Source organism: Cryptomeria japonica, chromosome 2, assembly GCF_030272615.1.
Source record: "Cryptomeria japonica chromosome 2, Sugi_1.0, whole genome shotgun sequence".
In the NCBI taxonomy this organism is placed as follows: Eukaryota; Viridiplantae; Streptophyta; class Pinopsida; order Cupressales; family Cupressaceae; genus Cryptomeria; species Cryptomeria japonica.
The window spans coordinates 258,526,218-258,598,306 of NC_081406.1; the positions used below are offsets into that span (position 1 = coordinate 258,526,218).

The following is a 72,089-nucleotide window of genomic DNA, read 5'->3' on the forward strand; positions in this document are numbered from 1 at the left end:
ATTAGCAGCATAGTATTGAGGATTCCCTTGTCAAGGTTGGGGTAATGTAGGCGAAAGAGGCTCGGATCCCATATCAAAATTTCAAACATTGAAATTTTTGTATTATATAAACAAGTATAAATAGCTATAAAAATTTTATGAATTTGGAATTTATGATTTCCATATAAAACTAACAAATAACAAATAGAATTCTAAAAACAATAATAAATAAAAAACAACCTATATATGTAGTAAATGATGGAATATCTAAAATTCATAGAGGTTCCTTTGTATGAATATGTGTGTGCAATGAAATGTGCTTTCAAAGGAATTGATTTGCCAAAATAACTCAAAAACATAAAACAAGGCAATAATCGAGACTAGACTAAACAAATATCAAAACATAAAGAAATTAATTGCAAACTAAGTATGATGATCTCCTTGTCAAGTAGATTTGCCCAATACGATCAATTTCAATGTGTGCTCATGAAAATTTGCCAGCATAATGGTGCTCTTAGGGCTTGGATGCATTAGATTAGAAAAATAGCTAAGTGTTAGTAGTATGAATGAGGGAGAATGGAATGGAGAGCTAGGATGCAATTTTGGAGATCAAGGGTGGAGGATGAAAGGTTGCTCTCAAGCCATGAGATATTGCCAAGTGGCAACATGGGGGAGCTTGAGAGGTAGATGGTAGTTGAGGAAGTACCCTTGGGATATGGACAAGATCTTGCTATAAAGGCATTTCTTGTCCATACACTCCAAAGGCACGAGAGGGCAAGAAATGGAGGAGTTTTAAATTCTTTGATGTGACCTTTTGGGGGAGGGCCCTTGTGGGCTTCCTTCCCAAAAGGAGAAAGCCTTTAAGGCTGAGTAGACAAATGGGGTGGCAATTTATGGAAAAGAGTAATTAGGAGGGCAATTATGTGGGATTAGGAATAGGATTAAAGGGCAAGTGGGAAAAGATAAAGAATGTGAAATTTGGAGAGAGAAAGGTAGAGAGAATCAAATAAAAAATTTCATTATGTTTGGACGAAAAGGGAAAATGCAAATTAAATTAAATAAATTGAAGAGTTTATTTATTTTAATAGATAGAAGGGCTAAGGGTATTTTAGACTAGGTGAATTAATTGAATTATTTACCTTAAGGGATAGATCAAAAAATAGAAGAATGGGATAATTAATTAAACAATAGTAAATTATTTAATTAATAAGGATTAGCTGGGGGAGACAAATTATTGGGAGTTGAGTTGGTCATTTCTCCCAAAAGATGCATATATTCAAGAAATTGCTACCACCCTAGTTAAGGATCTCATATGAAGTTGTTAAACCATGTCACAAATCCCGAGGGGAGATGTTGGACACATTCCAACAATCTCCCCCTCAGCATTACCCAAGGGGATTCAAACCTATGACCCGCTCTAGTACCACTTGTTGGAGTTGAGTTGGTCATTTTCCCAAAAGATGCATCTATTTAGGAAATAGTTACCAACTCAATTAAGGATCTCACAAGAGGTTGTTAAACCATGTCATGGATCTCAAGGGAAGATGTTTGACATGTTCTAACATAAATAATGCAAGTAAATTGACCAAATGATAGTGGTCAATTTTAAGAATGTACACTACAAGAATGTCAATACTAAGAGTATCATGGGGGCTTCACTAGCTAGGCAATATTATATCATGTGCATTCATATTGGGGAGTTTAATATCCCACAAATGAGGGTGCAATATATTGCCTATCGATGAAAATAGGGGGTTTTTAATTCTAGCTATGAAAAAAATTAATATTTGGTGAAAATAGGGGGGCTTTTAATTCGGGATGTGTATTGGGAAGGGGTGACAAAAAAGGAGTTTAGGGCAATATTTTTTGAAAATAGGGGGATTCTTTAGTATGTCATGAATGCATATGCTATAACCCAAGTTCACTAAGTGAAGTCCACGTGAAGAGTGTGCACTAGGATTTATAGATTAAATGCACATCAACATGGTACTTAGCTTACACATTTAAGTCAAAAGCTCAACTATAGAACTAAGAAAATTGTATACAACCTAATTTGAGGCACCCAAATCACTATTTATAGCCACAATTCCAACAAAAATTAGGTTGTTCCCCAAAACAATAATATGAAATTAGAGATTTACCAAAGACAGAGTGACATCTCTAAAAATTTGGCTCCTTGGAGTCTCTTGTTGGTGGAGGATATCACTACACTTCGTATCTCCATCTAGGGAAATCCCTCTATTGTGCATAACATAAGATAGAAGATGGTAAAGTTGTTTGGTATTCAATGTTGGATTAGTTTCTACAATGGATTTTGCATGTGAGATGTGATAAACCCTTACCCAAATTCCTTTAGAAGTACAAGGTAGCATGTGGATGCCATGAAGGAGACATAAATATGAAAATTGTGCTACCATCATTGCTAAGATTTGCAATGGAATGCTTGTGTCTCATGGGGCATTAATTGAACTTTTGGTAGCATATTGAATGACACATGCTATATGTGATAGAGATTATTGCTTTGATTTTTGGGAACTCACAATATCACAATATGTGGTGTTCTAACATAACTAGCAAGTCAAAACTATTGGCCTAAGAAGATCCCACTAACCTATGGTATATTATTTCACCAATCAAAATGAAATCAACAATTCACATGGACCAATGGCAAGGCTTCCTAACTAAATTATCATTTACAATAGCAAAAAGCCCTACAAGCTATTAGATATTCGTCCTACCCAACATATCCAACAACATGTGCGTTGACACTCTTAGAACATTTATCAAGCTAGACAAAATGCATCCAAACTTCAAATTGGGGGAAAAGGAACAATTTTCTAATGCCACAAGGCACTATTCCTTGACATATACAACTTGGTCATCAAAAGATTATATAATCATTATAGCTAGCATATGCCTTTTCTTTCATGGTGCAATGGAGAAAGATGCCCAATGGGGAAGGGAGATGGGATAGATAAAGGATGAAGCCAACCACTCCAAAAAGAGGGTGCATATCAAATTTACCAAATAAATTTATGATTAAAAATAAAGCTTGTACCAAGTAATGGATGTAGATCAAGAAGGGGCCTACATGCCAAATACTATGGGAAAGATAAACTAATCTCTATCAATTGCTTCATCATTTCAATGGTTATCCCAGATAAATAAATAAAATGGCTAATCTAGGAAAAGCAATATATTGATTAGGAATAAAATCACATAAAGAATATGAAACAATAACAATTATATGATACCAGCTAAAATACAACTACCACATACCATGCAAGACCTAGCTAAAAAGATCAATTTGATCGTGGAAGTTAAAGAGAAATCTAAGGAGAATGATGTTTGGTTTGCTAAAAAGATGCATTTTTATATTTAATAAAATGGTCCTAGTCTAATGTAATAAATTTTGATGTAATATCTTGTCCATATTGTTAGTAGTGCTAATATACTTTGATTCAGATTGATAGTTAGTTTTGATAGGTTTCTCATTGGTTGTATCTAGATATAAAGGTGCTTAGTTTTTGTTAACTGTCCTAAGCCAACAATTGTAAATGGTTGTAGTAATAGTGTTATAGAAGAAATTGCTAAGCATAGCTATTAGATGAACACAACAAAGAAAGTGCCAAACTTCATGCTTAACATGAGTGGATGATTTGATGTGGAGCACCCCAAGGGGGGAAGTGAAGAGTAATGGGCCCCCCTCTAGTTTTAATGAATGAAATGGGAATAATCAATTGAAATCAATCAATGCAATTCAATAGATAGCTAGTTGGTGTTATGTGTGTTCACTACTGTGGGACTGTGTGTGAGGTGGTAATTGATGTTGATTTCTCTAGTGCGACCTATGGGTAGTAGGGCTTACCACTCCCAATTAAAGAAACCAAATCATTGAACACATCACCCCTATTTTACCCATTTGTCAATCTATTAGGTGAGGCCTCGAGGCCCATTAATTGCATCTAGCCAAGGCCTTTGATCCATAAGAATTGCAATGGTGAATTGAACCACTTACCCCTATCTTCTCTCATTCCTTCTCACTCCAATGGTAACATATTCGAGTTGTTACGAGTATAAGGTAGAAACTAAGTACTTCAATCATGCACCCATGTTGACCTACTATTTCCAAACTATGTGGGTATCTAATGCACTTATCATTGCCATATGCCTATCCTCCTTCCAACCAACTATATCCAACTACCCACCACTTAAACTAAAACTTCCTCCCACTTGAGAGGGGATTATAATGGTTAGAGGGAATAATAGAAAAGGGTGCATAGGCTTCCTCTAACCTATGTAAGTTATTCTTCTAATGGGTTACTACCCAGGCACTAACTACCTAAGTGTCACTTCTCTTTTCATGGGATCAACAAGTTTAGATGATTCAAATCACGTACTTCGAAATACTATCCATGAAAGGATCAACTCAACCACTTCCATCATTAGATCATACATCACATCTACATGTCAATTGAGTAAATTGAGGATTGACTTATTCATGACATTGCTTTATTTTGTCAAACTCACTTCTCCCAAAAAATTATTGGCTCGATGGTGATCGATGTCTCCAAATCACTTCATCATTTCACTCCAACCATCGAGCTTAGTAAGGGCCTTTAGAGCATTCATGTCCCTCTCTTGCCCTATCCATAACAACAAGGCCCTTATCCACCCCCTCACTATAGAAAAGGTGGAAAGGGGGGACTCAATGACCTCTAGGGTGGGAAAAACCTTTAAGAAACCTATTCACCCCTCCACTATAGAAAGGGTACATATTTGTGTGGATTGTTGCTCATTGAGCTAGTTTTGTAAAATTTATTCTAATATTAAAAAATAACCACCAGAAACACAAGTGATTCTAACCTAGTTCAATAATAATATATCAGATATCAAACGCAATAAATATGATGCAAATAAGAAATATGTACACACCTTCTAAAGTTTCTTCTGATAGCATTAGAGATATTTCCATTGTATCCATGATGCTCATACTACTAAATTGATGCTCAAAACTATCTCTATTAAATGGCTTTGTAAAAATGTCCACAAGCAACATTGAACCTACAATACTTGACTTTGATTTCATCGTGTTCAACCAACTCCCTTATGAAATGATACCTTATCTCAGTGTGCTTACTTCATCCATTAAAGACTCAATTCTTTGTCAAGGTTATTGATGATACACTATCACAAAATATGGTTGTACAATCCTGATCTTGTTCTCCTTTCAAGTCAACTAGGATTTTTTGTATCCAAATAGTTGGACACACTGCCGCATTTGCTACTATTTACTTGGCTTCAACTATGGAAAGATAAACAATGGGTTATTTCTTGAAAGCCCATGAAATGACTCTTGATCCCAAATGGAAAATATATTTCTTGATGTACTATTTCTCTCATTTGCACTTCCTACCCAATCACTATACATGTATCCAACCAACCCTAACTCATTTGTTGTACTATACAAATTGCCAATGTGTGTCCTTTGGTGTCTCCATAAGTTTTGAAAATCAAACTTATTGTGTGCATTATATCAGCTAGTTGTTGTAAGATATTAAACTTCCAACCAAACTTTTGTACATAGTTGAATTCACATTGTTGTTGCAATCTTTCTTGCTCAATTCTAGAGCTGTTGGTGTTGATGTTGGTGTTGGTGTTGGTGTAGGCTTGCTATTTTGCATTCAAAAATTTCTCAAAATCTCGGCTCCATACTTTTCTTGAGAATAAAAATGTCATGTTTCATTTCTTGTACTTTTATGCCTAAAAAATAACTTTAACATATCTAAGTTTATCATCTGAAACTCTCTTTCCATGACCTCTTTCAAATCAACAATGAAGAAATCATCATTCCTTGTGAAAACTAAACCATCCACAAACAAGATAACTACCAAAATCTTACCATCACCTACCTTGATAATAGAGAATTGGCTCACCATCACTTTTGCTAAATTTATTACTCAACAAATATAGGTCCATTATGTTGTACGATGTGCATGGTGCTTGCTTCAACCTATACACTTTGCTTCCTTGCCCTGAAACTCCATAACTAAGTGGCTACTTCACATAAACTTCTTTTTTAGCACTCCAATCTAAACAGTTGACTTCTCATCCATTTGAAATCCTTTGCATTTATGTTGGTATTGCTAAGACTGCATGCATGATTTCCATCCTTGCAATGAGAGCATATGTCTCATCGTAATCTCTTCCAAGATGTCATTTATATCCTTTAACAACTAGTCTTGCCTTATGTCTTTCTATTCTTCTTTTGACATTGCTCTTGATAATATAGACCCACTTCACTCCAATAACTTGCTCATCGAGAGGCAGATATGTTGGCTCCAATGTTCTATTCCTTTATATTATATTTATTTCTTCTACCATGGCCTCACACAATTTATTTCTTTCATAGATTTCTCAAAATAAATTGGATCACTATGAGAAAATAATGAAAAATTCAAATCTTCCTCTAAATCTTCATCATAACCTTCACTTTGATAAATCTCTGGTAGACTTTTCCCCTTTTTTGGCATTAGGGAAGCAAGAGTGTGGTCTAAACTCTCATTATTAATATTTCTTTTTTGTGCAAAACAAATTTTAAGTTGTTTGGACTTTGTAGTTATGGATTGTGTAGGTCTAAACTGTTTTGGAGGACTGTGTAATTTAACTTTGCAGTTGTCTACATCCAAAGGTTTTTGAAGTTGACTGTTGGGCTTATACATGTTGTAGCATCAACTTGTTGCTCTTCATGCCCTTCATCTTCATCATCAAGAAGCACTCTAATTGAAAAACATGAAGAGATGTCCATTGTGCCATCCCATGACTCATTTTCGATGAACTCAACATCCCTATTGATTACTATTTGCTTGGTCAAGAAGTTATATAGCCCACATCCTTTGGACCCTTCACTATAGCCCATGAAGATGCATTTCTCACCCTTGTCATCCAACTTTTTTTTTTTTTTCTTTCGGTACCAATGCATATGCTACATACCCAAATACTCTAAGGTGCTTAACACTCCACTTGCATTTTGTCCATGCCTCTTGTAGAATCTTATCACAAATAGCCTTTGTGAGACTTCTATTTATCAAATAAACTATTGTTGAAACAATCTTACCCCAATATTTATTTTAGAGTCCCTTCGCTTTCAACATACTTCTTGTCATCTCCACAATGGTCCTATTCTTCCTCACAACCACACCATCTTGTTGTGGAGTATAGCTGATTGTCAACTCCATTTTGATGTCACGATGCTTGCAAAACTTCACAATTCATTGGAGGTATACTTTCCCCTTTACTTAACCTTAGGACCTTTATGGAGTGTCCACTCTCCTCAATCTAGGCTTTAAAAAATTTGTCACTTCTCAAAAGCTTCAAACAATTGATAGTATGATACTTCACATTTACTAGTACTATAGACTCTACAATGGTTTGTAAACCTCTAACAATAGCCTTCTTGGACAAAAGACTCAAACTAGAATAACCTAAATGTCCATATCTTAGATGTCTAAGTCTAGAGGGTTCTTGAATGACAATCTTGAAGACAAAATGGTGTTGTATTTCTCATGCCTGGGAGGTACAGCTACACGTTGGGTTGATAAATAAGTTTGTGTCTTCAAAGGAAACACTCTATTCTTTGTCATTGGAACCATTGCTACCATGTTCTTGCTCCCATTCTTGTCAAAGATAACATATTTACCTTACTTCATCAGCACTTTGTAACATTTTTAGACTAGCTATCCAACACTTAAGAGGTTGTGCTTTATCTTTGGGGCAAAATGCACATTCTCTATTTCCTTCTCAGGTGACATCATGACTAATCTTTTGCCCACAATTGAAACTATTTCATTGTTCCCCATCTCAAACTTAACATTTTTATCAATAAATGCAAATATACTTTCATTTTATGTGGTTGTTGCAACTGTTGTCCAAATACCAAACTTCAGTGCTACCTTGCTCACCAACGTTGCACATGATGAAAGCCTTTGATTGATCAACTTTAGCTACTGTTTCATCAGCCACATTTGCATCCTGTTTTGACTGATCTTGTTGCTTTTTCCAACGCTCACTTGCATAACGACCATACTTGTGACAATACTAACATTCTACATTTTTATCATACTGCTGACTTGAAAGGTTGCTATTTTTCTTAGCTCTAAAGGTGGAATGAGAGCTGCTTGCTCCCTCTTGATTGTCCATTCATCCAAATTTGTCTACTCCCAAAATGCCCCTTCTAGAGCTATTTCTACCTCTTCCCCTAGCTCTTGCATTGATATGAGTTTTGAAAGCTTACTTTGGGAGGGTGTAGACATGTTTAGGTGTTGCTCATAGGTTTGAAGTGTACTAATCAACTACGAGAGGTCTTTGGTCTCTTCAATAACAATGACTATTGCATCAAACTTAGAAGGCAGGTTTTTGAAGATTTTCTTTACAATCCTCTACTCTTATATTGTCTCACCATTATTCCTCAAATGTTTTATCAAACCAGAAACTTTTGAATGAAATTCTGAAATGGACTCATCATCCTTGATTTGGAGAGTTTCCCACTCCCTTTGTTGTTGGTTTGGAGGATTTCCCAAGCCTCCTTTGTATAGTTAGTTGCTACTATTTTGGGGAGTATTCTGTCTATCAAGGCTACCTCTATCAAACTCAATGCTTTAACATCTTTAAACCTTTGGCTCTAATACCAATATAATGGAAATAAAAACCAAAACTACAAATAGAGAAAGCTCTAATACAAGTTTGATTGATTAAAATCCAAAGTAGATGCCCCAAACTACAAATAGAGACAAAGCTCTAAACTAGTTTGATTGATTAAAATCCAAAGTAAATACACAAAACACAAGCACAAACACAAAGACTATTGCTCAAATCAAATTGAACACAACGGAGGTAGCTGGAGCAAAATAAACTATTTTCAATTCAAGATAAAAATGACATTTACAAAATATTTCATAATCAGATTACACTGTTTACAAACAATTCTGCCCAAACAGCATAGTTCTGCCCGCCAAACAGTTTAGTGATTAATATAAATTTATCATTTGTCTCCAGTAAAAATTAAAAAATAAAAAAAACTCATGTTAAGCTACAGCTCATATAGACTAGCTAGGACTTGAACCTAGGACCTTCCAATTGCTAGTGGAGCACTCTACCAACTGAGCTATTTGCCCTTCTATAGCCAACTCATCATCAATCCAAGTCTGGGTTACTTCCAACACCCACTTAAGCCACACTGCAGGTGCTCGGGCCTCATAGCCTGACTTTGATACAACATGTTGAGCTACAATTCATATGGACCAGCTAGGAATTGAACATAGGACCTTCCATTTGCTATTGGAGTCCACTACCAAGCAATTGGCCCCTCTATAACTAGCCAATCATTGGTCCGAGTGTGGCTTATTTCCAACAAAATATAGGGGAAAACAGACATAGACAAGAGAGGTTTAACCAGAGCTAAGGAAGAGACGTGTGAATATTTTGGGACTGGCATGAAGATTGAGCAATCCCTCCAAACTAAGAAGCGTGATTGCCTTGGAATTTCAGCCAGAAAAATGGAAATCAAGAGTTAAGTGCTTGAGACTAAGGAAATCACCGGGATTCGTAGATCCAATCAACCCTTGTCCCGGTAAGTCAAAAGCACCAAAAGAAACAATTTTTAACTTCTAAATGCATTTGCGAAATTGGGTAAGATAATCAACATATGAGCAAATCATTATCAGATATATTTGTTGATGATCGACCATTCCCTTCTTTCATTTTCTAATCTGTCTGTTGTTTTTTGGTGATATAGAAGGTTACTAAACTACAGGTATAAAAAACATAACCCCTATTTAGCAAGTACTGCGGTTCATTCCTGGCAATTGCCAAATGTCAAATACTTGTAAATTCGTAATGATAGAGAAGCTTCATTAATGGAAGTGATTAATTTGAATGCAACTCTAGTGTCATAGCATGAATCCATTTTTACTCACGATAAAAATTGAAGATTCATAAAACTTAAATCTTAACTAATTATAAAAAATAATCATTATTTAGAAATTATGTATGATGCATTCTCATGATTTTTTTTCTTAAAAGGCTCATCTCTAGGTCAAACCAAATCATAGAATTATTATGTGGGATTTTTTATCACGGTATGCAAATGTTCAATTTGGAAAAATAATCAAGCAATAAGAAACTGAATACAGCAAACTTGTCCTGATCATACACTAAAATTATGCTCTGCAGCCATCTCATACAGAACATATACATGAAATGTAATATGAAAATATATTGCAACCGCAGTCTACAGACTTATTGAATTATCTATATATAGTTAAATAGTAATACCAATGCTACTGACTTCAGAAAGGGAGGCCGATGAGAGAACAGCATCACACTCGACACTTCATAATAAGTCTATGCAGAGAACAATAGAAGCTAAAAGGAAAATGGAGTTCTCAACTTAATGTCCATCTGAGACATAAACAGGCATTTTATTTATCCTCCTAAAATGATCCTTACAAAAAATATCATGATTCTTACTGTTTAAAATACCTGTAAATACATTTTACAGACATTACTCCTATCATTTGCTTAAAGCAATGCTGATTCCTGCTTGCCCTGCTTACAGATGCCTTTTCTGAAGTAGTCTGTTGAATTCATTCTAATTTCTAATATATAGAAAATAAAGTGTATGAATATCCTTTGCTGCCAGTGATAGAATTGGGCAGCCAAAGTAATCCTGAAGATATAGAGGTGCTCAAGATAATCTAACATTGATATCCTTGAAGGGTCTCAGGCAAAAACGTCTTATCAACTGTGGTGAAAACACATATCCAGCTTCAATAATATGGTTTTAGAAAAATTCGTTACGAATGCACAACTTATTAAATCAAAAGAAAACAATGGATATAAAGTATCTAAATACATATAAACAAGAAGAAATCATCAAAACCTTGAAGATAACTCCTCATCTTAAATGAAGCAGAAGATGCTCTGGATTTTCAATCAGAAGCTTCCACTTGTTACAAAATTTTGCTACAGCTGCACCATCTATGACTCTGTGATCAGCGCCAACTATAACCTGCAGATGAAAAACAAAAAATTATTGTGTGCAAACGTTTGAAATTTTCATCATTGGTTAGAAACTTCTAGACCTTGGTGTGTACACCAAGTACCATTTCTCTTGAAAAACTCACAATTTCTAATTCACCATTAATCGTGCATTTGATGAAAGCAAACAAGTAATATGATAACGAGATTACTAGAGGAGTGATTATGAAAACTAAATTGACAAAGTAACAACGGCAAACAAGTAATATGATAACGAGATTACTAGAGGCGTGATTATGAAAACTAAATTGACAAAGTAACAACGGTTAATAATTAATTCCTCGATGATTTGACAGAATGACAATGCTAAAACTAGATGATTTGAATGAAGAGACATTTTTTTGAAATCCGAATTTGGATAGACAACCAGAATCAAATTGATTTTTGATGAATAGAATGGAGATTTATAATTAAAAATTATTAAGTATCTCCATATGAGAGGATAAATAGAAAAATTAAGAATGAAAAAAATCGAGATTTATCCCCACATAAGAGGATAAATAGAGATAATTAATGAATAAAATTTATTAAATATCTCCTCATAATAAATAGATATTATGGAGAATTAATAAAATAAAATTTATTAATTATCTTCATTTTAGAAGAAGATAAATATGATAAAATAATAAATATAATTTATTTATTTACTATTCATATTTATGGGTTAGGTAATTAAATAAAATGAACATATTTATTTAATTAATAGGCAAAAGGGGCAAATAAATATATAGTAAATTTATTTATTTAATTTTTAAAAGAAAGGCTAGTTGGAAAAGGGGTTTGTTTCATTAAATAATTAATTAAACCTAGGAGGCAAATAAGTCAAACTGATGTCCAGAGCCCTCAATTTGATCAAATTGAGTCTTTAATTGAGTGAAATTGGGAAGAATTGGAAAGAAATGGAAAGAAAATGGGAAGAATTGGGGAAAAGTAGGTTAAAACGGGTAAATTGGGTCAAAGCAGATCAAAGGAAACAAAATGGGATCGAAATGACACCATGGGATAGGAAATGAGGTCAAAATGATGTTATGAGATTGAAATTGGGAGAAAATGATGCCATGGGACATGAAATGGGATCAAAATGATGCCAACAGGACAGGTTTTGGGACAAAATGATATCATATGACATGAAATTGGGGAACTAATAAAATTATCTAATCAAGACATCAAGAGATAGAAGAACAAAAGAATGACATAGAATCGATGAATGGTGAAGATTATACGCATGACATAAAGACATATTAAAAATAGGAGAGGCAAGCGTTGACCATTTTTTAGTGTCTACAATAGGCTGTCCTCCATGAGAGCACATCAAACTATTTTAGAGGCAGCCTTTATTTTATACATTAAGCCTCCTATGCAAGAGTAAAATTCCTTTTTAAAATTCTATTCATCTTTTGTTATGAGAGCCAAAATGTCTCTTTTTATCTCTCTACACTACATTTCACATGAAATAACAAAAAAAGGTTCTCTATTTTAAAAAATATTATACTAATTTTTTATTTCATGAGTTTTTCTCACTCGAACCCTAGTAATTGAATTATATTTATATTTTTGCCACACCATTCCAATGTCATAAATGGAACAGCCCTATACCATATTATTACATATATGTATATAATAATATATACATATGTATTTACAGAAATAAAAACTTTAATAGCTTATCTTCAGAAAATGACCACACATTACAATGAATCAATGGCTGAACAGAAATTAATAAATAGACGCACATATGAGAGATGAAGGGAAAAACAATACATACATTCATAAGTGAAGCAGGATAAACTGTCCCATCTTTTGAAAACCGAGGAAGCTTTTGGATTCTGCCAATTGCTATTATAGAAACCTCAGGCAAGTTTAAAAGAGGAGACCCAAATTTACCACCAATGGCCCCAAAGTTGCTAACTGTTATTGTTCCTCCAGAAACGTCATCTGAAGACAGCCTGTTGTTTGAGGCTCCTTGAATAAGGCGTTGAAGTTCCTTTGTAATCTATGAAGTAACAAAGAGAGTTATTGCAAGCAATCCAGAGCAACCCCTTTTAGATTAAAAAAAAAGATGAACATTACTCAACAAAAAGTGTTTTAAAAGAATAAAAGTAACTTGATCTTGCACAAAAAGCAGACACACACACTTTCTAGATATTCTTTCATTCAAAATCTGTTCATCCTGCACATATTCATGGAGGTGAATCGGCAGTTTCCTAGTATGCATCAATTGGATTGTGATACCCTCCATGGAAATGTGATGAGTGGAGGTTAGACATTGTTCGCTCCATAGGCATCTTTTTTCTTCAACTTATTAAGACTGGATACTCTATTTTCCAATCCCAAAAATAGAAACATGGAATTTATATTAAATACAAGTCTCACATTCATAGATTTTTCTGTAAAATTCAAGATTTAATATTCTGATAACTGAAATAGAAAATGAAACTGTAAATTTATTGTGACAGTGGGAATATTGTAAGGATTGCAGAAAATGAAAAGAGAACAGAAATAGTCACCAAACAGGTCTCTACAGGAATTGTTAAGTAATTTTCAATGCCAAATCAAATAAATGCAGAGGCATTACAATGAGTGAATTTCTAATCCAAAAAGATACAGATGAGGAGTCCCTCAACTCAACATTATGGACAGCAACATAACATATGCAATATCAACACAAGTCATGCCTAAACTAGGCCAAGGAAATAACAATGCAAGCAACAGTTTGTGGGCCACAATTTACAACTTTGAAAGAAATCAGATTACCATTACACTGAATGAAAATTATGATCACATATATGGCATGCTAGTTGGTGGAGACAAATGAGAAGGATGATGCACTCTTGTGCCCAAATTAAATTGCACAAGTTTAATTGAACTGTTAATTCTTAAATTATATCTAAGGCATGATCTCAACCCTCTAAAACATTTGTCATACTAAACAGGATGGATTATTCCTCATATCCACTTGCTTTCCTCATATGATCTTTACTGCAATCTTATGCCTAAATCTTGTAGCCCAAATGTAACTTAAGGGGTGATCCGTAATACTTAATCCTTGCATTATGTCAAAGGCATGGCCTCACACCCCTATGACCAAGCTAGATAAATCTTGCACCCTGCACTTTGCTTGTTGCTATAAGCAGCTCTAAGGACATTATAGTAGTTTATGGTTGAAAGGGAGAGAGAAATTACAATGATTACAATAAATGCTTGTATAAGCATAACGATAAACCCTATATGAAAGCCCTAAGTGAGGATAAGATTAGATCATGACGAGTGTCCTCATCCTATTCTATGAGGCAACATGACCTATGATTAGCTCAATCTGAATATAGAAAAGCACTCCTAAGTTTAGTTTAAGTGTAATAATGTAATAGGGGATCTAAGTAATTAATGATTGATTGATTAACTAATTACGCTATTATCCTAACTACTCCAAAAGAGAGAAAGAGTTGGGCACAGATATATTGTTGTCAATCCAACAAATAGTAGCAATGGCTAGAAGAATGTTCTTCAGCAAGAGAAGAGAGATCCTATTGACTTCTTAATTGAGGTCACAATTTAAACCAGTTTAAATGATAAAATCATGAAAATAGCATGCTGCCTCTCGACCTCATTGAGGGCTCACCCCCCAAACCTCCACTTGCTACCATTCCCCCACCATCCCCAAATCTAGATCCTTGGTTCCCTCATCCCCAAGACCTGACCCTTCGTCCCCCTGTGCAGGTAAATTGACAGCTGAATATCACAGAGCATATTTCAAGAATGTTTTCAACAAATTTTATCTCAAATTCAAGCCTGAATTTATGAAGAACTCTGGCATGGTTATTAAGGTTCCACCTCCAAATTGATTAAATAATGAGAACCCTGTTATTCAAGAAATATCAAATGATGACTGGAACAAGGCACCTAATGAATTCTATAACACTCTTAAATTAATCTCCCTCAACAAGCTCTAGTTTTGCAACAATGCTGTGATATTCATTATTCATATAGACAAGTGTCAATTTGTTAAGCTGAACAGAATTGAGCAGACTCTTCATTTCGGTTAAGCAGGGGAAAATTTGAATATGATGAACTGTATGGAGGCAATTTTCCTTGCTTCGAATAAAGCTGCTGAAGCCTTTGTTTGAATTGAGACAAAGGTTGGGAAAGAGTAGTTATAGTTCTTCCTCTGGTTATCGTGGCACCTTACCTACTGCCACCTCTACTACTCCTCTTTTTTTCACTAGAGGGCTCTCAGTTGCAGTTGGACCCAGGTATAATAGCAGGCTCTTTCCAATATAATCCAGTCCACCATAAATGAGCTACAGCTGATTTACTGATGCCTTGGAGCCTAACCATTTCTCTTCTGAGTCCCAAACTGTCATTTCAAAATCTCTCTCCACTCCACCACCCAATGAACAAAAATTGTTGGCCCCCTATCCTTTCTTCTCTCCACAATCTCCTCAGTTACCTTCAAGATCTACCATGATAAAGGATCCAACCATAGTTGCAAAATTCACAAGTACTCACAACACAAATTGCCTAGTAAGTTACTCTCCAACAAGTTTTTCACAGCAATTTTAACCTATAAAACTTGTGAGTCAAACTCATCCAAATCCAAATATAAAGCTTTTTCTTACCTGCAATTAAAAAAATACGATTTTCACTTCATTTTCACATGCGACTGGCAATTTAGGACGTGCAGTCAGTGGTGATTTGGGTCATGATTTCATATGCAAATCATAGTTTTTCCTCTTTATTTTTTCTAATATTTTCTCTGTTGGCAAATGTTGCTGTGATGCACATCTTTTCTCAACTTTTTCGTGGAACAAAGTTTTGCTAAGATCTTTTCTTTACTTTTTTTCTGCTCAATTATTCTTGTGTTGGACATATTGCATTTGTTCTAAACTTCTAGATGCATATTATGTAAAGGATCAACAAACAATCCATTATCCATACTTCAAAGTTCAAAGTACCATACTTTCTTTTGAAACTATACCAGAAAAAATAGCAATTCTTATATGCCATGATTCTGTAATGTCGAGAAAATGACCAAACTATTTAGCCCAAAAAAAAAAGATCTTAACAAACTAACTTTGTTCCAAAAAAAGGAATCTCGTTTTTTTAACTTCAAATCAAAAAGTTTATTTAAAAAATTTCAAGTTGAAATGACTGGCATGCTTTAATTTCCAATATGAACAAAATTTTAAAAATTCATATAATTTTCAGTCTTCGCAATCAACATTCTATTAAACAACCTACAAGCTTGAATTTTCAATTATAACTTGATGAGATCCAGACTTATAAGAAGGCCGAGTGGGCATTATTTTCTTCACTTTTTGTATTCGGGAGAGCCACTTTGCAGCCAGGTAAAAAAACATTTAATTTTAAGTTTACTAAAATCCTTACTAAGTTATAAATGGCAATTGTTATCCTTGCAGATTTGTGGTGGGGAGATTATGGTGCCACAATGCCTAATCTCCAAAAGCTTGTCATTCACATTTTATACCAACCTTGTAGTGCTTCTAGTTGTAATCACAACTGGAGTATTTTTTAGTCCATTCACGGAAAGAAACAGAATAGGTTGACTATTTGAATGACCATATCTATGTGCAGTACAACCCTTGGTTACATGAAATGAAGGTACAAGGACAAGGTTCACATGAAGCACTTGACCTTAATGACGAATGAAGGTTTTGGGTATGGGGACTTGAAAGAAGAATATGCTGTTGATCCAAATTTCAGCCAAATTATTCAGGCTCTCAACGATCCAGGGCTTGCAGCTAAATGTTTTTATAGAGAATATTTGTTAGCTAATGGACTTTTGTTTAAAGAGCTCCAACTTTGTATTCCCATTGAGTCTATAAGAGAAAAGTTGATTAGAGAAATGCATTCAAATGGCTGGGAGACCTTTTTGGTAGAGATAAAACTTAAAGCTTGGTTAATGAAAAGTTTATTCGTCCTCAGATTAGGAAGGAAATCAATAAATTTGTTTCTACATGCAGAATTTGTCAAGTTTCTAAAGGTGGAAAACAAAATGCTAGTTTATATGAATCCTTACTAGTACCTAAAGAGCCACAGATTGACATTTCCATGGACTTTGTCCTTGGGCTTCCTCATACTCAAACAGGAAACAATTCTATTTAGTTTTTTTGTAGTGGTGGGTCAATTATCAAAAGTAGCCCATTTTATTCCATGTGAGAAAACTAATTATCCAAGTACGATTACTCATTTGTTCCTAAGGAGATGGTGTGCTTGAATGGGCTACCCAGGACAATCACAAGTGAACGTGAAATGAAGTTCCTTATTTACTTTATGAGGACATTATGAAAGGAACTTAACAGAAAGCCACAGTATTGTTCAGCCTATTACCCACAAATAGATGGACAGATGGATGTGGTGAACAAAAGTCTGGGCAATTTACTCTGGAGCCTAGTTGGTGAGAATCTAGGCCAGTGGGATTCAGTTTTGGTGTAGGCTGAGTTTGCTTTCTATTCCAATGTGAACAGATCCACAGGTATGTCTTCTTTCTAGGTTGTCTTTGGAGACAATTCAAGAGGGATGGTAGTTCTAATTAATCTTCCTGAGGTAAGACAAGTTAGTCAACTTGTTGAGGATTTTATAAAGCATGTATTTGATGTGCAACAAGAAGGCTGAGGCTAAAAATCATGGATGAGAACACTGAGAAGCACAAAGGAACTGCAGTTCGATATCTAAGTACAAAAGTGTACCAAGAAGATGAACAAGATATGATGTATCTTCATAAAAAGAGAACCCCTATGGGCCAAATTATCATAAACAGAAACCAAATAAAATTGGCCAATGTAGAAAAACCAAGCAAAAAACTGAGAATTCTTATTTGGTAGGTTTGCCTGAAGAACCTGACATCACTCCCATCTTCAATGTTGTGGGTATATATCCTTATCAGGCAGGTATAAAATAAGTTCAAGAAGAGAATGTGCATGAAGAATAGACATGACAGTTAACATAGAAAAAATGGGAGCACATTTACAAAGTAATGTACACTATGCTCACTGCTACAAGATTGAAGAATTATTAAAAATGTACTTAGGAAATCCAACATCAACTGGAACATAGAAGAAAATTCATAAGGTTTACTGAACTAGATTCCTCAGAACCAGGAAGTTAAGAAATTTTTAAATTGAGGGGAGGACAATGCATTGCCCCCTCGTGAATGAGATCCTGACAGCTGTTGAATGTTGTAATAAGGAGAAAATAAATGAGGAAAGTGTCCTTGCGAGATGCAAGGATCTTCTCCTACTAAAAATAGAAGTGAGTTGTAGACTAGTTTGCATAGAAATAGAAATAAGAGAGTTGCTGTAGTAGACTTCATTTTCCATTGTATAAAGAAATTATTAATTTCATTCTGCTGAGATTAAAAAAGAAAGGAGTAATTCTACTTGAGAATTGGTGTTCTGTTGATTTGTTTTGCTGCTGGTAATTAAATATATTGTTACCCATTTTCTCCTCTCCTCCCTGTCCATTCTGCTGTGTTTTCTTTGTGCAAGTATTACCACAAGGAATGATTATGGGAGTGGAGCAGAAAAAGAAATATTCTGCATCAATTTCCAAATGAACATCTCAAATTTGGTCATTTACAACAGAAGAAAATAAAGAAAGAAACGGAACTTCCCGGAGAACTCAGTTATCATAAACATCAACTAACTTCATGACAATCTCAATAGAAGAAAGCCTCAAAAGAATTAGTTAAAAAACCCTCCAATTCAGGCTCAGAGGGACCTGACCTCCTTCAATGTCCTGTCATGTTAATACATTCCTGGAACTCAAGTGACCTGGGAGTTGCAAACAAGCGAGATTTTTTATTTAAAATTATCTTGTTTTCAATAAATAACTAAAAGATACTTAGAGAATCAGATGCATAGAAAAACTAGTGTCCAATATTTTGTTCACTCTACATATCCCATCCAATAAACAATTCTACATTTCAGGTTGATATGGGCAATTAATTAATCTCTTTTCATTGTAATGTTCAATAAGGTATGTCCAATTAGTAATTTCTAGTGAAAGTGTTAACAAACAAAAGAAAGATTTACCTAATATTAGACTTTCATATGTAAGACTTAAAAACAATAATTCAATTTGTAAAAAATATTTTGAGACGTAATATAAAACCAATACATGGATTCAATTAATAAAATGTGTGATCTTAAAATTCACGAAAGAGCATTGGCAAGGAAACAAACCTCTAATATGGAAAGTGATTGAACATTCTTGATGTTAGGGACAACCAAACCATGGGGCGTTGCCATGGCAACTCCTATATTATGCGAACCTGCATGAAATCATTGTTAAGAAGCCACAAAGGGACCAAAACCAAACAAAAGTGAACCATACAAATGTGTAATACAATAAATGTTAGTGGTCCAAATTCAGTCATAAATAGATTAACATTTTAAAGGTATTGTTGGAGACAACAGTTTTGGCTTTCTTGTAAATGGTCAACCCACATTTTAATGATATCTGCATAGTTAAAAGGATATTGACTGTAAGAGACTTCCACAGAATATTTCTCACCTAACACAAAGGACATTAGTTACGCTTTCATTAAGCTATACCCCATTGATATAAGCAGTGCTACTGCTAACAATGGTTTAAGAATGATATTGAACAATGGAGACTAACAAAGATTACAACCTGAAACACTATGTACAGCATACTGAGACAAGTATGATATACTTTTCAGACGTGTCACTATATAGTTCCCAGTTTATTTCCAGTCAATCTTACAATTACATTTTATTAGAAAAGATTTTGAATTGGACTGCTTCTATTGTTTTCATTACATGCTCCATAATCTTGCAAAATTGTGCTTCTAACATTTGTAGTTGACATAAAGGAGTCACTCATAGAAACAATTAACAGCAACTCAAAGTTCAAACACTGAAACAGATTATCTCTAAGAAGTGAGAACACTCCTTGTATGGGCACTTGCAAACAAAAAACAAAAAGAAATTATTTTCAAAGATTCTAAAGAAAAAAAGAAAGGCCTAGGCCTAGTACCATATTTAAAGTTGGATTGATATCAACCTCAGTCTAAGCAGTTAGACTAAGCTTAGCTACAAATATGTCCATTAATTTTAGCTTGAAATACAAATTAAACATCTAGCAAACATGCACATTTGAGTTTAAATCCAATATCTTATAATTTCAACTTTGGTAAACATACCTTTATAAACGAGTTCATATGCTTCTTCATTATAAATACTGTTCATTGAAGGATGATCCATCAGAGCAAATGATAGAGACTTTATCAAAAATGGCATGTATGTATGCTTCACACCTTGGTCAGCTGTTGCACCTTGAAAAGATTTCTTTAACTCAACAAGGGAGTCAACGTTAATCTCTTCCAGATAATGGAAGTGAGGCACTTTTGCTGCCATGTTCATAGTTTTGACCATAGTACGCTGAAATCCCCTGAAATAAAAAATCTAGCCTTAGTCCTTAGTCCTTACTCCTGACTGAAAACATTTCTACGTAAGTACATGTACACATATTCCACAAGCTCCCTTCTCATTAATATATCCTCATTCTCAAAGCATAATGTTCAAAAACTTTTAATATATTTTATCAAGGAATTTAAAATGGAATGACATACTTTGCCATGTTTGTTGTTCTATCCAGTAAATATTTTCTCTGAAAAAAGATTAAAAAAAACCTATGCTACACCAAGTTTCCAGGGCAGGGATGGTAGATGAAGAGGGGAACATTAGTAAATTACATTAGAGCTGAATTGAGATTCTACATTAGAGTCAAAACACAAATTAACAAAATTTCATTGCTTTGATTGTCACAGTGCATATATATTATACAAAAAATTACAACAAAATGCCCAAAGGCTGCAAGTTTCAGCTACAGAATAACAAAAACATAGAAAATCTGCTACTGCCACTAATCAGCATTTGGTAATGCTACATCAAAATTGGACTCTAAGTTTGAGTCATTGCCACTATGAGGAACTATCTCTATCCAACGGAACCCCAACCAATCTCTCTTGTGCCTCCTTAGCCTGTGTCATTTTAAGGATCAACATCCCAACATGCCACTAAATTCTAACAATACTCAGGAATCCCATCGTGCTTCATAATTTTACTTGGCCATATCAATTTTGCCTTCCAAATTTGAAGCATTTATGATAATTGCATGTGTTTTTGTATAGTTCATTAAAAATCTTAGGTAAGTTATTGTTGATGTCCACCTCCACCATACTTAAGGATCATGAAATACAATCAAAAATTTGCATTTGCAACCATCAACAAAATTGTCTTTTGAATTCTTTTTAAGTTCTATTTTAAATACATTTCCTGTAATCATTTTGAAAGAAGATATATCATTGTTTAAGTCTTGATAGTACAACTAAATTAAGATTAGATACCTTAATTTAATGATATAGTTTATCGTAGAGATTAACTATCTCCACAAATAAAAAATTAAGAACTTGAGACATGTCAACATATTACTTAGCAACTATACTGGTTAGTTACCCATTTACTCCAATGAGATGGCATGGCAACCATAGAGAAACTTGTGTAATTTTCTTAAATCTTATTTGATAGTTTTGTAGGGTAAATAAACAAGCACTTGATGAGAAGCAAGCAACAACAATATTATTCAAAAAAAAAATGAAAGAAAAGAGGAAACCAAAACAGAAAATCTCACAACGAAAACCCTTGGACACTATTGGATAGTAGGTGACAGAAAAATTAGATTTCTTACAGATCACCTACTAACAAAAAATTTGTAGTGGTGAAAACCCTCAAGTGCCATTAGGCAATAGGTGGTTTGGAAATCAGGTTTCCAATAGACTCCTACCAAAAACAAACATCGAAAAAAAACTAGAAATAAATCAAACATCATGCAATATTGTTGTTTCTGTGCAGCTATCACTCACAAACTATACCATTTCAGACTTGCAGCAGCATCTTGTAGCGACCTCTTCAAGCTATCAAAACTTCCTTATACTGCAAGAACTTCCTTTTTGTATCAGGGTGTTCAACCACGATTTCACAATTCAACCTGCAGCGCATTTTGCTCCATACTCTAAGCCTCACAAGTATTTATTGGTGACATCAGTATTATCAATATATTCCCTTACCTTTCAACTCTTCACCGAATTGTGGAGGATGATAAAACTCAGCTGTAATTCTGGTCTGAGCAGAATCGTTGCTTTCCTTGGTAGCAAGGAAATTCACTCACTTTTTCCTTGGATTATTAAGTGTAATAAGTCGACTTTTTCCCCTTGGCTTGGATTTTTGAGCAACCATGTTGATTTTCTCAGCACCTATAATGGGAAGAAGGTGTGCCCCCCCTTGATTTCCAAATACACTCAGCAGCTTTTGCCTCAGCAACTGGAGTGTAAAGGGCTTGTGTTAGCCTTTTTGTTTATCCTTGGAACATTTGCTATTTTACTATGGAGAACAATAGGATACAAACAGATTTATTTCCTCACAAATCTAGATGTTTACATGCTGAGAGAGAATTTCAGATTTTTGTTGTTTCAGCTTAGGTTTTTGATAATTTTTTCTGCTTTTAGAGTTGTTATCTTTTCGGTGGTACCTCTTTCTTCTCTTCCATAAGTACAGCCCTGCACGGACTTCTTCTTTATATTGAAAATCTCAATTGTGGTTCTACATCACTCTCTTCTGGCCCCAGGGTTATCTACATGAATGTCGTGTTTTTTTTGTCTGATATTAGCTAGTTTTTAGATTTATGCCTTGCATCTTGTAACCTAAGCTTTCTAACATAAATAAAGTAATTGATTGTATCAAAAAAATGATACTAAATCATTAGTAAATAAATATTTTATATATTTATTTAATTATATATAATAATTAATTTATTATATTTTATATAATATATTGGTAATATTTAAATATGCTTGTTTATTAAATTATTTATTTTAAATATATTTATAATATTATAATTTATTATTAGTTGAAAGTTTACTTTAATATTTATATATTAAATTATTGTTTATTTGTATTTATAAGATTTATTTTACAAATTTTAATATTATATATATTATGGCCAACCCCATTTATACTAAACCTGGAGCAGATTTGGCAATCCACCATACCTAAAGCCTAAACCAGCAACGTAGGATATAGAAGTTGAAAAGGAGAAGAACCACAGAAGCTCAAACTTCTCTAATTGATCAAAACACAAATTGCATCACCCATGATATCAAGTGACCCCACAACCTCAAGGACCATTAGGGAAAGGAGTCAAAAGCTCACTTTATCTAGCCAACCAATATAAAAGTTATGATGTGAAAAACATTTCCTGAACACATTTAATTTTACTCTTGCAACAAATCAGGCTATTGGCTACACTTAAGAGAAACTATTGCCAACTTTTTTTCCAATAATTTCATAATAATATCAGCTCTAAGTTCATGAAATACATAAAATAAATTGTATAAAAAAGCATAAGAATTAGTGTACCTGAGGAGAATAGTCTTGTCTTCATAAACTTGATGAGCTGTTATATGTTGATTAGATGACTCATCTGCTGGTTTTAAATTCATAACCTTGGCCTCTGAGGTTTGCGAAGGGTGAGAAATATGAGAAAAATTGTTCCAAACGCTCTCCTGCTTCGTTACGTATTTCAAGACATCCTCTTTCAACACCCTGCCATCTTTACCAGTACCAGGAATATCCTCTAAATTAATGCCATATTCCTTTGCCATCTGACGAACTGCAGGAGTAGCCAATACTTTTTCCCTATTTTCTATGCTATTTGGAGACTCTCTACAATGTAAACCAGATTCCTGAGACTCTGTGGAGGGCCCCTGTATGTGTCCCAAACTTACTACAGTCTCATGCTTTTCATCTACAATTAAATCTACCAAAGTTTCTCCAACCTGGTAAATAAAGTAAGCATATTATAAAGAAGTTCCATATGAAACAATCCTTTCTGAATTTTACGAGATCCACAAAATATAAAGGCACAAGTAAACAATTAAAGTTGTAATTAACAAAGTGACACATTACAGAAGTGAATATCGTTAGAACAAAATACACTTCCATCTCAAACATCTTTAAGATTCTTGCATTGACAAGAAAATTTGCCAATTTTGCAATTGCTTCTCATGCAAATCCATCCATAAAATCATTACAAAGTGAACTGCACAGGGTCTACGGTACAATTACATTGCTAAATTACATTTTAGAGAGACTAGTTGTCTTGAATATCTTCATAGAATATACACTATGGTCGGTTCATCAAGTTATTTTTTTTTTTAAAAGCCACCAATATCGAACAGTCAAAGCAAATTATACACTGCATTGACATGAAACAAATATTGCACTTAAATTTACATAAGAAAGCATGCTTTATGCTTTGAAATTATTTCAAAACATTAAAAAATCATCAACTGGATCAAAATAAAATTATTTGTGCCAAAAAAGAGGAAACAGGATCAGTTTTAAATCAGGCACAGTTTTGTTGGACAGAGAGTTCTCGGATTCAAGAATGCTTAAGATGAGCCCTCAACATGCAAGTTGATATCAGAATCTAAGTTTGGGTTAATGAAAAATTTGGCATGCCTTGTTATATTCATGTTATTTGGATACAAGAATTACTTTGTATACATGTTATTAAAACAAATTCCCAGCAAACCAAAAAATGACAGTTGCACACTTAATCATGAATTCTTGATAGAAAAGTAAAGGGGATTAGAAATTCACTTTTTGAACTTTGAAGGATACTATAGGAATGGACAAACACAAATAATATAGATTGTATGACAGGATTATTCCTCAAAATTCCCAATGAATTTATGATAAAAATGAAAATTGATTTAGAGATCATCAAAAGTTAAAACTCAGCAATATGAAACAAATATGTAAGGAATATAAAAGATGTATGTTTTTTATCTTAACATCTTATACTTCCAGAATGAACTGTCGGCATAAATACAGCTACTATATTAATTTTACTTTGGTAGGTTTTCTAAGTTACGTTTAGTATTTAGGACATGTGCACAATGAATAAACATGTGCATCTATCATTTACAAAGTTAACTAACATCTTAAACTAATTGGTAGGTGACCTACCTAATTTGGCATCTCCACAACCACCTCCATTTGATACAGCTCATATCTTCAAGTTCTTTATAAACAAGATGATCATAGCCATTTGGTGAGAGAGCAAGAGGATGTAGCAAAAATGTAGTCTTGAAAGGAAGCTTGTTCTTCCCATACTGTATGTCTACTTCTATTTTGTTTATTAAATACTTTCATTTATAAATACATGTTTTAAGTGTTCTTGTTTGAGCTAATTCTCAAAGTTGTCATGCCTTGTATCTGTAAAAAGCATTTAAACTCTAATATGGTAACAAAGCATTAACAAGCTACCTCTGCGGTGTGCTACAACATTTTGTTGTTGTTGTGGAGATCATCTCTTAGATATACAGTCATACAAGCTCCATTGATCAAACTCAAGTCCACCATTGTGTCCAGACGGGTCCAAAACCTCAAAAATCTCTACCATTTCACTCAAAAAGGAGGTATGGAGATTCAAAAGCACTCTGAAGTTTAATTCTGGATCTTAAAGGCTTCTTTTTTCTAATATTTTTAAATTATTATTCTTTAAAGAATATCAGCAATAAAAGTTGGAATATTTCAGAGTTAGGGGAAACGTTTTGAATATGCTTTTTTAAATTGCTTTTTTTGGCAGGGAGGGTGAGACGGGTGGTTCCCTTCTTTTCTTTAAGGAACTATTTTTAAAAAAATTGCTGAAGCAAGGCTACTTCTTTGATATTTTTAGGGCTTAAACTTGGGGGGCAGGCAGCAGGCTGGTATTTATATTTATTAATTTTATTCAAAACAAATATTAAAAATAGAGTAACCAAACACAAGCAATTGGCCTCCCACACCTAGTCAGCTTATCTATAGCCCAGTCATCCTCCTGATTTCCTATTGCCCTTCCATTTACGCTGCACTACTTTCTTTCTGATGTAACAGCCTTGAAATACCTAGAGGAGCTCTGCCCTCTTGGGCTCATTGTAATAAACTCCTCTGCTCCTTAACAAAAAGATCATGTGCATGATTGACATCTTGGCTTTATGTTTTGATTTTTTTGCACAATGATGGCACTAAGTAGTAGCTCTAAGTTTAGCTATGCCCTTTTTAACCATTATTGAGACTTCCACAGTCCAAAGCGACATGGTTAGTTATGCTTTTTTGTCACATTGATGCATGTGTCCCAGATCAATGTGCCATGGCAATTACTATTAGTTATGCTCTTCAAGAGCATCATTGAGAATTTCCCACACCAATCCTTTGTTGGATCCGTAAATGACGTTTGACCAAATTTTGACTCCAAATGTCAACAACAAGCTTGCCACACTTTGTAGGAAGCCAGCACAAGTTGTAATATATCACATTGTGCAATCAAAACTGATTGACAGGTTGACATTTCACCTTCTTCATCCTATTGCTAACACCTCTGGCAATAAAATACAAATGTTTTACCAGCTTTGACATTGGAAATAAATAATAATGCACTTCTTTCTGCCTCAACATCAGTGATCAAAATAAATAATAATGCACTTCTTTCTGCCTAAACATCAGTGATCATCATATTCCATCTACTTCTCAAATATAGACTTTTATACAATCAAATCTACCATAAACAAACTACACCTCCTTTCAACAGAAATGTTATTTTTGGAATAGTCTCGTGATAACATTATTACGGTTGTTGACTAGGGTTGCTTATTCACAAAACCTTAAGATACTCTTTGTGGTAGGTTGTAATGTCCCCTTTCAGGATGATCTTATATCTTGCCCTAAAATCACAAGTTCAATTAAAATAAGATATGTAATATGGTTATCAACATAAATCTGGGTTTATGTTCTACAACCATGTTAGATAATATTTAAAATATAATTCTAAAGACAATTCATTTCTACTAGGGTTAGGCATCCAAAATATAAATGCATATATATGTCAATAATCATCTCAACCCACTTAGATAAACCATGCAACTTGTTGATTTTAGAAATCAAGCATAAATAGTTCCATTTCCCCTAATCAACCATAGTAGGGTTTGGAGAGGAAAACCATAAAGGGTGCCTGGAGACTATTCAATGCAATTAAGCCCAAGAGCATCCAACATCCAACTATGACAACTCACCCCTTGGCCCACAAGCGGTAGGAACATCCACCTTTGATGATTCCATCCCTTGGGGTGGCCTGCCTAATTCGAGGTAACCCAGGTGATTGAGGAAGACTATTCAGCCCAATTAAGCCCAAGAGACCACAACATCCCCTTGGCCCACAAGCAGTAGGAACATCCACCTTGATAATTCCATCCATTGGGGTGGCGTACTTAATTTAGGGGAACCTATGTCTACCACCTCTCCCTAATGTATTTCCCTTCGTTTCCTCAATGATTGTTTATGGGAAGAATAGACAACTTATCAATTAAAGAAACATACTAAATTTACAAAGTTTATTAATAACTTGGTAAAGGTATACATTAAAGATTATAATTGCATAATAACATTGTGTAATGTCCCCATTTTTGCACCTTCCTTAGCATCAGTATTTTTCAAGATTAGCCTATCTAATTGGTCTCTATAGGCTAATGAGTTGATTTGGAGGCCATTTAGGGTTCTTCAACTAACACTTTGAGTGTCATTTTCTTGTGTTCTCCTTTCCGATGTATTGAGATATTTGAGATTTACCTTCTAGGGGTCATTTAGGCTCTATTTAAACTCACTATATTTAGCAAGTCACATGGACGTTGGGCTAGACCTTACTATTTATAGTAAACCTTCTAGATGGTCACCAAGCACTACGGTTACCCCTGGGGTGTTGGTAGAATTAATTAATTGTTTTTATATTGACTTTAATTGGAGTTTATAATTTATTTATTATTATTATTAAATTAATGACTTTAATAATATTAAATATTAAAAGCGACTTATAATTAATGGTGTTATAAGGGCATTAAATACAAATTCATTTAATGATATAAAAAATCATTTATTAAAGCCAAGAGTGGGAGTCAACATATGGAGGTATAAGGATATTAGAGTGACTTTATATTAATAAAGAAATTATATGATGGATCACTTTATTATTATTTCCCATATGCAAGTAAAATATTAAAATATTAAAAGTGAGAATCTTAATTAGGGTTTCGGAAAGTTCATGAGAGGATTATAAAAGGAGATTTGAGGAAGTCATTGCATACTTTCTTATTTTATTTTCCCCTTTGAGAAGTTTGGAGCTTGGCTTTCAATGTAGGAAATCTGAGGACAAAAACCCTTGGAGTTTCTCGGTGGTTTGGATGGAAACCCAAGTCCGTCTTTGGCATGGATTCATCCAGGAATCACCATTGCGCTTTATTATCAGATTGTTGGAAGTTTCAACTGGAAATCTCTCTAGAGGGTTTGACAGGGCATATTCTATTTATTTCATTTTTAAAAAGCTACAAGCAAGAGACTTTGGATGCCATAGTTGATGAAATATTATATATTGGACATTGTTATTGTTGGAGATTAATAACTAATGCATTGAAATTGTGTTTGGGTGCCACGAGCCATCGCTTGGAATTTGTGAGGAAGAAGACTTTGTGGAGTTATCTCGCAGGCCAATATATTCCTAGTTGAGTGAGGTCCTTCTCAAGCAGCGTGTTACTTCCTGTAATGTCACCTTTTATAAAATGCCCTAGTCTACCCTGAATTATAATTCTTAACTATTAAGGGTGGGTTAGATAGTGTTGATTTTCCCAGGTTTTATTGGATGTATTTTAATGTATATATCTGATTCAATCTGATACTTGCATTCTTGGAATTCTATATGTTCTCAAATTGAATAACATTATACTATATATAACGGACATGTCTCTCCTTTAATTATAATAATTTAATCAATATTATAATGTTTCATCAATCAATTATTAATTTAGAATAATATAATAGATTAATGTTGAAAATTAAATTTTATATGATTAATAATAATATAATAATATAACATAATAATATATTATTATTAATCAACATATATTATATGTATTCTAAATGATCATTTGACTGAAGCTACAAACATTAACACTCCCTCTTAGCTAGGGAGGATGATCAGACAGGATGTGTAGTGATCTCCCATGTCAACACTTATGGCCCTCACCATAGCTACACAAAACATAATTAACACTCCCTCTTAGCTAGGGAAGATAAAATCAATGCAAATGCATTAAGTCTAGATTAATTATGGAATAGAGAAAATATTATCTCACTATCATATCAGGAAGTATAGTGTAAACAAGAATATCAAGGCACGTGATATTCACCATAACTCAAAAATATCATCTCATGATATTGGGAGTATTTGCATCAACCATATGATGCTCATCACAGGGGACCATAGTCTCAAGGTGTGAATTTGCCTCCGTTGGCGATTCTATTCACAAGCTCTTGCGTGGATTGCCTCTGTCGGCGATTCTATCCATAAGCTCTTGTGTGGATTGCCTCAGTCGGCGATTCTATCCATGAGCTCTCACGTGGATTGCCTCAGTCGGCGATTCTATCCATAAGCTCTTATGTGCATTGCCTCAGTCGGCGATTCTATCCATGAGCTCTCACGTGGATTGGCTCAGTCGACAATTCTATCCACAAGCTCTTACATGGATTGCCTCAGTCGGCGATTCTATCCATGAGCTCTCATGTAGATTGCCTCAGCTGGCGATTCTATCCACAAGCTCTTAAGTGGATTGCCTCAATCAGCGATTCTATCCACGAGCTCTCACGTGGATTGCCTTAGTCGGCGATTCTATCCATGAGCTCTCACGTGGATTGCCTCAGTCGGCGATTCTATCCACAAGCTCTTAGGTGGATTGCCTCAATCGACGATTATATCCATGATCTCTCACGTAGATTGCCTCAGTCGGCGATTCTATCCACAAGCTCTTAAGTGGATTGCCTTAGTCGGCGATTCTATCCACAAGCTCTTATGTGGATTGCCTCAATCGACAATTCTATCCACGAGCTCTCATGTGGATTGCCTCTGTCGGCGATTCTATCCACAAGCTCAAGTTATTGTAAGATCGTCACCTTCCAATAACCTCAAAAATACTAGTGGAAATCATTTGGAAGTCGTCACTTCCTTATGATTTACATAGGGCCCATAAGGCATTAAATGATTTCATTAGTATAATAATCAATTGAATCAAGTTTTACCTCATAAGTGTTTCACCTTCAATAGTGAAAATCCCTCTCAATTACTATGATCGAAATTGTCACAAGTTGACTGAACCATTTGCTCCCTCTGAAGCTCAAGTTCTTGTTCTCTTTTGAAATGTCAGACTCCCTCTGCATCTGGTCTCAATCATCAATTCATTTATAAGCATCAATTTATTTCTCCCTTTAATTCAATTTTATTGTGCTTTCGTCCTGAAGGTATGTCAGAGAGAGATTACAAATAGCTCATAAATTATCTCGAATAGAAATACCAATGATAGAAGCATACAAGATTTTACTAGCCAATATTATAGCATAAATTACAAACTCAATAATTCATGTGCCTTAATAAAACATGGAATACTTATCTTAAGTTTAAAACATTTCCTTTCATAAGGTGATCCCATATAAGAAATATCACGCATGAATCATCTCTCATCATAATTCCCTTTGAATGATGTAGAACATTTTCATAATTTTGATCAACACTTTCATTATGATCTGCCACACACAGTCGTTAATAACTTTTGCAATTTACCAAATTTATCCAATCTCTTTGGTGAGATGTTAGAAAATCTAATTACAAACATTTCCTCCAAGTTATAGCCAGATCCAACGGTTAAAACAAAAGTTATGACATTTTTCCCAAAACTGCTAACCCTAGGTAGGGTTTCAAGTGACCTGCACCAAAGTCGTCATATCTTGCACAAAACTGAATCAAATTTGATGAGATAAACATATTTGAAAACTAGAAACACAGATCTTTCCATCCATATATTATAGTCCTCATTTTGAGGCCAACCAAGGCCGTACAATGGCATATTTCAGACTGAAAATTCTAGAAAAAACTGAATTCTCCAACCCTCTCCAACCTCCAAACTAAACTTCACAGGCTTGAGCTCTGATACCATGTTGATTTTCCCAAGTTTTATTGGATGTATTTTAATGTATATATCTGATTCAATTTGATACTTGCATTCTTGGAATTCTATATGTTCTCAAATTGAATAACATTATACTATATATATTCCTTTGGAGAGGCATGTCCTTGAATGGACATGTCTCTCCTTTAATTATAATAATTTAATCAATATTATAATGTTTCATCCATAGTTGAACTACTCGCGACTCGGCTCGACTCGCCAAGCCCCTGGGAAAAAAACTCGGCGAAAACTCGAGAAAAACTCGGAAAAACTCGGCGAAAAACTCGGCAACTTAAAAACACGCTTAAACTTAGAAAAAAATGCATTTTTTTTGCAATTTTTAATGAGAAGATGCATCCAATGAGTCAATAAATGATAACACAAAAGAAACAAGCTGATTCTAGATATATTTAAATGCAAAGTGTCTACAAAATCGCATCCTCATGAGGAATGCTGATGGCTGGAAGCCTAAAGCAAAATAGTAAATTACTAAATAGTTTTTGTAAAACCAAAAGTAAATACATCATCACAAATTACAATTACAACTTCCTCTTCCCAGCTCTAGCAAAAACATGGGGAGAGGTAGAACTAGAGGGTCTAGACTGTCTAGTCGTATAAGTCTGCTGTGGGACTGGGCGTGACTGTGCCTCCTCGCTCGGTATGGTTGATTGAGACTCATCCTCCATCCTGGATGAAGCTATGTCTCCACCTGCCTCTGGCACTGGCAATGAATCCTCATCCTCATCCTCCTCAATGTCATCCAGCCTGAAACCAAATCCACCCCCCTCCTCCATAGCCTGCCTCTCCAAATCAGTGATGTCAGTGTCGGAAAACAATGGAGGCTGCTCCTGTGATGTCCAATCACTGTAAGGATCTATATCATCCAAGTCAATTGGACCACCTTCTAGTTCCTCTACCTTCTTTACGCGCAATCGAAGATTATATTGCACGTAGACAAGGTCATTGAGCCATTTCTGCGCTAACTTGCTCCTCTTCTTCGTGTGGATTGCTTCAAACAAGCTCCAATTGCGCTCACAATTGGATGAACTGCAAGGCTGACATAAGACTCTGAGGGCAAATTTTTTGAGATGTGGGGTGTTTCCACCCCAATTTTGCCACCAAGCATCTGCAAAATAAATAAAATGGAAAAGTTAGAAAGCAAAGAGAAAAGAGAAAACATAATTTATCAATCATTTTAGTCTTTAGATCCCAAAATCCAAATGGCAAATGTTATACCTGGGGTTTGAGTGGTTCTTCCTCTCCTAGCCAGCTCTAAAGAGAATAGCTTACCCCTTCCTCCCTCATAATTTTGGAGCTCACTCACAATGAGGTCTCTCTCCTCAACATTAGGTACCATCCTCTCAATGCATGTACTGAGGCCCTCCATGACTTCTCCATTCGAATCTGAGTAAGAACCCCCGAACCTAAAACGAGGGTTGAGGAAGTACCCTGCTGCATGAATGGGTTGGTGGAGCTGATTGTTCCACCTCCTATCAACAATTTCCCAAATGGGATCAAATTTGAGCCTATCCCCCTTGTAGTAATTTTTGATAGACTCTTTGGCCCTATCCTTGGCCTCATAAAGATATCCCATTGGGGTTTTATCCCCATCCACCAAGCGAAGAACTCGAACCAAGGGCTCTGACACCTACAATTGAAAAATACAAATTACAAAAAGATCAAAATTTAAATAATGAAGTTACAAATTAGTAATGAGAGACTTGAATCAAGAATAACTAAAATTTAAAAATTAAAGTTTTGAAGTAACAACCTTCACAATCTCTGCAGCCCTTTGTGCAAATTGGTTGTCGAAGACTATGCATGCGACAGCCTCTCCTTCAGGCTTCTTTGAATAAGGTGAGTTAAGCCATTCTCCACTCACAAACATTTGTTTCAAAGAAGTCAATGCAGCAAGAATGCTTTGCAACGTCAAGAAAATCGTTGCAAACCTTGTGACACCAGCTCTCACCAAATCTTTCCCTTGCGTGTGTTGTCTCATCAAATTTAGGACCCAAGGGTGATTGTAGATATATTTGGTGATCCTCCTTGCATCTTCCACAACTGGAGTCACCCACTCAAGTTTTCCTATGTCCTCCAAAAGAAGGTCAAGGACATGTGCTGCACAAGGTGTCCAAAAAAGAGTGGGGTGCCTCTCTTGGAGGATTCTTCCTGCAAAAGAAGAATTTATTCTTAAGAAATATGCAACCAAGTAAAACAAAGCCCACAACAAATGAGAATATTGCTAATGCCTAAAGGTGATAATTCAAAAGGATTCTACCTGCTGACACATATGCTGCTGCATTATCTGTGATGATTTGCACCACATTCTCTACCCCCACCTCCATGATGACACGCTCCAACATTCCAGCCAATGTTTCTTCATTTTTCACCTTGTTGGAGGCATCAACAGATTTCAAGAACACTACATTGTCCTTGCAAGCGACCAAAAAATTGATGATGGTGCGGTTCTTGCCATCTATCCACCCATCAGAAAGAATGGTGCAGCCATAATTTGCCCAATCAATTTTTTGATCCTCCATCACTTCTCTTGCCCTAGCAACTGCATTTGTGAGCAACCTATAAGTGCAAAGTGAAATTAGGTATTAGTACACAATTTTGATTTAATAAACAAGAAATCTAAAAAATAATTAAAAATGAAATCAAGTGGACTATGTAGTAATTTACTAACCTCCCACTCAAATCCCTGCGAGAAGGGGCCTCGTACCCCTTTCCTGAAACTGTCATAGCAGTCACCAAATTCAGCCAATAAGCATTCTCCGCCACATTGAATGCAATGTTGTTGAAGTACCAAAAATCAGCAACTGCAATGTCAGTTTTCTCATGTACCTCCTTATTCCATCCACTAGCCTCTAATGATGGTTGTCCTCCAGGTGTGTTTCTGGGCACAAAATAATCACCTATCGACCCTGATCGTTGTGATGGAAGTGGAACAGGGCCCCAGGCAGGTACTCTACTAGAGGAAGCAGAAGCAATGGGCGAGCTGATGGTCGGTTTGCGGATACGTGGGCCACGCCGAGAGCCCACTATGCCCTCAAGTGCTTCTTCTTCCTCTTCAAGGTCAATAGAAACACCTTGAGATTCAGCTATGGCTGATCTCATGGCTAGTTTTGCCCTCTCCCTTTGCAATTTCTTCTCTTCCCCAGCTGCAAGTAGGGCATTCATTTGTCTTTTTATTTCTTCATTGGTCCCAGGGCATGCTCTAGCATCATGCCTATCTATTCTTGCAAGGTGGTATTTGAGGCGGTTGATGCCTCCATGAAGTATTCTCTCACACTTTATGCATATAATTGACCCAGGATCGGGTCCCTCATAGGCATACCTCCATGCCCCATCTCTAGCACCTCTAGGACGGGTGCCTATAAATCCAGATGGGCATGGATTTAGTGGCCATTGCTCCCTTGCCAAGATTAATGATTACTTAACCTACACATACAAAGTGCAAAAAAAAATTAACATTTTAGTTAAACAATTTAGCACTAAGCAAACTATCTACATTAGTTTAAATAAATTTAGACATCATTCGAAGTTTTTTTTTTTAAAAAGTAGGGTTTGAATTTTTTTTTGAAAACTAGATTCTTCAAAAAAATTGTGAAAATTCGACAAGACTTGTGTTAAATCTTGTGTAAATAACTTAGAAATGATTTAGACTACCTAGGAATCATTTGTAATCAATCTAAATGCAACAAAAAATAAACAAATTGTTTTAAAAAAGCATAGAAAAAAAAATTAAAAAACTTACCTGGAATCTAATTTTCCCTTCAAATCCCCTTCAAATCCACTTGGAATCACTCAATAACCACCCCAAATCACCTTCCAAGCCTTCCAAATGAGTTTCCCCCTTCTCAGCCCAAAACATAATTGGAAAACAAAAAATAAATGAATTTTTAAGCCGTTTTTGGTTGTAAAGGAAACACGAGCGAGTTTTTTTCAAAAACTCGCCAAAAACTCGGCGAGTTTTCCTGGCGAGTAGAAGTCATTACTACTCGCCAGGCCCAAAAACTCGGCGAGTTTTTGTCACTCGCCGAGTTTTCGGCGAGTATGTCATCTATGGTTTCATCAATCAATTATTAATTTAAAATAATATAATAGATTAATATTGAATATTAAATTTTATATGATTAATAATAATATAATAATATAACATAATAATATATTATTATTAATCAACATATATTATATGTATTCTAAATGATCATTCGACTGAAGCTACAAACATTAACAGATAGGGAATATCTTTGTCTCTTTAATAGAAAAACCCAACAGTATCGTCTTATCTCTCTGATGGTTGCAGATTTGATCTGTTTTTTATGCTCTCCCTTTTCGAGATTATTCGATCCTCAAACACCAATGCAATACTTAAAGCATTGATCAATAATTAATTACCAGTACAATACTGATCATAAACAGTAAAATGTTATTAGTCGGTAGTATGCAGATATAAACAGTATTCATTATGCTATGTATGGGGAACTCATACCACAACCACTATATAGAATTGAATGGTTGTATATTTACTTTCTTATAAATGCCAAATCTCATCTCCTCCGATGATGCCTTGAATTCATGGGTGTTGTCATCTTATACTCCATCAGGCTTGGAGCATTACAACCTTTCTTCAAAGTGGTGACTGTTGGAATGGGATGGTTCCTTTGCTACTAACCGTATGTCTCTTCATGATTTAATCACTCTTTTTAATATATTGTTGTTTATTCTAACTAATCCCTCATTCTATACTACAGAAGATCTCTGCTAGACGGAAAGACGATCAGTTCTTATCTATATATCAAACCTTACCATATCTGCTTTGCAATATCTCCGACTGTTGAGAATAGACAATTGTAGCATGTTCTACAATCAATGAAATTGTGAAGTCTTACTTGCGTAAGACAATTTCATAATACGGTTAGGATCTGTTTACTATTTTGGTCTAGTGTCATGGCAGGGACATGACAGTCTATATTAATATTACTATTAAATACTGCATACGAACATGATCAGGCTTCATATATTAAGCATACATATTAAACGCATCCCCATGCATACCACCAAGAACAAGAATGTTACTGCATGTAACTTAATAACAATTCTGATCTGATCTGATCAATGGTGATGTCACTGGAGGCTTTTGATTCCTTTCCTTTATATCTCTCAGTGTGAGGCAGAGGTCACAACTCTTCATCATGTATGCCCTTTGGCAAGAGACACACCATTTCACCATTAGCACCCTTTGAAAGAGTGCAACTGTTCATTAATTTTGCCCTTTGAAAGGGACACAACCTTTCACAATCAGATCTGCACTTCTTATTTAAATCTGATCTGCACTTCTGATTCCCAAATTATCCCCCCTTCAAATGAGTTCACTTCTCTCTTTTATACCTCATATTTGGTGGGGGGGTTGGGGGGTGGTCACAACTTATCATTTCATGCCTTTTGACCATTCATTAACTTAATTAAATTTTAATTATATTACTTTATATTCTAATTTTAATTTAATATTTATTCTTTTGCATTTTAATTTTATTATTATTATTTACCATTAAATTCTATTTCAAAGTGGGGACATTACAGTCTGCCCCACTCAAGATTGTTTGTCCTCGAGCAATGATTCCTAATATGAAATGGTTTTAAATACACACATGGAATAAACATACTGGAAACACACTAGGCATGAACCAAACACGGAGCATACACATGGATATATGCAACATGGAGCATACACACAAATACATGTATTGTTAGATTCCTCCTTATTGACTAGAATGATTCATTGATTCGTGTTTACCCTGCAAGATGGCAGGATCAAAGCTTTGATACCAATTATAATGTCCCCATTTATAAAATGCCCTAGTTTATTTTGAATTATAATTCTTAACTATTAAGGGTGAGTTGGCGAGGGAATATCTTTGTCTCTTAAATAGAAAAAACCCAGAGTATCATCTTATCTTCCTGATGGTTGCAGGTTCAAAATGTTCTTGTAAAGTGGAAAATTGGGAACCTTAGCCAATTCTCCACATGGAAGAAAGGTGGGAACTTAACTAAGGTTCAATTTTCACTTGGGGAGACTTTAAATTCAAAAGAGAAAAATGAATCTACTAGATCCAATCCTAGAGGATGCAAGGATTGAATACTAAGCAGATTAGAATGGAATTAACCCTCTTTTGAAAGTTGATTGATTGAATTAAGACAAAGTGCTGAAAATGGAGACAAAGTATGTGAAAACAGTGAGCTACAAATTCGGGATTCAGCTGTGCACTTGGATCTACAAAGTTTGAGATGATTCGGAGCTACTCGGTGAAATCCGGCAAAAATTGTAGGGACCGTGTGTCCGCATAGGGGTGCCCTCCTATCGGTCCTCCAAACTTTCGGCGCGTCGAAAAGGATTTTTTCGTCTCTGTGAATAAAGCTTAATTGCAGAAGTACAGTTGCGGACCTGTTTCCTACACACAAAAAGAAGGGGAAATGTGTTGGGAATAGGGGTTTGTCTTCAAATCAAACCCCGATTTCGGAATTAACCAAGTGGTTGAAATAATGTAAATGAAATGACTGAAAGTAGAAATCCTCCTCTTTGAGGGGATGTTGAATTGAATGAAATTGAAATGCTTATACCTCCTTGTGAAGTTTTGTTTGCCTTCACATGGAATTAGGGTTTCATGAAGTAGAATGTTGATCTCCTCTTCAATGCTTGAAATCTTGTCTTTATTGCTGCTCCAAAGCTTGAAGGAAGACTAAAAATGCTCAATTGCTCTTGAATACTTGAATGCTTGATCTCTTGAATGCTTGGATGCTTTATTGAATTTCCTAATGTCTTCAAATGAGAGGGGAAATCCTTCTTATATACTTGCTAGTAGGTTTAATTGACTAATTTTCCGACTTGGGCCAACATAGGAGGGAATTCCCGCTTCAAATTTGAGTTAGGTCAAAGGGTAAGGATCAAGGGAGGTCCCAAATAGGGGATCTCAGGGCGCCACGCCCTAGTCGCAGTGGATCCTAGGGTGCCACGCCCTGGTCCTACCCTATTTTGGGGCAGGATCAAGGTGCAGGTAGAGTGCAGGGTTGAATTGCAATGTGTTTTTGATGTGCATGAGCATATTCAGGTCTCTAATCAAGCCGAGGGGCGCAAACACTAAGGCAAAGACCCAAATGTAGTCAAAAATTGCAAGGGGTGCAATTTTAGGATGTTACATTTAGCCCCCACTTTAGCGGGAGTATGAGCTTATGCAAATACCATCAGTAAAGTACAAGGAATTCAGATTGAAATACTTTCACCACATCAAGGAGGCAAGATTCACCAAGCCCCCAGTGGACTTTAGGATCTTACAACTTCAGTGATAAGGTAAAAGGGAAGATCATGAGAGAGAGAAAGAACCATGACTACAACTAGTAAGGTTCTCTTACTATGAGTCATGAAAAACATACCAAAAATTACAAAGCAGAGACAAAGTTCGCTAAGTAACTTAAAGTATCAAAAGAGAGAATCATGAGCGGAGTGTATGCCGCCACGTTAAAGCGATTGTGTACGCCTTAATGGGAGCAATTGCTTTAAGGCAGGATACACCCAAAGAAGACAAGCACGTTATCACAATAATTTAGCCCCCAAGAGAGGACAAATCAAAAGATAATGAACACAAAACACAAAGCACGAGGTGGTTTCACCTAACTTTGGAGTCAGTATGCTTTTTATGATAACTTACGTATATCATGTATATGTATACGCATAGAATCCTCTTCATCCCCCAAAGAGAGGAAATTGTTAACTTTAGTCTTTTAAATTAATTCAATACTCAGGAAAATAGAAATTTAACTTAATTTCCAGATTAATATTAATTGTTGTTAGTACTTAGGAATTTCCAGAATTAAGTAAAAGTAAAGAAATGAACAAAATGAACACACAACACACAAGTACCCTGCGAAAACCTCCTAGGAGAAAAAACCTGACAAGAAAGATCCTCAGATTTGATTATGCTTTAAACACAAGATTCTGATTACAACACTTATCTCTGATTGTTGTCCAAACAACAAGTTGCCAAGGTGATGTAGAGTGATGCCCTAGTTGTAGATGATCAAGACATCCACCAGCAGAAGATAACTTTGACAGGCTAAAGCAGCATGTAGCTACATGTTCTTGCAGTTCACCAAGGAGCAGATTCGCCAAGTGTAGGAGGGCAGATCGCATTTAGGCAGATCGCATTGTGTATGTGATATGAATTGCTTTACTTCATTTGATGAACCCATATATATATATATCTTCCTCTAGATATAAACCTCTAAAGTCGGCTTTAGCATAAATAAACTTTATTTATTATTTATTCCTTAGCATGTTTTATAAAGCCACATCAAGTGGCGTGAGGATAGGGTCTGCCCTATTTGAGTTTGGCGTGAGAGAGAGGAGAAGGGCCCAGCCCTAAGAGTGGCGTGTGGGAAGAGAAGGGCTCAGCCCTAAGAGTGGTGTGTGAAGGGAAAAAGGGCCCAGCCCTAAAGGGTGGATTCCAATGTTTCCTTAGGCAATTGGAATCCGCTCTTCACCCTAATTACAACTAACAGAAACCACCACAGAAGAAGGGAACACGTGTCTTTTGAGTCAACATGGGAAAGACCAAAAGAGATCTCAACGCTTTGCATCGTCCTCAAGTAGACAACACTAGGGACAACAAATAGAAGAATAGGGAGAACAAATAGAAGAATGTCACAAACAAGCACGAGAGAAGAGAGAGAGAGAGAGAGAGAGAGAGAGAGAGTCTACATTGCTAATGGAGCTAATGGAGCATGTCGTTGTCCCCCCAATCTTGTTGATCATTATTTTGGGAAGGTGGACATCAAGCACAGTAGATGGAGCTATCGCAAGTTCCAAACAAGGACCATGCTCTAATGATAAGTCACTTTGTTTGTTACTAGGAGCTAGGATTAATGTTTTAGAAAATTTTGCAAATAAGTCATTGTCAACGTCAACATATTCATCATTAGAAATATCAGGATCAACATTTTCATCATTAAGAACATTTTCACCCATTTCTTCATCAAAATTAATAAGAATAGGAGCTCTAATAGGAATAGAACTTAAACCATCATTTGTCTTAAGCATTTTGCGTCTTGGAGAATTAGGTGGAACATCTTGTTTAGGAGAAAATGGAATCATGTCAACAATTGGTGTTTTAGGAGAAGAAATGGTTTGGGAAGCAACTTCATGAGCTCTAGCACAACGTCTTCGTTGGCATTCTCTCGCACAACGGTTTCGTCTAGTCTTGGCTAAAGGTTGGGGAGGGTTAGGTTCATTAGGTATAGGCTTCGTCTCTTCTTTTAAGGAAGGATGAATGGGTTGAGGTCTTTTAAGTTGGACAATAGGAGAGGTCGGTTGCTTCTCTCTATAAGATGGAGGAGGAGGAACCGCACCATACAAAGGAGAAATGGGAGGTTTAGGAAGGATACCGGGTCCATCATGAGGAGGGATAGGTCTAACTTTAGGAGGGATAGTTTGTTTTTTAGGGGGAAGAGTTTTTCTACCTTTGGGAGGAAGAGGAGACTCATTCATAGGGGAAGGAATAGACTTTTCTTTAGGAAGAGGAATATCTCTTTTCTTGGGTGAAAGGATACTCTTCTCTTTAGGAGAAGGAATAGGCGCCTCTTTGGGAAGAAGACTATTTCTTTCCTTAGGAGGAAGAACAAACTTATCCTCAAGAAGGGGTATATGATCATCAAGAGGAATGCTAAGTGTTGGATTTCTAGGTTTGCTCAAGGATAAAATCATTTCATTTTTCTATTTCTGATATGATCTAAAAAGAACATCACTTCTAGGTTCAAGAGGCTTGAATTGTTCGGACCAAAAATAATCAAGACAAACATCTCCACATCTCATTGTAGGTTGAAATATGCGATGATTAACAGTTACAATTTTACCATTATGAGGAAATTTCAAACACTTGTGAACAGTAGAAGCGATTGCTTTCATGGAAGAGAGCCAAGGATGTCCCAACTTCACACGAAATTGATCAAATGTAGGAATGATAGCAAATTGAACATTTAAGCATTTAGTGCCAACATCAATAGGAAGTGTTATAGAACCAATAACTGAACAAAAGAAGCCATCAAAAACTTTAACTATCACATTAGTATCATCGTACATCACTTGATGGAATTGCAAAGTATAAAGAAATTATGCAGTTATCACATTAACCATGCAAGCAAGATCAATAAGGACTCCTCTAGTGGGTATACTTTTGATTTTTGCACTTATGTATAAGGGGCCATCGGGCACCTTAATGGTCTCACTAGGATCAAATGTTATGCACAAATCCTTAGGAGGTTCTTGTTGATCTACAAGGTTCACCACGTTATTAGTTTCAAGTGTCACGTCATTGGGAGAGAAAGCAAGATGCTCAATTTCAATTACATTAGTGGAATGGGATGCTAAAGGATCAGTGAAAATTTGAAGGTTCTAATTAGGAGGAGCTACGGATTTGTTTCCTTTATCATTCACACCTGCCACAGATATAGTATTGTTGTCAATCAATTCTTGAGTCTTACTTCTCAATGAAAAACACTTTTCAGTATCATGACCAGGTTGATGATGATATTGACAAAAAGATTTAGCATTAAAATAAGGGGAAGTTGTTTTAGATGGATCAATTGGTTTGATTTGGGAAAGTTTTAGGACATTCTTTTGTATTAACTGAGACATAATGCTATGCAAAGATTCATTCAAAGGAGTAAATTTTTTTTCTCTTTTAAAAAATTTAGACAAAGGAGGCACACCTGTAGCACCTACAAACTGACTGTTGTTGTTGTTGTCATTGAATTTGATGAATCCTTTGTTTAGTTTGAACTTAGCAAACAGTTGTTGAGCACTATCACCCTTATCACTTGGAGCCATGGAAGAGGATGATTGTTCCAATTGACTCACAGTCAAATGATAATTGTGAAGTACTACGCACAATTGCGGAAAGGAAGTAAACTAAGCTAAGAGAAGTTTATCCCTACTGTCTTTTTGTAAATTAGCAATGATAATCTTTTGAATATCTTGATCAGGCACAGGAAAAGAAATCTGAGAATACAAATGCTTATATCTACCAATAAAATCAGTCACTTTTTCTTTAGCACCATGATTACAATGCATTAAATAAGTCAAAGTAACTTTAGGACCAATGTTATTGTGAAATTGTTGAATAAAAGCATTAGCCAGTTGTTGAAAAGAAGTAATCGAATAAGGAGGCAAAGAACAATACCATTGCAAAGCTCTATCCCTCAATGTTCTAGTAAGCAATTTTGCTAACAACCTTTGATCATGAGCAAAGTCACTACACAAAGTTTGGAATGTTTCAACATGAGTTAAGGGATCACCTTTTCCATTATAAAGTTCCAATTGAGGGACTTCTACATGTTTAGGAGGGACGGCTCTAACAATGTCATGAGATAATGGGCTCGCTACATCAAACGTGGGCACATTATACTTTGATTGATTCATAGAAGCTATTTGTTGTTGTAAGGAAGACATTGTTTGGGCAAGACTATTGATTGTAGCTTCGGTAGAAGGGTTGAAATGAGACATGTTGGAGTGCTAGAGGGTGGAGTAACATTGTTGAATGAAGGAAGAGATTGAGAATAAGATCGAACACTATGATAAGTGGGTAATGGAGACAATTGGGTATCACATGGAAGACTCATGGGATGAATGAAGGAATTGTGATTAAAGGAGTTGCCCCCTTGACTAACATTTATAGGTGGTGACTATGATTGGGTAACAAGGGGAACACTCATGGTAGGAGGAATGAAAGAAGAGGTATTTCCCCCATGACTAACATTTGTAGGTATGACATTTTGGGTAGAAGTAGCCATGATGTTTGATGTGAAGGTAAGGAACACTAGTCATGGAAGTTCTCAAAGGAATAGCATGATTAATTTGTCTAGGAGGTTGTGTATAACCTAGGTTTTCAGCACAACTCTTCATAGGCATGATATTAGAATCAACAATATGAGCAATACCACGCAAGATATCAACACCATGTTTATCACTTTGAATCAATCTTTTTAATCCTTCAATCAATGGGAGAGCTTCATTATCCGGGTATTCTTGACTAATCCATTGTTGAAGATTGTCAAATCGATTGTCCATCTTCACCAATTGGTCAATGGATACTCTACTCAGTGATTCTTCCTCATTGTAAAATTATCAAGAGGATAAACAAGAACATCTCAAGGATGGGAAGAAGCAGCAATATCCTCAGTGAAAAGAATTAGGCTCCATTTCCTCGGTAATTAAACCTTGGGTGACCTTAATTCTACAACTTTTTCCAATGAGGATACTATAGGTATGACTGATAGCAGTAAAACTCATGCACTAGGGAAAAGAAATTGAAAATTAGGGCTTTAATTTTGAAAGTTTGAAAGGAGGGAAAATCAAAATTAAAATTAGGGTTTTCCAAATTTAACCTCTTAATTAAAATTTTGAAAATTTGAAATGTTGAGATATTGAAGAAAAATGTTGAGATATTGAAGAAATCAATTTAAATTTAAAAATTAGGGTATGCGTAGTGAACCACTTAATTTTAAAATTCAAATTGACAATGGAAATGTTGAAATTCAGATTTGTTCTCGACTTTAGGGTGACCTAAAATCAATAAAATTTCACAAATCTCTGGAATTGTGCAGTAAAATACAGTCAAAACAAGCTCCCAAAAATTTAGCAGAAGAGGTCGAGACCAAGTAGGTAGCGACTTGCTCCGAACACATAGTTCGACCAACTTTTTTCCAAATTTTCGGGGAAGCAACATATTATGATTTTAACGTGAATTCCAGAAGGATATGGGAATTGGAGATATCGAGATATGCAAAATTAAGCCATGAAGGTCGAAATAGGACACTTAGGATGTTTGATAAAAGGATTAATTGAAGGACAACAAAAAGGGCACACCTGAGGGCCAACTTTTTATGATGTTTAGAGGGAAGACAAGAGGCTTTAGATTTGAATCAATTAAGTGCTTAAAGGAAGATTTGAAATTGCACAAGGTTGATTGAATTTTAAAAATTGCGGTTTGTTGCATAAACCACTTAATTTTAACAATTTAAATTTGAGATTTTGAATGTTGCAAGGAGGGAAAATGAATTTTTGAAATTGAAACAAAGGCCAAATTCAAGATCTACGCAATCCACAAGGTCAATTTTAAAATTAAAAATTAGGGTTTTGTGATTCAACCACTTAATTTTAAAAAAAAAATTGAAAATTTAAAGTGTAAATGAAAACTTGAATTGCAAAATTGAAAAGTTCTCAGATCTAAAACAATCAATCCAATTTAGACAAATGACAAGCTCAATTTTGAATCTAAAAATTAGGATTTTTGTGAATTCAACCTCTAAATTTTTTAAAATTGCAAAGAAATTAAGACTGTAAATGAAAATTGAAATTTTAAATTGCATGCATTCGAATCTGAAAACAAAAATCAGAAGCAAGCATAAGACATGTCAGGTTCACCAAAATGTAAAGTGGAAATTTGGGAACCTTAGCCAATTCTCCACGTGGAAGAAAGGTGGGAACTTAACTAAGGTTCAATTTTCACTTGGGGAGACTTTACATCAAAAGAGGGGGATGAATCTACTAGATCCAATCCTAGAGGATGCAAGGATTGAATACTAAGCAGATTGGAATGGAATTAACCCTCTTTTGTAAGTTGATTGATTGAATTAAGATAAAGTGCTGAAATTGAAGACAAAGTATGCGAAAACAATGAGCTACTAACTCGGGATTCAGCCGTGCACTTGGATCTAAGAAGTTTGAGATGATTCGGAGCTGCTCTACGAAATCCGGCAAAAGTTGAAGTGACCATGTGTTCGAACAGGGGCGCCCTCGTATCGGTCCTCCGAACTTTCCGCACGTCGAAAGGGTTTTTCCATCTTTGTGAATAAAGCTTAATTCTAGAAATACAGTTGCACACCTGTTTCCTGCACACAGAAAGAAGGGGAAATGTTTTGGGAATAGGGGTTTGTCTTCATATCAAACCCCGGTTTTGGATTTTAACCAAGTGGTTGAAATAATGTAAATGAAATGACTGAAAGTAGAAATCCTCCTCTTTGAGGGGATGTTGAATTGAATGAAATTGAAATGCTTATACCTCCTTGTGAAGTTTTGTTTGCTTTCACATGGAATTAGGGTTTCATGAAGTAGAATGTTGATCTCCTCTTCAATGCTTGAAATCTTGTCTCTATTGCTGCTCCAAAGCTTGAAAGAAGACTGAAAATGCTCAATTGCTCTTGAATGCTTGAATGCTTGGATGCTTGATTGAATTTCCTAATATCTTCAAATGAAAGGGAAAATCTCTCTTATATACTTCCTAGTAGGTTTAATTGACTGATTTTCCGACTTGGGCCAACATAGGAGGGAATTCCTGCTTCAAATTTGAGTTAGGTCAAAGGGGAGAGGATCAAGGGAGGTCCCAAATAGGGGATCCCAGGGTGCCATGCCCTGGTCACAGTGGATCCAAGGGCGCCACGCCCTAGTCCTGCCCTATTTTGGGGCAAGATCAAGGTGCAGGCAGAGTACAGGGTTGAATTGCAATGTATTTTTGATGTGCATGAGCATATTCAGGTCTCTCATCAGGCCGAGGGGTGCAAACACTAATGCAAAGATCCAAATGTAGTCGAAATTTCAAGGGGTGCAATTTTAGGATGTTACAATTCTTTATGCTCTTCTTTTCGAGATTATTCGATCCTCAAACACCAATGCAATATTGGAGTTGAGAAAATACAACACCACAGGAGCCCAAATGATCTCTGCAAGCTGAAAAACCTGTTACAAGGAGAAGCAAGGAAGCAAATCACAAAATGAAACAAATACACAAAAAATATGCTAAAAAAGAGAGAGCTCAATATTCACAAAATGTGTAATGTGATAATCCTTCTTCTTCCAATGAAAAGAAAGAACTCAACCTTTAATAGGTCAAGAAACCGTAAAAAGAAAAACCTAGGTTTGCACATAATAATTAATAAAAGAATTAATTATTATGCACTTAAAGTTAGCTTAAATGTAAAAGAGATAAAGGGAACTTAAATAATTAAACAAATATTGTTTAATTAATCAAGTAAATACCCGAATACTCTAACACCCCCCCTTAAGCTAGACTTAGGGAGAAGCTAAAACCTAGAATAGCTACTGAAAGCAGGAAAGATGGGTCCCGGCAACAAGGCCTGATCAGTTCCCAAATACAATGAAATCTCTATGAACTGAAGAAATAGAGAAAACCACGTGGGAAAAAACTCTACTCCAAAAAGAGATGGAAAAGAACACCACTGAAGCATGAAGAACCTGCAAACAATGTCGAAGAATAACTGTTGATCTAAAGAACCTCCACTGAAATAGAACATGACCAGGTAGAGAAGACTGTAATCTGTATGAGTGCCCTCAAATGACACTACTTGAATCAGATGGCAAACAAGGCAAACAACTGAAATCGAAGATACAGATGGCATGAAAACACCAAAGCCTGAAGAGCTGATCAATCGAACCACGGAAGCATTAGAACCAACAAGACAAACCTCCCCATAATGCTGAAGAGGGAGAGGGACAGGTACACTGAAAAGAATAGCCAATAAGAACTGCACGACGAAGAACCAGGAACATCGAAGGCGCAAATAAAGTACATGGTGTTGTGGAAGGAACACTCACTTGACACACATCATGAGGCGAATGTCGTGGAAGGAACACTCACTAAACAACGGTAGATGGCAAACAAGGCAAACATCAACCCCTCATGGCACTTTATAAGTAGTGCAATGTACAATAAGACACAAGATATGCAAGATCCCAAGTAAACAATGCATGATGGCACGTTATCTCAGTGCGTTTGCATAAACACAATGCTACAATGATAAAAAGACCGGAAATAGAAAGGAGAACCAAAATAGAGACATCGTACTCAGAGAAGAGATCCCAGGACCTAAAACAACCAAGATATCCACCAGAGTGCTGAAAAGCAAAAAACTAAATAAAATATGCATGGAGCAGAATCTGGAAATAAAACTCATATGGCTGGAAAGTACACAACACATGCTTTCCAAAAATATAATTTTTTCAAAAAACGGAGTTCGGATGCTCATTCTACGTCTCCTGGAGTGCAAAAAAGAGACCCCACTTTGACTGGAAAAAAACACATTCAAACAGCAAAATTGGAAAAAAATACCAACATCATGAGGTCCGGCTCAAAACCAACTTTCTGACGCCTATTCGTTTTCAAAAAAACGACTCCGTATGCCCAAGATATGGCTAGAAAACCAAACCCCCCTTCAAAACAAGAGGAAGGGGTAGTCTGGTGGCAGGAGTGGGCGGAAATGGCCAGTGGGCGACGCAGTGGTGGCGGACAGGTGGCATGACGGTGGTCGGGCGGTGGGTTTCGGCAGCATGAGCGACGACCGGGAAGCACAGGGAACGGCTGACAGCTGAGCGGTGGGGAGCTACGAGGGTTGGCGAGGGCCGGCGAGGGCCGGTAGAGCGGGGTCGGTGACGGGCTGCGGGCAGCAGGGCCGAGAGGCGGGGGCCGATGGGTGCTGCGGTGGCGGCTAGAGCCGGTGGTGGCCACAGGGAGGCCGGCGGGGGCCGCAGGGAGGCCGGCGAGAGCCAGAGCCGGTGGGGGCTGGAAGGGGCTGGAGGGGGCCGGAAGGCAGAAGCAGGTGACGGGGGCCACAGGGAGCTGCGGCAGCCAGGAGCCGGGGAGCTGCGGCGGCGGGGGCCAGGGAGCTGTGGCAACCGGGAGCCGGGGAAGCGTCGGTGGAGCTGCGGGCGGCAGGGCCGAGGGGCCGGCGGGGCCGAAGGGCCGGTGGGGGCCGAGAGGATGGGGCCGGCAACGACTAGCGGGAGCCGACAGCGACTGGCGAGGGCCGGAAGAGACCAGCAGACAACAGCGCGGGGCCCGAGGCCAGGGCTGGCGGCAGTGGCCTGTTGCAGTACCAAGGGCCCCACAGTACCCTGCGTACCGTGGGAACCCCCAAAAAATGATTTTTTTTTTTTAAAACAAAAAACTTTTCCTTTTCACCTTTTACAATATTTGTAAAAGAGATAAAGGGAGCTTAAATAATTAAACAAATATTGTTTAATTAATCAAATAAATACCCGAATACTCTAACATGCAATACTTGAGCATTGATTAGTAATTAATTACCAATACAATACTAATCATAAACAGTAATAGGTTATTAGTCAGTAGTATACATATACAAACAGTATTCATTATGCTATGTATGGGGAACTCATACCACAACCATTGTATAGAATCGAATTGTTGTATATTTACTTTCTTATAAATGCCAAATCTCATCTCCTCCAATGATGCCATGAATGCATGAGTGTTGTCTTCTTATACTTCTCCATCGGGCTTGGAGGGTTACAACCTTTCTTCAAAGTGGTAACAGTTGGAATCCGATGTGTTCCTTTGCTACTAATTGTATGTCTCTTCGTGATTTAATCGCTCTTTTTAATGTATCGTTGTTTATTCTAACTAATCCCTCATTCCGTACTAGAGAAGATCACTACTAGAAGGGAAGACAATCGGTTCTTTCATATAAATATTATTTACCATATATCATATCTTATCATATCTGCCCTGCAATATCTCCAACTGTTGATGATAGACAATTGTAGCATATTCTACAATCAATGAAATTGTGACGTCTTACTTGTGTAAGACAATTTCATATTATGGTTAGGATCTGTATACTGTTTTCGTCTAGAGTCATGGAGGGGACATGACAGTATATTAATATTACTATTAAATACTGCATAAGAACATGATCAGGCTTCATACATTAAGCATACATATTAAGCACATTCCCATGCATACCACCAAGAACAAGGATGTTACTGCATGTAAAACTTAATAACAGTTCTGATCTGATCTGATCGATGGTGAGTTCACTGGAGGCTTTTGATTCCTTTCCTTTATATCTCTCAATGTGAGGGAGAGGTCACACCTCTTCATCATGTATGCCCTTTGGCAAGAGATGCACCATTTCACCATTAGCACCCTTTGAAAGAGTGCAGCTCTTCATTAATTCTGCCCTTTGAAAGGGACACAACCTTCCACAATCAGATCTGCACTTCTTATTTAAATCTGATCAGCACTTCTGATTCCCAAATTATCCCCCGTTCAAATGAGTTCACTTCTCCCCTTTATACCTCATATTTGGGGGAGTCACAACTTACCATTTCCTTTTGGCCATTCATTAACTTAAATAAATTTTAATTATATTATTTTATATTTTAATTTTCATTTATTTAGTATTCTTTTGCATTTTAATTTTATTATTATTATTTACCATTAAATTCTATTTCAAAGTGGGGACATTACACTTCCAGATCTGAGACAAATTTCTATGAGCTGGAAACTACTTTGAATCAGATTTAGGCTTCTGGTGTGCAATATCTGTATGCAGCAACTTCTTCCAGAAATTGGTTAATGTATTTCTGAAGCAATTAATGTTCATTCACAAATTGATACTTGCATATTTATAAGGTCAGTTCTTGTCACTATTCTTATCTGCCATTTGAAAGAAGTTAACCTTTCAGCTGTGTATGTTTGGTAAAGTGATCCTGTTCATTGCAAGAATATTAATTTTGAAAACCTTAAACCTGCATGTTTGGAAACTCAAATCTGCAGTAAGAAAAGTCTGATCATACATAGGAACACTAAAAGCATCATTAAAATCAGAAGCAAACTCTGTTTAACAGCAATTTGGGAAACTGTAGCAGCTTGTATGCAAAGTGATTGTTATAATGTCTGAAGCTAATCTGGGAAGAGTTTAAAGCAATAAACTTAAAAGCGGCCATATAATCTTCATATCTTCAATCAGTAACCTATCACCAGCATTCAAACCAACTGTTTGACATAATGCCTGTGTACTAAATTAGGGAAAAAGTAGCAAATCTTCTGGATCAATTTTGGGGTGGGACATTACACATTGCCCCTACTGCATACCAAGTACTTGTTAATATACAAGTCTGCTGTTTGCCTTTATTAATCTGATCTGCTGTTTATACCCAAATGTATATGTGTATCAAAAATTCTCTCCTATTTGCCCCTCCAAATTGATTCTTTATTACCCTTTTATATCCCCATGTCTCTATGAAGAGATGTATCTCTTTGAATAGAGATAACCTTTTAAATGGACATGTCTCTTTGTTACAAATGCTGCCTTTAAAGTAATAACTACTGCTAAAACTGATCGTTGCCCTTTACTTCCTTACATTAATTACAGTTGCTGCCTTCTACATGAGATTAACTTGGGTGCCAAAATAATGAAGGTTGGCTTGACTTTATCTTATGTTAATTCCTGCGAGGTTAATGGCCATGCCAAGGGAGTCGGCCTATATTATTAAACATTTTCATAAGAGGTGAATCCTTAGAGGGGTTGGCCCATGTAAGAGACATAATTTAATTTATGTTATCCTCCCCAAGGTGGCGCTGCACAAATGACCAGTCGGCCTTTTTAAATAGTCGTAAATCCCTTAAACTGGTCAGCTCATCCTGGTAATAAAATGTTAATAATTAACTCTTTTATCCTTGTATCTAGGTCAGCTATAATCACACTTTCTTGGACGGCCTCTCACATGGAAAACTATCATTTTTATATTTCAATGCCTAGGTTTTACTTATTAATGCTGCAATCTCTCCTTATAAAATCTGTAATCTGCTGTATTTATTTGTGGGGCATGACATGGGTAACCTCACAACTCTCCTTGTTATCATCGCATGAGGATGTGATTCCAAACCCGTTGATGAACAAGGATAAACTGACTATGGTTTAGAATCTATATTATATATGTTTGGTTCTTTTTTTTCCAATAATTGAACTAATATAAAAAGTACCATATCTAGGAATGTGATTGGAAAACAATAGAATAAAATATTATAATAATGCACTCTTCTAATTAATAAGAATTTAGGACAGCTAACAACTATTTAGTGGTTTCTCATTTTAGGAGCAAGATACTCTTCATGGTGAGTAGTTTCATAAAACCCCACTAAGAAACTTAAGGTGGCTGCATCAATGGAAGAGTCTCCAAATTGTCTAGTGTTTGATAGATGACAAATGTTTGTATTATACATCTAGTTTCAGGCACATACACCAAAATTTGGGCTATAAATTAAAACTAGAATACAATGCTAACATAAACTGTGGAGCAATCACTTAGATAAAGACATATGCATTAGAAAGGATCAGAAATGTCACTCATAATGATTGTTTATACTGAAGAGAACAAAAAAGTAACTAAATGCCTTGACAAAATTCTCCTGGCATAACACAGTTGTAAGGATTGCACCTTTACAATATCTCCAGGAGTGAATTTCACTCGTGACACTTTCCCCTGGTATCGACTCGTAATTTCAATAGTTGCTTTATCACTTTGGACTTCACAGAGTGGTTGGAACTCATCCACTCTGTCTCCCTGCAAAAATGAAATAACACAATCATATGTTGCAAGCTCTAACAAAATTGTAAGTTGCACACATTAGTCATAATTACTAATTAGTAATTGCTAATTTAACAGCGAGGTCTGAAAAACCACTGTACAATCTATTAACTCCACTTTTACATATTTTAGGTATAAGTTAGATTAATTTTCTTTGGTACGCAAGAGTAAAATTATGATAATGTATCTGAAAAACAAATGGATAAAATGACAATGCAACTCAAGAGTTGCTCTATGTTGACTAACTAAATTAGGTGTACAAAAAGATGAACTGATTACAGCATTAGTTAATTTTGCTACACTTCATAGATTGCATGCAAGCAAATATCTGTAGTTAGATCTTCAATTTTCCGTAAAGCAACCTAAGAGCTTGAGAATAGTCAATTTGTCAATTCTACTGGTTGTATTCAAACTGTGGACCTGGGCGTAGGAAGACCACCTTCCACAATCTTTTCTACTCCTGACCCAGACCTGAGAAGATTCACATTTTTAACAGTATTATTGAGGAGATCCATAAAACATATTTGAAAATCACTTGGACTGGGCACTTAAACATTTGCACCAAAATCACTACGCCATTTTAGTTTCTATCTCTAGATAGAAATGAGCTTGCCACCATTTTTGGGATACACCACAAAAGATATCTAACATAACTTTAAGATGTCCTTCACACTATCTACAAGTTTGATCCCATCTCCAATGGACCAAGACTGACCGCTCACTTCCTGAAGATCAATACAATCACAAATCTGTAGCAGGGAACAAGAGGTATGAGACTGAAGACCTTCAGAAATTCATTTTTTATTCTTTAGCGCTACAAGCTCTTAGTGAGAGTGAATTCTCCTGTTTGGGGAAAAGTATGGCCTGGCTGTGAGTAAAAAACAATATGCAAACCAATCGTAGAAGCACCCATGTTTTTGGGTTCCTTTAATACATGCTTTCAAAACAATTAATTAATCATTTCAGCAACTCTGACTTCTTGTAATTTGCATCAAGCAAACCTCATATTAAAATCTATACCAAATAGTGTAATTTCACAATTCTTTGATATTTCATATGTAATTTGGATCCTTTTGCAATAATGGGAATCTCAGTGCTGTCTCAAAAAAAACTAGAAATATAAATATCTACAGATTCAAAATCTTTTAGATACATAATGACCCAAAAGGGAAAAGCTCTTCCTATGCTCACCTCTTGCACAAACCATTTGAGGAGCTCACATTCTGCAATCCCCTCACCTGTTTGTGCCAATGGAACTCCAACTATTCCTCCCCCAGGTTCCATGCCATTTCCATGAGCTTGACTTGAAAGGAAACTCTTTTGAATTGCATATGAACACTCAAACTGCAACAAACAACATAATAACAATCATTTACAAGGCTGAAGAAAGAGCACAAGTTAAAAATTTATCACCTTTAATTCAATCTATAAAATAAAACATTATAAAAACTCAATAACAGACAACAATTCGGCACTAATTGTGATTAGTTACCATTCATTGGTAAGAGGCAGAAAATCTATATAAACTTGACTAAAAAGTAAAATGGTAAATAAGCAGTTTGTATATTTTGAAGAGAAAAATATGCATTTTTTTTGCAACTCTCACAAAGATAAATATTTTAACAAATAGTGATAAGAAATTTAAGCAACATAGCTCAAATATAAAGATGATAATATCAGAAGCAATGTGCTAGGGTAAAATGAAAGGTAAAGAGAATGCACAATGAAATGATCATAATAAGCCAATTGATTAAGAAGTTTGAACGGAAAAAGAACTGTACAAGAACTTATTTGCATCCCCCATTCCTAGTAATTCATAAGCTTTTTTATACAAGGAAGATATTTAGATCATCCTCAATTGCCAAATCAAGGTTTCAATTTTGATTGAGCATTAAAGGAAACAAGAAGCTCTTGAATCACTACCTTAAGCCTCCAGAATACTTGGTGGCACTGGATCTTTCTAGAAGTCATTCAACTCTTTCCATCCTCTCTCTTTCCAGGTCAGAGTTTTCTTTTCAATCCTCCATTTGTTGTAGTGAACTCTAGACTCAGAATGACTCCAAATGTTAAAAAAAATTAGGTTTAAATGCATATAGGCTGATGGGCCCAGAGTAACAATCATCAAGCAAATTCATTCAGATGTATGGTATCTGATTCAGACATCAGAAATATTTTTTTACCTAGAGAAATCTAGGTGAGAGATAGTAGAATTATTGGAAGGGGCACAGCATTCGATTTGCTCAAGAAATTAAGAGGGCCTTTAAAGGAAATTAGACAGCTGATGTCCATCATGTTAATGCTAAGGAGCTCATCAGATTTTTTGACATGAATAAGCTAAAGAGGAGGCAGTGAGGGCTTGCCTGGATGATCTGAATAGTTTGATTATTGATAAATAAAACTTCTTGGAAACAAAGATAATCAATAGGTGGTCTGACTGTCAAAGTAAGCAAGATCTCTAGTGGGAATGATGGTGGGGATTAGATGGCACCTCTGATGCCAGTACCTCCCCTACATCTCCCATCAGATGTTAAAAGAGTAAAACAGGGACGGCTGGTTTAGGACTTTGATTGGAAAGCTAAGGCCACAGTTGTAGGTAGTTATTATAAATCCCAGAATGATGATGGAGCTGGTGAATGCTTTGCGATGGATTCTGAAGTTATGAAAAGTGTTTGGGATGTCTGGAGAGTATTCTGATGTTTGTTAGAAGTGACCCCAGAGCTGGTTCGCATGATCTATGGTGAGAATTCAATGACATTCAGAGAATAGTTCCCCTGTGGCAGCCCAGCCTTGGCCAGCAAAGGTGTTGAGGCTATCAATGAGTTTGTTGGTGAAGTAGGAATAGTGGCATCAACTAGGAGCATAAGCAGCGCCTACATTCAGTTAAAAGGGCTAACATACTGCTGAAAAACCCACCGTAGATTGCCTATGCCTAACAGTTTTGTCTACCTGCTGGGGCAAAAAGTTGGTTTCTCAACATCCTGCTAGGTACCGATTCCAGTGATACTCGATGATATGGTAGACTCCAGCTTGACTGCAGCAAACCTCGATGATAATGGAGTTTCAATATTTGAATTCGGTCATCCTTTGTCCTGAAAGTTTGGTTGAACATTTGGCCTGGATGGCTCAAGAAGATTTTAAAGTCTGGAATTCAAGTATGTAGTTGGTAGATTTCAGCCATGATGGATTTATATGACATCACATAATCCAAAACAGACAAATATCTCGATGGAAGCATTGTCTCTAATTAATAAGTTTCAGATTTTATTTTCTGAAACAGCATTTTCTTAGAAGTTGACCTTGTTGAAAAAGACTTCTGTAGAACTTATTGACAAATATATTATCTTTTCCAGCCAAATTTGTAAGGGCCCTGATTTCAAGTGCGTGGGATCCTGTTTAACTTCCTACCATCTGATCAGAACAAAAGAGCTAGCACCCCTTTATCAAAATAGTCAATATAAAATAGATAACTGTTTGTGCATTTAAAGCTGGGTCTGTACTGAATCAATCCTCACATTTTTTATTTTTAGAAACCTGTGTTATAGAGCTGTAAGTGAAAAAATACACAAACTTTAAGTTGAAAGCATAAACAAACTTTAAGTTAGAAGCATTCTCCTTTTAAGAAAGGTAATTTGCAGTAAAGTGAAGGCATTATAAATATTTCCTACAATGGGAAGAAGATTGAGATACAGAATTACATAGTGGTTATGATATCTCCAAGAATAGAATGGACTCCCTATTCTGCAATACTGTCTTTAAAAGGGTCCTCTGATTCCCATATCATATGACAGATAACCAAAAAGCTCGTGTCCTTGGATGTACAGATCAATTAGAGGGGTGACAACCCCAGTAAAGTTGGGCTATGTTGAGCATTAATACGATTCTGATTGTCCAATTCTTTTATTGATTAAAATCTCATATTGTTAAAATTCAGTGCAGAACCTACACTTATGACATGCCCAAGGGAAATGGCTCGTAGGAGATCAAAATAATGACAGCTACCCAGCAACTGCAACCTAACAATAACAATGGCATCCGAATATCCTCCTCAAATATGTCATCCATTAAATTAACGTGAAGCTATCATTCACATGCAAATATAAATTCACAGCAAAAGACCAAACAGGGGCATATCTTTCCCATACAGAAGTTTTCAACTGTATTGGCATTGAAGGCACCACTCAAAAGGAATTGAAAGTGTATAATTTCTTGTAAATGTAACCCACACTACCAAAAACATTAAATTTGCATGGTTTAAAATACATTCTAAACACCATATCTAGGCTTCCATTATTTTTCTAAATCGATATGTAGAAATTGATATCAATACTACAATTGAGTCCTATTTAAACAAGATTTGCAAATTAATTTATTCCAATTAAAGTACGTAAAAGACTACGTTGATTCCGGCACTGATGAAAAAAATTAAGCTAATTTCCAACGAATTGATTTAATCGTGCTATCAAAGAAAAAATCCACATCAAACTCTCTCAATTTTGGTAAAAGAGTAGAAATCGTCCTCAATTAACGAAATTTGCACCGGTTTTGAGAAAAAATGCTTCATACTTTCAAACCAAAGTAAAAGTAGGTCAGTTTCAATCAGAAATAACCTTTCCCCGGGCGAAAGACGGTTCCCGTCTCATCAAGGAATCTAAATTTTGCGACAATTCCCGACATTTCGCACTAAATTTCGAGACTCGGAAATCCTCTGCATTATGCAACCGAAATGGTAAAGAATTGAATAGTTTCCTGCTAAGCAGTATTCTTCTCATCGTTCTCAACAGAAAATCTCTGTTGGTCTTAATCATCGAAAAGCTTGAATGTTAGAAGTAGAAATGGTTACCGTAAGGGCAAGACCCGTGTATTGCTATTGGCGAGGTTTGTTGAGGAATTTAAATATTATAAAGGTATGGAGGATGACTCCGAATACCTGGCATATCGTGCGAGACGCAACTTATTATACATTATCTTAAACTCAGCCCCGTCAGTGATGAAATGTTTAGTGGAGAAGAAGGGCACTTAGCCTCCAACCGCAATTATTCCGTTAATTTCCACTTCTGTACCTACCCTTAGCAATGCGAATATTCATGCGACGTAATAAATCCAGAGGAATTCAGGATGAGGATGCAATGGAGGGTTTGTAGGGAAAGAGCACGTCAAATCCACCTTCTCAACTTATTTGAAATTAATTCTTATACATTATAATAGATGTTTGGTATCTTCAGTTATCTTTCATTTTAATATGCGGAAGGCGTCTCTTATATGAGATGAACTACCTGTTTTATGTCTATGAACGGTTGAAAACCTTTCTTACAGATGCAAGACCAAAAAAAAAAATCGAGTTCGTTCATCAATTTTTATTCGTTTGGCGAAACGTGGGCCCACACTCCCACTCATTGCTTTCTGGTAAAATTGTCTCTTCCCGAGATTTTCTGATGCGCTAAATTCAAACGTATTTTCGAATGACGTGCAACTTGCAGTGCTCGGACGGTACGGCGTTACTATCGATAGCAAATTGTCTTGTCATCGTTCCACTGTTTTTTTTACTTTGTTGTCAACTCATGTTTTCAGGCATATTGTGAACAATGGAACAAAGGTTAACCGGCATTTCTTCCCATACATGTTGAATAGTTATTAATTTTTTTATTATAATGTTTATTTAGTTCTCATGTATAATTTGATGTTTATATAATTTTATTTTTCAGATAGTTTTGCATTTTATTTATCAATGCAATATATTTATTATTTATGATTATTGTTTAAATTATTATTTTTAAATATTTAAATTTTGATATATTTTGATTTTGTATAAATTTAATTAATTTTAATTTTTGAATTTATATTTATTCTCATGTTTAATTTGATTTTTTTATAATTTTATTTTTCATTTATTATTAATTTTAAAAATTAGTTTTGCAATTTATTTATCAATATAATAAATTTATTATTTATAATTATTGTTTAATTTTTTATTTTTTAATATTTAAATTTTGATAAATTTTATTGTATTTAATTTAGTTAATTTTAATTTTAGTTGTTAATTAAAATTAAAAAATTTAATTTATTTTAATTTTTTATTAGTTCAATAAAATAAATTATTATTATTATTTACGAATTATTATTTTTTAAATATTATTAAATTTTGATATACTTTAATTTTGAATTTATATTTAAGTTTGAATTTATTTTAATGATTTATGTTATTTTTTAAGAAATTAGAAATAATAATAAAATGCTATTAGAATTGATTTAAACACTTTCTTATTATTTTTCTTTGTCTTTGTCTTTTCTATTTTTAAAGTAGAAAGACTTTACATCACATTATAGATCCACCATTTTGGACGTCTATTTGACAATATTTAATATTAAATTAAGACCATTCCATGGGATTACAACAAAATTTGACTACAGCTAATTCTTGCAAGTAAGCCTATCTCCATTGAACTATGATGTGTTCCACCTAGATAAGGAGGGGATTTAAAATTTCATTTAGATATTTTATGTCAAGCACTGGAATACATGGCCTTATCAAGATCAATAGACTTAGTCTTTTCAACATTTATCAAATATGCTTACTTGTATTCTCATATTAACTATGATTTTTTTGCAAGAAGAGTGGTATGGATATAACATCAATAAAAGATATCAATGTCTTGATGAGGAGAAAACAATTAGTGAAAAAAATTAAGTAAAAGATCAATAGCAAAAGAAAACCAAATGAATAATGATCCAATGACTTTAAACATAGTAATCATCTTGCACATCTCTCCTGAAACTCTTACTTCTCTATATATCTTTCTATCAACATCTCTCTCTCATCTCTTTCTATCAATAAAAGTAAATAACTTTAGCACCAATTTTGCTCGGATTTTTACATCTAGATGTTATGAAATTTTGATAATTTTGTTAAAACATTTTTATATGATTATGGTTTATAATTAATTACCAATTAAATTATATATATTGTAATTATATTTACTATTTTATATAATGTGAATTATATTATTATATATTGTATTGTAATATATAATTAATATACAATATATTTTTATATAGTATTTATTAAATTTTATTATTATATATTATATTTTATATAATTATAATTATTAATTTTTTTTTTATAATAATATTATAAGCTTGATAATTCAATTGGTTCAAAATAACTCTTTTAAAGATTGTTGGGTTTTGTGTGAGAATTTTTTACTCAACTTTCATCAATAGTCACCTTTAGACATAATATGCCTTTAATGTATTTGTATTTCTATTATTTAAATATTTTTGGTAAAGGTCAATTTTATATATATATATATATATATATATATATATATATATATATATATATATATATATATATATATATATATATATATATATATATATATATATATATATATATATATATTCAAATTTAATATTTTATTTGTGCAATTTCATTTATCTTTTTTGTGGGAGTTAGGAAAGCTAGGAATGGTGCTATAATAGAGCCTAATCATCTTCTTGAATTGTGGGTTTTATTTTAGTTGTTGATTTGAAGCTATCACTTATCCATTAAGACATTTGTTGCACAAACCACATCATTTGCCAAATGCTCCATCAGTTCACCTCACATAGTACACAAGTGTATGCAAAGAAATATGCCAATTTTTTCTGGTTAACCTTCCATACATCTTCGGCATACCCATTGTCAATTAGGGGAAAAAAGGGTACATTTGTTCCAAACATTTATGTAGTACATGAGATTCTCTCTCTCTCTCTCTCTCTCTCTCTCTCTCTCTCTCTCTCTCTCTCTCTCTCTCTCTCTCTCTCTCTCTCTCCTCTCTCTCTCTCTCTCTCTCTCTCTCTCTCTCTCTCTCCTCTCTCTTCTCCTCTCTCTCTCTCTCTCTCTCTCTCCTCCTCTCTCCTCTCTCTCTCTCTCTCTCTCTCTCTCTCTCTCTCTCTCTCTCTCTATTGCAAAAACAACATACCAATTGACCTCATGTACTGCACAACTGTATCCAACTAATAGACCAAAAAAATTCCTAATTGACCGTCCCATGCCTCTTCGGCATACCCATTGCACAACAAGGTGCAATTGCTAGTATTAAAAATATGAAGGATGGAAATTATGAAAAATAGTTATTTAGTTTCTAAAATATACCAATATATAAGTTATCCTCACACATCATAATCATAATTTATGCATTGATACATTCTAAAGGTTGGAGAGTTGCTTCCAAAATTGTCTTGGACTTAATTTTGATTAAGGATGTTCAAAATAAGAAATAAATTTAAATTGTCTTATATTTGTTTTAATAAGGTTGTTTATGAATAAAATAGATAATTAAGATGAATTTAATTTTATTATATTTTATGAGTTTGTATTTTTATTTATTTAGTTATTTGTTAATTGTTGATTTAAATATCAATTTGTGTAATTATACACTAGGGTGTTGTGTAAAAGGAGAAACTCTAATTCTATTTTTTGGCATCCAAAATCTATCTCTTTGATTCTAAGCATTATAAGCATTGCAACATCATTTAGTGTTAGCATCATAGTGATAAACTAGACATGTTATATGGTTGTTTTCTATGTCTCATTGTTCAATTCATTTATTTGAATACAAGGATTTGACTAAAGAGAATACCCTCACATAGAAAGCTCTTAAAGTTGGTCATTAATGGCATCAATTTTAAACACTAACATAGAGACCAAGGTGAATAGATTACTAGCACCAAAGTATATGTAATTTGTTTTTTGCAAATCCATAGATTGAGTTTGAATTTGCATGCATGATGATCATTTTTTGTGCAATGAAAGTGACCAAATAAAAACACTAAATATTCAATAGTTTGTCAAAGCATATCAAAACCAAATCTAATCATAGAGCACTTATTTGGTTCATCTAGGTATAATCTTTAGTTAAGTGCTAAAATGATGAGATTGAAGTTAAGTCATTCTTCCCTCTTTTTGTCATTTTGAAAAGTGTGCTTAGTGTTGATATTTCATCTCACTATTTTATTGTTAATTATTTGTCTTTGTATGATTTATTATTTTACCATAGAATCTTAAAATATTAAAAAAATAATAAATTATTTCTTTACATTTTTGGTGAATTACTCTAATGTTACACCCCCTTGCATTTTTCCTTTAGGGATTTGGTTTCTAGTTTTAGTTTTTAGATTTGAGCACTTCCTATTTTTTGAGTTTAATATCAAATATATTCCTTATTTTATTATTTTATCAATTTTCAGGGTTTGTGTTTCATGTTTGCATCAGTCTCTCTATTATTATCATGTCTCATTAAGAAGAGATCTTTTCTTGAATCCTATGAATGCCAAGAGTCAAGATAAGAATAGAATTGATGAAAATTTGGTAAATAAGACTTCATATTAATGGGGAAGAGGAAAAATTTGTGTGGAAGGTCTTCCCTAGAAAAGTTTCTAAAATTATTCAAAAGAAAAGCCTATGATGCTAATTGAAACCTCGTACTACTATGAGAAATCTTATCACTTCCACCAAAGATCATCACAAACTCTACAACTTGGGGTTTTATAAAATTGAATGCTCTTGTGAAACTTACATATGAGAAATTGATCGTTCCAGATAAAGATTAAAGAACATAGTCCTAACATTAAATGTGATGCATAAGAAAATATGTCAAGTGGAAAATACTCTTCCCACACAAAACATTGCATACATATAGAGGTCACCCAAATCCTAGCCAAAGAAGAAAACTTCTTTAAGAAAAAGTTAAAGGTGGTAATAGAAATCAATAGACACTCATTAAACCTCAATAGAGATAATTGGAGTTAGAGTTTAATTTTCACATGGAATCCTATGTTAACCTCTCTCCAATATAGACATTCAAACCCTACTTGACTCCCCCTCTCTCATCTTACGCCTTGTCATTTAATACCCATCTCTTTACTTCTAAAATTTGACTTGTCAATATTGTGTGAATCATCGATGCTAAGTATAGGCATGGTTCATGTTGATCAAATAGGTTGTAGACCACCATTTTTCACAAGGCAATATTAGGAATAATTGTGGAGAATCATATTGACAACCCTCTTTGTGAGGAAGGAGTGCTCTATATATCACAACAATATTTGGTTGAGGGTTGCTAATGGCAATACAAGTATTTGCTTATTTTATTTTTTAGGTATTGACTTATTGACATAGTTCAATAGGGTTTTTCCAAACAAATTTAAAGAGATAATCCAAGCAAGTGTTTATCATTTGAAGACTTCAACTGAATGGGCTATCTTAATTTCTTGCAATAGGTTGTTTTCATGTTATATTTGTTCAAAGGCTCTAGCTTGTTTTTCTCTTACTCCTAAGCATGTAGGTGTGATAAGACAAACTTGACCAATGTAATGTCCCCTTCCTAAAAAATAAAACAAAATTAACCAACATTCATCATACATTCCCATGGGTCTTGAGGATTTGGGATAAGCATTGATTATAAACTATAATATAGATAATATTTGGTGATGTTGGGCAATGAATAATATGAATAAGTTCCTATAAGATAATTAGAACTTACTTAACATTTAGTGTTATGATTAATATTGTAGTGTCATGAAATTGTGACCCTTGCAATTGTCGACCACATTAGGGTCCTCATGCACGTGATTTGAATCCCTAAGCTTGATCGGAGACCGGAGACTTGCTTGGCACCTGAGAACTACATCTTGCTTGCCCTTCACACTACCTAAAGTGCACCTATCCTGGAAAAAAAGGGCAGGACAGGGGCATGGCGCCCCTGTCCCCCTTAGGACAGGGGTGTGGCGCCCTTGTCCCTACCCCATTTTGGGGCAGGACCCTTTCTAATTTTGCATTGGAGGTTGCACATTGAGCGAAAAAACTCCCCCAGTGTCGGCCTATGATGGAAAATCGGTCATTTAAATCTAATTGACGAGTAGATAGGTCACATTTCCCCTTCCATTTTGGCATAACACAGATACATGAGATCATGCATTCAAGCATTAAAGAGAATTCAAGTATTCCTTTCTAGCATTGAGCATTCTTCAGTCTCCTTTCAAGGCTAGGTGTTGCATTCAAGTCAAGGATTCAACCATTGAAGAGGAGATTCATTCCAACATTCAACTTCATACAAGCAATTCTATCAACATTTCTATCACAACCTCCCTTGAGGTGATTTACAATCTAGTCTTTCATTTACATTTACTTGCAAGTACTTTCTTTCATCATTTGGTTAATTCCAAAATTGGGGTTTGACCTAAAGGAAAACCCCCAACCCCAACCCAGTTTCCTCTCTTTTCTGTGTGAAGGTTGAAGGTGTGCAACTGTACTTTCAGATTTGGACTCCATTTGCAGAGGCGAAAAAACCCTTTTTGTTTCGCGGATTTTTTAGAGGACCATGTACATTCCTACCACAGTTCGGGCAACTTTTCCTCAAATTTGTAGGGTGGCTTCATCTCAACATATTATTGCCAGATCCAGGTGCACAGCTTCATCCTATGCTTCTATCTTGACTTATAATCAGATCTTTGTCACTTTTCCACTTGGTCATAAGTACACAATTCATTTGATTCAAATCTCAATCTCAAAAGAAGGGGATTAACTTACCATTCTTATATCACTCAGAATTCAATCTCCTTTTCTAGAGGTTGAATCTAGTGTATTCCCCCCCCCCCCCCCCCCCCCTCTTCCAATGTAATGTAGGAAAAGTGTTTGAAGGGAAACCTGAAGTGAAACTTTTATCTCTCCTTGGAGGGAAGAAAATCTTTCCTCTAGATCTCTATCATTCACCTTTTTTTCAATATTACATTTGGTGAACCCGACATCTTACATGCTTTATTCTAAAAAACATTGCATATTTTTCATTTGTGAGTTTAATTTTTCTACAAACTTAGTGGTTAATTCTTTCAAAACCCTAGTTTTTAAAATTGAAATTGAACTTGTGTTTTGTAAAAAATTGCTTGTTATTGTCTTAGATCTGAAAATTTCTTTGTTTGTCAAAATTCAATTTCTTCATTGCCTTGTTCAATTTGCAAATCAAATTCACAAAATTAAGAGGTTAATTGTCAAAACCCCAATTTTTAAAAATCATCTTGAAATTGTGCAAAAATTGAATTTCCATTTAATTTTCAGATTTGTGATTGTTTTCAGACTTAACTTTTGTCCTACAATTCAAATTTTCAATTTCCCCCCTTTTTCCAAAATTCAAATTTCAAAAATTAAGTGGTTAGGTCCTAAAACCCTAATTTTCAAAATTAATTGGATTTTGTGCAAATTTCAATCAATTTCAGTTTTCTAAACATTCTCCAAGGTGTCTCTCCCCTTTAGGTTTGACCCTTTTCAAATTTGCAATTCGATTCCTCTTTTTCTTCAAAACCCCAATAGGGTCCTATTCTCACATTTGAACCTTAATTTCGCCTATCTTGAAATTGTAAAATTTGCCAATTTTTGGGGGCTTAGCTTGAAAAAAAAAATTGGTCCGACCATGTGCATTCCCACCACGGTCCTCAACTTTTTTCCCAAAATTTTTGGAGACTATTATGGTTGCATTTAATAACCTAAATGCAGAAGATTGGTTGATTTTGTCTATTTTTTATCCCTCTAACATCGAGAATACCTTCAAATTTCAACATTTCAAATTTCAAGAAAAATTTTAAAATTAAGAGGTTAATTATAATCTGCCCTGATTTTAAAAATTTTGATTTTATCAATTTTAAATTTAAGTGGTATCCCCTTGGCCCTAATTTTAAAATTCCAATTTCCTTTGATTTATTATTTTGGAGATTATGTCATTATCTTCCTCCAACAAATTTCAAATTGTTTAATCATTATTTTCTTAAGTTTTGCATTACTCAATTTTGTAAGCTTTGTTCAAAATTCAAAATTTCAATTTTTCCTCTAGTGCATGAGTTTCACCACTATTAGTCCTACCTACAATATTCTCGTTAGACGAAGCATTAGAATGAAGGCTTCCCAAGGTAATTACTAAGGACATGGAGCCTAATTTGAGTGAGTTCTTTAATGGGGATAATGCTAATGTTTCTCATCCTAATCATGTCCCTATCTATCCCATTGATGAATCCCATGATGAAGAAGATGCTTTGATAACTTTCCATAGATCAACTTTCAAAACTGGACAATCAATTTGATAACTTTCAACAATGGATGTCCCAAGAGTACCCTAATAGTGAAGCTCTTCCATTAATTGAAGTCCTTAAATGCATGATTCAAAGTGATAAAAAATGGAATTGATATATTTCTTGGCATTGCTCATATTGTTGATTCTACTGTCATGCCTATCACGAGTTGTGTTGAGAACTTAGGTTATTCACAACCTTCAAATCAAATCGATTCTTCTATTCCTTTGACCACTTCAATGGCTAGTTTTCCTACTTTCACTTCAAACATCATTGCTACATCAACTCAAAATGTCATTCCTACAACCATTGGTCATGGGGGCAATCCCTCTTCTTTATTTAATCCTCCATCTTTACCTATGTCTTCCATAAGTATTCCTATTATCCCTCAACCAATCAATTTTACACAAGGGAGCAATTCATTCAACAATTTTATTCCTCCTTTAAGTGTCCCATTTCCTACTCAATCATCACCTATGCCTACTTATCATAATGTCTCACCACCTTATTCTCAATCCATTCCTTCCTTCAATAACACCACACCACCTTCTCAATCAACTATGTCTAACATCAATTCTTCTACTGAAGCAACCATTAATAATCTTTCTCAAACTGTATCTTCCTTACAAGAACAAATTGCTTCTATGAGTCAATCCAATTTAGTGTGCCTACCTTTGATGTTACGAGCCCACTTCTTCTTGATATTGTTAAAGTCGTGCCACCTAAGCATGGGTCCCTCAATTAGAACTCTATAATGGAAAAGGTGATCCTCTTACACATGTCAAAACATTTAAAACTTTGTGTACTGATTTTGCTTATGATCAAAGATTGTTTGCAAAACTATTTACAAGAACATTAAGAGATAAGGCTTTGCAATGGTATTGCTATTTGCCTTCTTATTCCATCACTTCTTTTCAACAACTAGCAAATTCTTTCATCCACCAATTTCAAAATAACATTGGTCCTAAAATCACTTTGACTGATTTAATGCATTGTAAACAAGGTGTTAAAGAAAAAGTGACTGATTTCATTGGTAGATATAAGCATTTGTGTGCTCAAACTTCTTTTATGTACCTAATAATGATATTCAAAGAATTTTCATTTCTAATTTGCAAAAATATATCAAGGAAAAGTTTATTTTGTCTAAGTTTACTTCCTTTCCACAGTTGTGCGCAACACTCCACAATTATCAACAAGTTGTGAGTCAAATGGAGCAATCCACTCCTATGGCTCCGAGTGATAAAGGGGACATTGTTCAACAACCATTTGTGAAGTTCAAACCAGCAAAAAGCTTCATCAAGTTCAATGATACAATCAATAACAACAATGCGAATGCTACAACACGTGTGCCTTCTATTTCTAAATTTTTCAAAAGAGAAAGATGGTTTACTCCTTTGAATGAATCTTTACATAGTATTATGTCTCAGTTGTTGCAAAGAAATCTTATCAAACTTCCTCCTATAAAAAAAATTTGATCCTTCTAAACTTGCATCCCCTTATTTTGATAACAATTCCTTTTGTCAATTTCATCGTCAGCCTGGTCATGATACTGAGAAATGTTTCACATTGAAAAGTAAGATTCAAGATTTGATTGATAATAATACTATATCTATGGCAGGTGTGAATGATAAGGGAAATAAATCACTAGCTCCTCCTAATCAAAATCTTAAAAATTTTACTGATCCTTTGCCTTCTCATACCTCTAATGTGATTGAGACTGAGTATACTTCTTTCTCCTCCGAGGAATTCACTTCTATGGCTCTAAACTTGGTAAATATGGTAGAAAACCAAGATACACCTAAGGATTCTTGTATTACATTTGACCCTAGTAAGACCATTAGAGCACCCGATGGCCCTTTATACATAGTTGTGAAGGTTAAGGATATACCTTGTCGTGGCGCTCTTGTTGATCGCTCTTGCGTGGTTAACATCATCACTGAGGAGTATCTTTTCACTTTATGATTGCATAAACCAATATATGATGCCTCTAATGTAAGTGTGAAGTTATTTGATGGCTTCTCTTGTCCTACCATTGGCTCTATCACTCTTCTTGTTGAAGTTCATACTAAATCTATGGATGTTGACTTTGTTATCATACCCTCTTCCGAGCAATTCCATGTGAAGTTGGGCTATCCTTGGCTATCTTTCATGAAGGCTATTTCTTTTCCAATCCATAAGTGTTTAAAATTTCCTCACAATGGTGAAATCATAACTGTGAATCATAGCTTATTTAGACCTTCTGAAAGAAGCCCTAGCGTTCCTATTGATTTCTTTTGGCCTAAGCAATTTCAATCTCTTCCATCAAGGGGTGATGCTCTTTTTCGATCTTATCAAGAATGAAAGAAAGATATGATCTTATCCTTAAGTCAGCCTAGATCCCCAACACTTGACATTCCTATCATACTTGAAGATGAAGTTCTTCCCCTCATGGATAGAACTAATCTCCCTCCTAAGGAAGATCTTCAATCTATTCCTATGGATGTGACTATGTCTTCTCCTAAGAAGAAAAACAATATTCCTCTTAAGGTTAGAGTTGTACCTCCTCCTCATGATGGACCTGGTCTTCTTCCTACACCTAACATTCCTCCTTTATATGGCACAATTCCACCTCCTTCCTCTTATAGAGAGAAGCAGCCTACTTCTCCTCTTGTCCAACCTAAAATACCTCAACCTAAACCTTCAACTATGAAAGAGGAAAACATTCCTACTTTTTCAAATGTTCCTCCTCTTTCTCAGCCTTCCACTAAGACTCGACGGAATCGTTGTGTGAGAGAACATTGACAAAGACGTCATGCTCGAGCTTGTGAAGTTGTCCCTCAAGCTAGTCCATCTCCTAAAACTCCAACAGTTGACATGATTCCCTTTTCTCCTAAACAAGATGTTCAACCTACATCTCCAAATCATAAGTTGCACAAAACATGTGATGGTTTTTCTCCTATTCGTGTTCGTATTCCTCTTTCTATAAATTTTGATGAAGAAAGAGTGAAAATGTTATTCATGATGGGGATATCTCCTAATGCTTTTGATAATGATTATGAATATGTTGACGTGGACAAGCATTTATCAACTAAATTTTCACAAACCCTAATCTTAGCTCCTAGAATCGAACAAAGTGACTTACCACATAAGAATAGCCCTTGTTTGGATCTTGTGGTAGCTCCATCTATTGTGCTTGATGTCACTCCTATGGCATGTTTCTCGCCTTCCCGAAATAGTAATCAACAAGATTAGGAGGCGAATGTCATTCTAGATTAGCAATATTAGCACCATAGATTTCTTCTTCCTCTTCTTTCTTGCTCTTTTGTGACCATTCTTCTATTTGTATCCCTATTATTTTATTGTTCCCTTAATGTCTATTTGGGGATGATGCAAAGCATTGAGATCTTTTCTTGGTCTCTTTCATGTTGACTCAAAAGACTCGTCTCTTCCCTTTCTTCCAAGGTAGTGTCCTTCTTTGGGGAATGACTATTATTATATGCATATCTATATATGATATACATGAGTTATCATACAACATACTGACCCCGAGGAAAGAAAAAGTACCTCGTGCTTCATGTTTTGTGTTCATTATCCTTGGGTTTATTCCTCACTTGGGGACTAAATCCTTACGATAACGTACTCCCTCTCTTCTCTCTCTCTTGGGTGTATCCTACCTTAAAGCAATCACTCCCGATAAGGCATGGGCGATCGCTTTAACGTGGGGGAATACACTCCGCCCATATTTTCCTTTTCGATACTTAGAATTATTTAGTGAACTTGGCTTTGCTTGATAATTTTGGTATCTTTTTCGTGACTCATAGTGAGGGGAAACTTTCTACTTGCAATCACGGTTTTCCCTTCTTGATCTTCCCTTTTACTTTGTCAATCGATGTCGTAAGATCCTAAGTCCACTAGTGGCTTGGTGCATTTTGCCTCCTTGACATGGTAGAAGTCTTTCGATCTTGTTTCCTTGTACTTTACCGACAGTATTGGCGTACGCTTATACTCCCACTAAAGTGGGTGCTAAATGTAGTGTCATGAAATTGTGACCCTTGCGATTGTCAACCACATTAGGGTCCTCATGCACGCAATTCAAATACCTAAGCCTGATCGGAGACCAGAGACTTGCTCAACACCTGAGAACTGAATCTTGATTGCCCTTCACACTGCCTAAACTGCATCATGTCCTAGAAAAAAAGGGTAGGATAGGGTGTCCCTGCCCCATTTTGGGGCGGGACCCTTTCTAATTTTGCATTGTAAGTTGCACATTGAGCGGGAAAACTCCCCCAGTGTCGGCCTGCAATAGAAAATCAGTCACTTAAACCTAATTGATGAGTATATAGGTCACATTTCCCTTTACATTTTGGCATAGCACAAATACATGAGATCACACATTCAAGCATTCAAGAGCATTCAAGTATTCCTTTCCACCATTGAGCATTCTCAAGTATCCTTTCAAGGCTAGGTGTTGCATTCAATTCAAGGATTCAACCATTGAAGAGAAGGTCCATTCCAACATTCAACTTCATACTTTCTTTTATCATTTGGTTAATTCTAAAACTGGGGTTTGCCTTGAAGGCAAACCCCCAATCCCAACCCCTTTTCCTCTCTTTTATGTGTGTAGGTTGCAGGTGCGCAACTATACTTTTGGATTTTGACTCCATTTGCAGAGGCAGAAAAACCCTTTTCATGGATTTTTTGGAGGACCGCGTACATTCTCGCCACAGTTCAGACAACTTTTCCTCAAATTCATAGAGCGGCTTCGTCTTGACATATTATTGCCAGATCTAGGTGCATAGCTTCATCCTATGCTTCTATCTCGAGTTATAATCAGATCTTTGTCACTTTTCCACTTGGTCATAAGTACACAATTCATTCGATTCAAATCTTAATCTCAGAAGAAGGGGATTAACTTACCATTCTTATATCACTCAGAATTTAATCTCCTTTTCTAGAGGTTGAATCTAGTGTATTCCCCCCCTCTTCCAATGTAATGTAGGAAAAGTGTTTGAAGGGAAATCTGAAGTGAAACTTTGATCTCTCCTCAAAGGGAAGAAAAGCTTTCCTCTAGATCTCCATCATTCACCTTTTTTTCAACATTACAAATATTAATAGAGATAAGGACGCCAAAAAGGTCATGGAAACTATACCCATGGTTTCCTTAAGGAAGGGCTAATAATAATAAATTGAAATTAAAATTAAAGTTTTTTTCGTAAAAGTCAAAAGGCATGTAAAGATTTTTTCAATTAAAGAAAAAGGCTATATAAGAGACGTCAAACATGGAGAAGGAGAAATTGTGTTTTCTTTATAATACATTTAAATCTCCTTGTGGAGTGTGGGTTATGGTTCAACAATGTAAGGATGAAACCCCTGATTTAGGAAAATATTAATATATTTCAATAGCTTTTTATGTGCTTTTTATTAAAGTATATCATTTGAATCTTAAAGATAAATTATCTATTGCGACAATAATTAATTTAATTATTTTTTGGTTGTACTTTGAATCTCTAATTTTCTAAAATAATAATAATGTTTTTAAAATCATCAAGTAAAGTAAAAGTTTATATTTATAAATAATTGTGCCAAATCATGTTGTCATGCATTAGGATTGGGAATATTCAAAAATAATAAATGAGACATTACAATTGTTATTAGAGTTAGATCTTTGCCAACCTATTAAATTTCCTTCTCATGCAATTTAGTGATAGGGCAAGTAGATATTATCGAAGAGAATTTATGAAAACTCAACATCAATTTCGTAAGGATAAACTAATAGAAACTCCTTTGGGATTTAAGGGAAAAGAAGAAAACATGGATAAAGAGAATGACAACTATGATTATGAAAATAAGATTCATAAAAAATATGACCTTATGTTTTTTATTAAGGTAAAAATAGGTTTTGAGGAGACCCGAAACCCCTTACAACAGGTTTTGAAGGAACCTGAAACCCTCAAATTTTAGCAGGATCTAGAACCCACAATACAATGCTTCCAAAGGATACAAACAGGGAAAATCAGTAGCCCAAACACAACTAAACAGGCTAAAGCCAGTCGAACACTAGCTCGCAGCCACAAACATAAAGCGTCAGGCAAACATACTTAATATAATCAATACAAATCAGGCTTGCATCACTAACAAGGCTATAGAAACAAATTATATCTCATAAAAGAAAAGAACGAGGGTTTAACAAGCACCCTCAACCAACCATCAGGTAATTTCCAGGCTCCCTTAACCTGAGAAAAAAAATCCAAGCAGCTAGAAGCTAGCTCGGACCTTAACCAAAAACAACCACAGTCTATATTGGGCCCTTGAAAACAATCAACATCCAGCCGAACAAAAAACCATATCTGGACATAAGCAAGGGGGTTTTGAAAGGCTCCCCTAACCTTCGATTTGGGTTTTATTATGGCTCCCAAAATCACCAGGAAGAAGCTAGCAACCTCCAAGCATCTGATAGTCACACCTCCAACAAAAAATTACATGTCCACCTCAATAGGGTTTGAAAAGAAGGAAGCCATCAATAGAGAGAGAAGAGCTTCTAACCATAAGCCAAGGTCCAGCTACTGAAAGATGGAACCACAAAGCTTTGTTGGACAACTGGGTTTAGGAAAGGCTCCCAAAACCTTGCACTTAAGAAGAGGCCTTCTCCAAACAGATTCCCAACAGAAAAACTCCTCCAAAGCCTCCACCTCTATAGGAGAAAAGGGGAAGAAGCCCAACAACAAGGAAGAAGCAACATAAATACCACTATCCTTAGAAAGTAGGGCATCCAAAACCCCAAACAGGAGCCATCCCAACAAAATCAGCCCACAACTCTTCAACACAACAGAAGAATGCCCCACCTCAATAGGACTGTCTGAGAAAAGTTGAAAGATGATAGCCTGAAAAAGATGGGTGGGTTTTAATAAGGCTCCCAAAACCAAATGATGAAGAAGAGGCCTTAACCAATCAAACTCCAAGCAGATGAGCAAAATCAGAATCTCCACCTCTATAGGAGAAAATGAGCAAAAACTCAATAGCAAGGAGAGAGCAACATTCACCCAACTGGACCCCGAAAAGTTTCATCTATCAGCAACCAACCAACCACTCTTCCCCTTTATAGAAGTATGAACCACCTTAATAGGGAAGGCTAGGAAGAACAAAAAGATGAAACCCAAACAAAAAAAACACTAGCACCATGGGAGTGAACCTCTTGAGAAGCATAAAAATAATGAGGCACCCAATACCTTCAAGAGGACCCCTAGCCGACCTAGATACCAGGATCAAGTAGTCATCCCAAGCAAAGATCCCCAACAATAGCAAATTCCACATCAAGGCCTGAAGATAAGCATCTAGAGAATAGCC

The 72,089-nt window shown here is 35.4% G+C and overlaps 2 protein-coding genes across 6 annotated transcripts; both read right to left on the minus strand.

The window, feature by feature from the left end:
- Positions 1-10,186: 10,186 nt before the first annotated feature.
- LOC131049928 (lipoamide acyltransferase component of branched-chain alpha-keto acid dehydrogenase complex, mitochondrial) lies at positions 10,187-56,888 on the minus strand. 5 transcript variants are annotated; one of them, XM_057984025.2, is made up of 10 exons: positions 56,596-56,888; positions 56,276-56,373; positions 52,860-53,012; positions 51,519-51,644; positions 23,535-23,953; positions 20,261-20,508; positions 19,278-19,366; positions 12,842-13,069; positions 10,919-11,047; positions 10,187-10,780 (listed from the first exon to the last, which is right to left on the minus strand). In XM_057984025.2, exons 1-9 carry the CDS (start codon positions 56,600-56,602, stop codon positions 10,934-10,936), a joined length of 1,482 nt encoding a protein of 493 aa, XP_057840008.2. In that variant the 5' UTR covers positions 56,603-56,888; the 3' UTR covers positions 10,187-10,780; positions 10,919-10,933. The 5 variants fall into 5 exon arrangements, with proteins under 5 accessions (XP_057840008.2, XP_057840010.2, XP_057840007.2 ...); XM_057984027.2 differs by having other exon boundaries at positions 56,509-56,887; XM_057984024.2 differs by having other exon boundaries at positions 56,276-56,888.
- LOC131049927 (uncharacterized) lies at positions 31,632-33,625 on the minus strand. Its single transcript, XM_059216560.1, has 3 exons — positions 32,976-33,625; positions 32,441-32,852; positions 31,632-32,330 (listed from the first exon to the last, which is right to left on the minus strand). The coding sequence occupies exons 1-3, from the start codon at positions 33,201-33,203 to the stop codon at positions 31,744-31,746; spliced, it is 1,227 nt and encodes a 408-aa protein (XP_059072543.1). The 5' UTR covers positions 33,204-33,625; the 3' UTR covers positions 31,632-31,743.
- Positions 56,889-72,089: the final 15,201 nt, after the last annotated feature.

Coding starts and splice junctions, on each gene's coding strand:
- LOC131049927 (XM_059216560.1), bottom strand. CDS start 33,203: ATGAGACAACACACGCAAGGGAAAGATTTGGTGAGAGCTGGTGTCACA. Junction 32,853..32,975: donor GGGCTGCAGAGATTGTGAAG/GTTGTTACTTCA, acceptor TTTCAATTGTAG/GTGTCAGAGCCCTTGGTTCG. Junction 32,331..32,440: donor AAGAACCACTCAAACCCCAG/GTATAACATTTG, acceptor TTTATTTTGCAG/ATGCTTGGTGGCAAAATTGG.
- LOC131049928 (XM_057984024.2), bottom strand. CDS start 56,473: ATGATTAAGACCAACAGAGATTTTCTGTTGAGAACGATGAGAAGAATA. Junction 53,013..56,275: donor CGTCTTTCGCCCGGGGAAAG/GTTATTTCTGAT, acceptor TGTTTGTTGCAG/TTTGAGTGTTCATATGCAAT. Junction 20,509..23,534: donor GACAAGACTATTCTCCTCAG/GTACACTAATTC, acceptor TTTTTATTTCAG/GGGATTTCAGCGTACTATGG.